Raw genomic sequence first — 70,759 nt, 5'->3', positions numbered from 1 at the left:
CTTCTCCAACACCACAGTTCAAAAGCATCAATTCTTCAGTGCTCAGCCCTCTTTATGGTCCAACTCTCACATCCATACGTGACTACTGGAAAAACCATAGCTTTGACTAGATGCTGGCAGAGTAATGTCTCTGCTTTTTAATGTGCTGTCTAGGTTGGTCATAACGTTTCTTCCAAGGAGCAAGTGTCTTTTAATTTCATGGCTGCAGTCACTGTCTGCAGTGATTTTGGAGCCCAAGAAAACAAAGTCTGACACTGTTTCCATTGTTTCCCCATGTATTTGCCATGAAGTGATGGGACCGGATGCTATAATCTTTATTTTTTGAATGTTGAGTTTTAAGCCAGCTTTTTCACTCTCCTCTTTCACCTTCATCAAGAGGCTTTTTAGTTCCTCTTTGCTTTCTGCCATAAGGATGATGTCATTTGCATATCTGAGGTTTTTAATATTTTTCCAGGCAGTCTTGATTTTGGCGTGTGCTTCATCCAGCCTGGCATTTCACATGATGTACTCTACATAGAAGTTAAATCTTATATGCACATCTTTATGTGTATGGTTGACCTTTGGTGCAAACTCCCTGCACAGTCAAAAATCTGTGTGTAAATAGACCCAGGAAGTTCAACCTCTGGTGGAAGGCATGGCAACCCACTGCAGTATTCTTGCCTAGAGAATCCCATGGACAGAGGAGCCCGGCAGGCTATGGTCCATATGGTCGTAAAGAGTCAAAAATGACTGAAACAAGTTAGCAGGCAGGCAGTTCAAACCTGTGTTTTTCAAGGGTCAACTGTATTTCTCTCTACATGTATCCTATTGTTTCTGATTCTCTGGAAAACCCTGGCTAATGCAGATGTGTTCCTTGGTACTCAGAAGACTTGAGGGCTCATCTGCAGATATCCAAGGCCGGCTCTTGCTCTTTCTTTCCTCTCAGTCCTTCTCCCTTTCTGTACTGCTCTCTGCTCAGTGACACTCTGCCCTGTGAACTGCAGCCATCTTGGCCTCCCAGCTGCATCCTCAAGGAGACCATGGGGCTCCACCTAGATTCCCGCTCCTGCGCGGTGATCTGAAAGCCCCTCCAGATATGAGGCTGGGGGCCCCTCTCTTTTGCTTTCTCTTTCTCTAGGATCACTGCCTTCTTTGTCTGATGTCTGAGGTGTGGAAAACTGTTGTTTCATATATTTTGCCCAGTTTTTGGTTTCAAGTGAGAGGACAAACTCCACTTATAACTCCTTTTAAGCCAGAAAGAAAGTCGATGAATGAGCTCAGATCTCTTCTCAAGGAATCGATATAGATTCAGATGTTTCTACTGGGCAACTCGGATGGAGAACCTCTGTAATTTAAAAAAAAAAAAAAACACTGAATGAATGAAACAGGACATTTCACAGGCTATATTTTGCCCTTGGGTAGCCTTGAGACTCATAACCTACATATTTCTAGATTTTTTTTTTACTTGTTATTCTAACTAGTTTAAGCCTCAAAATAGTCTTCACATTTTACAGGTGTGGAAATTAAGACTCAGAGAGGTTAGGCAACCTACCCAAAGTGAGGAGTTGGACAAAACAGCATTTGAACCCAGTTCCTCTCTGACTTCAAAGCCAGTGCCGTTTCTTGCCATTTTGTCCCGATTTGCGCTGTTGGGTTCTGTGCCGTTTTCTGTGTCTTTCCTGTGTGCTTCTTCCCTTCCCTCTCTGACTTTGAAACTCCTGTCTTTTCATCCACATCTCTTCATACTTAGCAGAGAACCTGACCTATGGGCAAAGATGAGGAAATTTTTGTGGAACGAATGACTCTTCTCCTTTTGTTTGCATTCTTAATGTTTGATGCCTTCTCTAGTCCACACCTGTCTATTAAGTGGGAGGTGTGTTACCAGCAGCTCAGGTGGGATTTAAATCAGGCAGCTGTTAACAGTGAGATGAGGCCTCTGCTACCAGAGGTGTGAGGAGCATGGAGTGACACCAAGATGGAGGTGGTTCATTAGAGAGGAAAAGAGGTGGTTGACATCATGTAAACAAGATCTTTGAGGGATTAAAAAATTTTTTAAGTCCTAGGACATTGCCAAGGGGCTATTCAACTTCAGTAGTCATCAAAAAATTCAAATTAACAAACAAAATATTAGCATAATTAAGAAAACAACACAGGCATTGATGAAAGTACAAGGAGAAGGTGCTCTCATATGCTGCTGATGACATTATAAATCAGTACTATTTTTCTGGAAAGCCATTTAGCAAAGCTTATCAAAAGCCTTAAATATGTTCATCCCATTGACTCAGCAATTTCACAACTAGAACATTCTATCCTAAGGTGATAATCGGACAGGTGCACCATGATTTATCCAGGAGAATGCTCATTGCAGCTCTGTTTATATTAGTTGAAAACTGGGGACTTGATAAATGTATCCATTCAAAAGACAACGCCACAGCCTTTAAAAACAAATATGCAGAAGAAGAATGACTTGAAAAATGTTTACGAACAATTGCCGAGTTAAGAAAACTCAATTATAAAAGTATATGCATATCCATCATAATTAATTCTTCCCACATGCTTTGCTTAATTAATTAACCCATTTGGTTCTTACAATAATCTTCTGAGGCAGGTGCTGTCCTTGTGGCTTGTAGAAGCTGGAGCATGGGAGACCGATTGACTTCCTTGCAGGCAGGAGGCTGGTGAAGGAATTCAACCCCTGACACCAGATCCCATAGTCAATTCTCAAAATGTGGTCCTTGGGCCAGGAGCTCAGTATCACTTGGAACTTTTTAGAAATGTTAATTCCCAGGCCGTCCAATCAGAAGTTCTCCGACTGAGGCCCAGTGATGTATGTTTGAACAAGCCTACCAGGATCTACCCTATTCCACTTTTTCTTGCAGTTTGGATTTTAAAAATGTATGCAGGTGGATAAAAAGTGTCCAATGAATTAGTCACTAAAGTATCAAGAACATCATCTCTGGATGATGGCATTCTGGGTGATTTTTATTTTCTTGGAGTTTTTTGTTGTTGTTGTTAGTTTGTTACTTTCAAAAGTTTCACAATGAACATTTATGAACAACAGCAACAACAAAAAGCATTCTTAAAAAAAAAAGAAGAAGAAATGTCCCCAGGGAGAAGGAACCCTCCTTTAAAACTCAGCGAGTGGGTACATATTTGCAGGGTAGGGGGATGGACAGAAGGAAATGGTTTTCCTAAATCATGTAGAAACTTAAGCAGTGCTTTTTGATCATGTATGAATCAGCAAGGCTTCTTGTTAAAACACAGACTCTGATTCAGCAGGTCTAGGTGGCTGAGGTTCTGGATTTCCATCCAGCTCCCAGATGATGAGGTCCAGGGACCAACCACACTTTGAGAAACTTTGAAATGTAAGCCCTCAACTCCCAGAATGCAAGCTCCATGAGGGGAAGCCTTTTCTGGGTCAAAGGATGTATTCCCAGTGCTGAGAACAAAGAATAAATATATGGAGGAATCACAAGACCAGGGGTCCTGCTGGGGATCCAGGAAACTGGGTTTTGACCATGGTTCTGTGCCAGCTTGGAGAAGGAAATGGCAACCCACTCCAGTATTCTTGCCCAGAGAATCCCGTGGACAGAGGAGCCTGGTGGGCTACCGTCTATGGGGTCGCACAGAGTCGGACATGACTGAAGCCACTTAGCAGCAGCAGTAGCAGCTGTGCCTGCTGCTGGCACCCCCCCTGGGCAAGCTGTGGCCTCCCCATGTTCACTGGGCAGAGAGACAGCCCTGGGCCTCCTTCTCTAGACCTGATGTGTCAGTCCCACTCAGGCTGGCCCAGTGAGATTTCAGCCTGACTCAAGACAGAAAGTTCCAGGAACTTGGCAACTCATGACCAGGAGTAGTTCTAAGAAGCCAAGGAAAGCAGTTAGAAATGAAGAAATCTCCAAGTTGAGGTTTCCGTAGAAACATTAACTCATCCACAGAGGCTGCGTGCTGCATTTGGATTACAGGTTAGGCTCGTAAGCCTGAAATAAATTATATACTCTTCGTATTATTCAGCACTGTACTGTATAATAATAAATTATACAGTTATAGGCCTCAGCCCAAGTTATAACAAATTATGCCATAGCATATAATTACCCTGCACTGCACCATATAATAATAAATTAGACAGCTACGAACCTAAGTTGTGATTCCAGAAAGTGATATGGGAATGAACAGGGGCTGTTGATCCATTCCTCTGATCAGAGCCTTGTCAGACAAGCCTGGGGCTGAAGGAGAAAGGAGTCGATCCTTTTTCCTTCCTTCCTCCTTTCCTTCCACGTATGTAGATGCTTCCTTGATTCTGAGTACAGACTTGGCCTTGGAAACCTGGGCTGACTGGAGCTAAAGCTCGTCCCTAAGGGTTCCCAGTTGGTCAGGAAGGGTGGTGGGGGAGAGGTAGGAAACCATTTGTAACCTGAAAATGCAACCCTGTGTGACAACAGCCATTTACTACTCACAGTAAAATAGCAAAGTGGCCAAGTATTTAATGTGTTAGCCCAGGTGTTGACTCCTTATAGCTCTGCAAAGTGGGCATCAGCATTTATTTATTTTTCTTTTTTTTTTAATTGGAGGATAATTGCTTTACAGTATTGCTTTGGCTTCTGCCATCCATCAACATGAATCAGCCACAGGCATACATATGTCCCCTCTCTCCTGAACCCCTCTCCTATCTCCCACCCTATCTCCCCACTCTAGGCTGTCACAGAGCACTGGATTGAGCTCCCTGGGTCTCAGAGAAAATTCCCACTGGCTATGTATTTTACATATGGTAATGTATATGTTTCCATGCTTTTCCCTCAGTTCATCCCACCCTCTCCTTCCCATCCCTGTGTCCACAAGTCTGTTTTCTTTGTCTACAGGTCATCAGCATTTATTGACAGGTGAAATGAGCAAGGCTGACATGACTTGTTCAAGGTCACACACTTAGAAATGGCAGAATGGGGATTCTAGCCCAGGACTATCTGCTGGTCATACTCCTCTGAGGGTGTTAGAAAGTGGAGTCAGTTTGGAAAGCAAGATCAAGCATCATCAACATGACACTTGACACATCCCTAGGAGACACCAGCTTGGAACTGACATGTCATCCCCCTGTGGGTCCATCATCTCCCAATGGGTCCCAGAGCAGTCAGGTTTTCCCACATGGGTGCAGAGCACCACGCAGAGCGGCCGCCCCGCATGTTGTTGCTGACCTGCTGCTCATCTTTAGGTGGAGGGGGGTCGGGGGCAGACCCTGCAGCTCCCACCAGACCTCCCTGAGTGGCTGGAGGCCGGGCATGGTGCTTGGGTAGCCCTGAGGGCAAGAGCTCTGGGTTCCCCTACAGATCCCTGCGGCATCAAGGTTGGGGATGGGGGCAAACAGGTTCCTGTCTGTCCCTGCTCTCCTCTCCTCTCCACTGAGCTCCTTCCTGACTGCTGGTCTATACAAACCTCAGCTCACACTAAATGCAGAGAGGGCAGCCTGCAGAGATGCCATGCCATCTCCCCTCCTATATGAGAGCACAGTTCTATGATGGCTCGCTCCCCTGATCACTTGTTTATCAGAGAAGTTGCTTTTCCTTCCCCAGAGCTCACAGGCCAGGTGTAAGATGAAGTGGTAATGCTGTGAGCATGTCACATATTGTAAGCTCATTTCATTCTCTCAACAATGCTATGAAGTTGGTGCTCTTCTTAAACCCATATTATAAAAGAGGAGCCTGAGGCTCAGAGGGGTCAGCGACTTGCTCAAGGTTAGTAAATGGCGGAGTTGGAGTCTACATTTAGGCAAGTCTGGTCTGCCTGATTTCTCATTATACACTGCTGGTTTAGAAAGAAACAGAACACACTTATCTTTAAAGTCTAAGCCAGTCCTCAGATGGTTGTAGGATGAGAGGCCTGGGGAACTGAGCCCCAGAGAGCAGCTAAGCACCTGCATCTCCCATCCACTCAGGACATATGTCTGTCCGCTGGGCCACTGGTGCCTTATTTAATGATTAGTCTTTCTCTTTTCTTTTGTCTTAAGAACTTTTTAAATATATCATGCACACGTGGCAGCTGCAGTGTATTCAAAGGTATGAAAGAAGCTGGAAGGAGCAGAGAAGTGAAGGCCAGCCCTCTGCCTGCAGTCAGGAGAGCTTCCGGGAGGAGACGGCAGAGGCCAATAGGAGTTTAAATGGCACTCGAGCAAGGGAGAGGCGTTTCAGGCAAGGAGAGTAGAGGTAAAGCCAGGTGAGCAGAGATCATCTTTGGCGAATATCAGGTCCTAGGTGGTTGCATGAATTGGACAGGAGTCAGGTGGAGGGACAGGCCAGGGCCTTGGATGTACCATTAAGGAGCCAGGACTTTATTCTGTAGGCAGTGATTATCAATGTGTACACTTGAGGTTCCATGGGGTCTTCCCAGCTTCACACTGTAGCCTAAGAGGGGGAAACTGAGCCCTGCCAGGACCATCAGCCTGCCCTCAACCTGCTCCATCCTCCAGGGCTCTCGCATGCTGATTGAGTGCTGACTGAGTTCTTCACAGCTGAATAATATGCTGCATGTTCTTCTTGTTATGTCTGGCAAGTGAAAGAGGCTCAGTTATGTGGGTCTCCCTGGAGGGGCATCTATTATCGAATGAAGATACAGGATACCCATGCCCAGTTAAATTCAAATTTCAGATAAACAACAAACATGAGTTTCATAAAAACATATTCCCAGTATTACATGAGCTATAAATACTTGCACACTAAAAAAGGTATTCAAATTTAATTGGGCATCCTATATTTTTATTTGCTAAATTTGTCAAATTAAAGGGGGATGGGGAGCAAGCCACTTTCCAAATAAAATTCAACCCCCCATGCTTCAGTCGGGATCTCATCAGAGAAGAAGAGCCTTTACAAGTGATCAGGGGAGTGAGCCATCATAAGACTGTGCCCTCATATAGGAGGGGAGATGGCATGGCATCTCTGCAGGCTGCCACCTCTGCATCTAGTGTGAACTGAGGTTTGTATGGACCAGCAGTCAGAAAGGAGCTCAGTGGACAGGAAAGCAGGGACAGACAGGAACCTGTTTGCCCCCATCCCCAACCTTGATGCTGCAGTGATCTGTAGGGGAACCCAGAGCTCTTGCCCTCAGGGCTACCCAAGCACCATGCCCAGCCTCCAGCCACTCAGGGAGGTCTGGTGGGAGCTGCAAGATCTGCCCCCGACCCTCCTACACCTAAAGATGAGCAGCAGGTCAGCAACAACATGCGGGGCGGCCGCTCTGCATGGCGCTGTGCACCCACTCCAGAGCATCACATGATGGTGACTTCTTCACCTGTGCCTTAGAAACCTTGAACAGAATGTGGAATGTGGCCAGTGTCAAACCAGAACCATACAGGAGGGGAATTCTGGGACACGAAGCTTCAGCTTTGCTAGCCACAGTTCAAGGCTCCGGGGCCAGCGAAAATCATGATTACAAAGAAAGGGAGTACTGGATTTGCATCCAGTTCTGCCCTTGACTAGCTCTGTAATCTCGGGTAAGTTAACTTCTTGATGCCTCAGTTTCCTCACCTGTAAAATGTATACAAAACTCTTACATCCCTTATAGAGCTACTGAGAAGATAAAGTGAGACAAGGTGACCTATCTCACAGTTGACACCTTCTAATTAGTTCAGTTCGGTTCAGTTGCTCAGTCATGTCCGACTCTTTGCGACCCCATGAATTGCAGCACGCCAGGCCTCCCTGTCCATCACCAACTCCCGGAGTTCACTCAAACTCATGTCCATCGAGTCCATGATGCCATCCAGCCATTTCATCTTCTGTTGTCCCCTTCTCCTCCTGCCCCCAATCCCTCCCAGCATCAGAGTCTTTTCCAATGAGTCAACTCTTCGCATGAGGTGGCCAAAGTACTGGAGTTTCAGCTTTAGCATCATTCCTTCCAAAGAACACCCGGGACTGATCTCCTTTACTTTTTTATTTATTTATCTTTAATTTATTTATTTTAATTGGAGGCTAATTACTTTACAATATTGTACTGGTTTTGCCATACATCAACATGAATCCACCACGGGTGTACACGTGTTCCCAATTCTGAACCCCCCTCCCACCTCCCTACCCGTACTATCCCTCTGGGTCATCCCAGTGCACCAGCCCCAAGCATCCTGTATTCTGCATTGAACCTGGACTGGTGATTCGTTTCTTATATGATATTATACATGTTTCAATGCCATTCTCCCAAATCATCCCACCCTCTCCCTCTCCCACAGAGTCCAAAAGACTGTTCTATACATCTGTGTCTTTTTTGCTGTCCTGCATACAGGGTTATTGTTACCATCTTTCTAAATTCCATATATATGCGTTAGTATACTGTATTGGTGTTTTTCTTTCTGGCTTACTTCACTCTGTACAATCAGCTTTAGAATGGACTGGCTGGATCACCTTGCAGTCCAAGGGACTCTCAAGAGGCTTCTCCAACACCACAGTTCAAAAGCATCAATTCTTCTGCACTCAGCTTTCTTCACAGTCCAACTCTCACATCCATACATGACTACTGGAAAAACCATAGCCTTGACTAGACAGACCTTTGTTGGCAAAGTAATGTCTCTGCTTTTCAATATGCTATCTAGGTTGGTCATAACTTTCCTTCTAATTAGTTAGTGAATAATAATGACCTTTTGTGTCAAAGAGTTTGCTATCCATCTATTTCACTATGAAAAAAAGCAATCATGTGTCTTAAAATATTAAGAAACATTCTGCTGCCAAAATCCTCTCTTAATTAACTCACTAGATCAGCCTTGGAAAGATAACATAAACCACCTTCAAAAGCATCTCCAAATGCCAAGGGTAAAATCAGACACTGCATGAGCACTAGTTATGAATCTTTGAGATCCTAGCAGCCCTTCCCCATCCCCCGAATAAACCACGCAGATAAGCCCTAAGTGATGAGAACAGAGTAAAATTATGCTTCAACACTGCTGCAGATGCTGTGACTGCTTGTAAGAAGAAGGCACTTTCTTTATAAAGGCCACTTATGGGAAGGAAAAGTTTGGCAGCAGAGCCAGAATGGAACAGAAGCCAGGAGTCCGGCCAGCAGGTGGTGTGTCCAGGGGACTCGATGAGGTGTGAGCCAGGGAAGCAGGGTGCGGCCGGGGAGGGTGAGGGGCAGAGGGCTCTGAGAATAGCAGCTGTTTCCATTCTTGGTGCCCAGAGAGTGGTGGGGAGAACGGTTTTCCAACTGGCCCTTCATCATTTGTAACTCAGGGCCTGCTTCCATAGCCATCTTGGTGCTGTGCCTCATTTTCACAGCTGAGCAGCAAAAAAAAAAAAAAAAAAAAGCTGGGAAATTCTCTGTGGTTGAAAAAATAGAGGTAAATTGGTCCTCTTTGAGGTGTAAAGACCTCTCTGCCCCCCTGGGCAGTCTTTTTAGCCACTTAGCCTGATTCTGAGGTCTTCTTCTTAGCAACTTGTAATTCCAGATCGCAGTAAGAAATATAACTGCACCTGAGCCTGGAGGGTTTGTGCCAGGGCTGGAGAGGTAGGGGGGCATGTTCCTAGAAGCAAAGCAGGCAGAGAAAGTTAGCTCCATTGGAACCTGGGGCTCCTGTGTCTGGAAGGAGTGAAATGGAGGGCGACGTGGCAATCTGGATATGATAACAAGTGTCCGTGTGTTAAATCCAGCCATCCCACTTCTAGGAGTTTCTTCTGTACAATGATGTTCTGTGCAAAACTGTTTGGAAGTAGGGAAAGAAAAGAAACTACCCAAGTCTCCATCAGCAGGGAATCTGTGACCTTCCTCCTTCCTTTATTAGTGCCTCTCCGACTCATTCCCTTCCAGCAGCCAGAGTGGTTTGTATAAATGCATATTACAGCAGGCTGCTCCTCTGCTCCACTGGCTTCCTATTTCCCTCAGGATAAAATCCTGGCTCCCCACCAGGCCTACAGGGCCCACGACCTGGGGCCCAACCTCCCTTTCCACCATCATTTCAAAATGCTCACCTTCTCCAGCCAAACCACACTGAGTTCAGTCCAGTCTCACTGTCGTGGCTCTTGCTGTTCCCTCTGCCTGGAATATTTGAGCCTAGGTTCTTACCTTACCTTTCTCTTTCTTCTTCTGCTGGTGGCTTTATAAATGCCATATCCTTTAGGGAGTTAGAGCACCGTTATTCCACACCCCCCCCCCCAATCCAGGGTCTCTCCATCACTTTGTCCCATCTTGCTTTCTTCGTAGCACTCAGCAGAAGATGAGTTTTTATTATTATACAAATAATCTGTTATTTGTATGCTTGTTAACTGTCTCTTCCACCAGAACCGAGAGCAAGGACTTAATGTGTTGTGTGCTCTCACCTGGTGCCTAGAAACTGCCACTATATGCATGTTTGGCAAATGGATGAGTAAATTAACAAATGTGTAAATATACAAGGGCATCCCTGGTGGTTCAGACAGTAAAGAATCTGCTTGCAATGCAGGAGATGTGGGTTCGACCCCTGGGTCGGCAAATCTATTACATAGACTTTTTTTTTTTAACATATTTTATACAGTAAGAATAGCTCCCAGGTTTTGAGGGCTTAATGATCATTCAGGCCCAGTTGTAACCACTCTTTTATTGATTGTCTTATCTCATTTGATCTTCACAGAAACTCTGGGGTAGTAACAGTTTTAGGCACCTTTCTAAAAGAGGGGGAAACTGGCACAAAGAGGTTAAGAAACTTGCCCAAAGTCACACAGCTGGAAGGTTGAGAGCCATAGAATAGATCCAGAGTCTGACTTCCAAAACTATATTCACTAAATGGGTGTAGAGTGATCACTGAGTGATCTCAGGCAAGTCAGCTCCCTTCTCTGTGCTCACCGGGGAACCCAGGCTGGCAGTCCAGAGCCACTGAGAAAAATGAGTTGGACAATGTAGGCAGAGTGCACAGCACAGGCCCTCGACACGTGGTAGCCACCCGCAAAGACTGAATGTTTGGGGAAGCAGACTGGACCTTGGCAGCCTGAAAGCCTTGTTCCATTTTTTGGAGCCAATGCCACACGGGGTCTCCCCAGGGCTTGGGTGTTTGGTTCAAGGTCATTGTCCTGTGGGGTCCCAGGGCTTCCATCTGTTGCCGCTGTGCTGGAATGCGACTCCCGGGCAGCCCAGCCAGGGGACCACGCACAGCGATCATTCTTGACATAGCTGAGCTCTGGGCACAAGGTGCTAAGAGCAGGGCAGGCGATTTCAAAGGGCCTTTGCTGCATCTTTCTTGAGAGACGAGACTCTAAAACTTGTCCTGATTCAGCAGAACACACAGCTTGGAAAGGACGTCATATCAGGGGCAGGCGGTCCAGGCTTGGTGCCTGCCGGGCAGCACGGCCTCCGCACAAGTGGGTGAGGGAGTGTTCTGGGCGGCTCCCAGTGTGGATTGCGTGTGTGGGTTCCTGCGCCTCCCCCCTAAAGCCTCAAATTCACATCTATTTTTGGGATATTTGCTGACACCCCGTTGTCTCCTCCCCTTCCCCCAAAGGTCTGGGATCTTGTCGGTTGCTCTCTGTGTGTCCACAGAAAATGCTGAGTAAATACTCCTCAAATGAATGGATTGCCCCTTCTGCCAGTTTCATCATGTTAGAAGGCCTTGGAATTTAATCCTGCTTTTGGGACGAGTTGGGTAACTTTGAACTTTGCTTTCAAGGCTGAAAGTCTCTGGAGTCAGGCTGCCTGGGTTTGAACCCAGACTCTGCTTCTTACTAGCCATGTCAACTTAGGAAAGTTTCTGAACTACTCTGTGCCTCAGTTTCCTCCTCTGGGAAGTGGGACCCTTGCAGTGCCTTCGTCACAGATTGGCATGAAGATAAATGGCTCAGCACATGGCAAGTGCTTACAAGGTGGCCAGGCACAGAGTAAGGTCTAGATAAATATTAACTCATATTCTTTTATTATTATTATTAAATCAACTTTATTAAAGAGTAACTTTCAAACAATAAAATGCACTCATCTTAAGAATATGGTTAGATGAGTTCTGATAGATATGTACACCCATGGAAGCACCACCTCAATCGAAGGACAGTCCCACCTCCACAAATGTTCCCTCTGTCCTTCGGTCAAGGCCCTCCTCTCCCCCGGCGCACTGGTCTGCTCTCTGTCTCCATAGCTCAGTTTGAAGGTTCTGGAACTTTAGATAAATGGACTCTTATACCATGTGCAGGAGCCCCGGGTTCCTTCTTCTCAACATGTTTTTGTCCATGTTGTTGTGAGTATCGGTAGTTTGCTCCTCTTTACTGTTCTAACTCATGCTATTGCCAGTGATTTCCTCAGTCTCGGTTTCCTCTTCTGGGAAATGAGGTTAATAATTTCCACCTCATAGAATGTGGTGAAGGAGAAACGAGACCCTGAGTGGTGCAGCCGCATCCCCGATCCCCAGACGGAGGACCCTGCATCCTGGGCCCAACCAAGCTCTCCCATCGCCGCCCCCTGGTCCCCAGAGAGGGGCCCTTCCAACTTCACAGGAAGCCTGGAGCCCGAAGGGTTGACGGGGGAGGACCTTCTGAATAGATGCACAGCTGCGAGATGATGGCCATGTTTATAAAGCAGATTGTTATTTTTTAATTCTTTGCCTTGTGTCCTTTCCCCTACTTCTCTCTTTTAAGGATAATTAAAATGCAAGCTGGCACTCCCTGCGAGGAGACAGCTGAAGATTTAATTGCCCCAAGAAAAATTTTCCAGTGAAAGGTCTTGCGGTAATGGCAGCTCCCGGCCTGGCCGCCTGAGCGCTTTCGCATTGCGCACATAATATTAGCGGTAATGCCTTCATCTGCATGTGCACAGGGTCCATTTACTGGCACCGAAGAGCTGGGGCAGAACGGAGCCGTCGGCCTCAGTCAGGCCACCGCCTGCTCACCATTAAACTCTCACCCGGCCTCACTCTGGAGACAGGTCTGTGTCCCAGATCCACGCAGCCGGCTGCTGCACCAGCTGACCCTGCCCTGAGCGGGCCTGCGGGGCAGGAGGCCCGGGCGCCTGGGAACGGCCCCTTCCACCACGAGGGTTTGCCCTGTTGTCCTTGAAGTGCGGCCAGGAGGACACGTCTGCTGAGTGGCCGAGCCCTGCCAGCTCTCCAAGCCGGGCCATTTGCCAGCTGTGCCTGGGTCATGCGATTTCAGGGGAGAGAACGATCTTGCAATCTCTCATTCTGTTCTCTTAGTGCGGCCCCAGTTTCCCCAGATGAGGCATCAAAGACTCAGAGAACGGTCACGGGCTCCTTGTCCATTGGGAAGCGTGCATCAATTTTTAAAAAAGTGATTACTCTGAACCCAGGATCACGATGAAAGGCAGAGAGACTCAGTAGGGAAAGTCAGACGGACTGGGGTTTGAGTCCTAGTTCCAAACCTACCAGTGGGTGCAGGTTTCAGCTCTCTTATGATGCCGTGATGTCTCCAACTTCTGGGTCTTTGTGCACTCTCTTCTTTCCCTAACCTTCTTCCCTGTCTCTTCCTTCCTTCCTCCTTTCCAGGCCTCCATCCCCCCGACCCTTCTACTCACTCATCTAATAAATATTTATTGGGTGCACCCTGTGGACTGAGTGCAGGAGTTACATTAGTAAGCAAAGGTGACAGCCCCTTGCCCTGAGGCGGCTCCCAGGGCAGTGGAGGAGGGTGTTAGGCCATCACAAGGTCAGTATATACTACAAACTGTGACCAGGGCTGCAAAGGAGAAGCTGTGGACAGGATTGTTACTGTGGTGTCAACAAAGGAACCCAAGCCCTCTTTGATTTAGAGGACTAGCAGGAAAGATCCCGCAAGTGCTCCTGGCAAGAGAACAGCATGTGCAAAGGCCCCGTGGTCCCGCCAGCAACTGTCAGGTGATTGGTGTTGCCAGAGCAGGGCGAGATGGGGGGAGTAACACTGGGCCAGCCCACACAGGGAAGGCATAGCCTTACCCAGTGCCTCCACACCCTCTTCCTCTGGCTCATTCTTACTCATCCTTTAGGGCTCAGCTCAGGAATTTCCCCTCCAGAAAGCTTCTCTGCTCTGTGCAGGCTGAGAGGCCTATGACTTTCTGCTATAGGACAAAGTGTCCAAAACTTAGAAATGAGGCAAATAAGGTGGCGTTTCCTTTCATTACTGTTGTTTAAAAGACCCACTAAAGGATTAGTTAATTCTGTGGGAAGTACACCCGAGTTTAACTTTGTCATTCTGTATTTGCATCATGTTTTATCATTTCCTGAAATTGCAAGTTGACATCCTCTTGTTCTAGTGGTGCTCCAGCAGTGTTGGGATTGCTACCAGTGCTCTGGCTCCCTCACACCCCAGGAGCTCACAAGGGTGTGGCTATCGTCTGTCAACATTTTATCCTCAGAATTTTGCACAGGGCCAGCTTCACAGCAGGAGCCTGAGAAATAATTATTGGCTGAATGAGCAATCTTGGCCTTATCTCGTCACGTCTCTGGGCCTCAGTTTTCTTATCTGTTAAATGGACATCATAGCATCCATCTTCAGAAGTAAAAGTTCAGTGAAATACAGACTTCAGTTCCCTGTGATCCTGTGGGCTTCAGTGCCCCTTGTCCCAGGGCTGGATTCCAGAGATAGGAAATGAAGATCTGGTGTGGGGAGCTCAGGCTGGGGGACACTTAGTCACTGGACGAAGGAAGGGTGACTCTCTGTGGGGCCAGGGCAGCCAAAGGCAGCTCCACCTGGTATTTGGTGGGATAGGGACACCAGCCTGGCTGGAGAGTCAAGTCTGGGCTGGGGAAGAGCAGAAAGTGTCCTTAAATAGACCAGGTGGGGTATAAGGAAGAGACGCTGGAAACCAGGCTGGCGTGTTGGATTCCCCAAAGTTGGTAAGAGGGGGACATCCTATGCTGAGGGAGGGAGGGACTTGATAAAATCATTTCAGCCAGGAGAGGAGAGCCACCATCATTGAGTTCCTCTGAGAATCTGACCTTGGTGTGTGCGTGTGTGTGTGTGTGTTAGTATGTGTGAGACTGTGTGCATGAATCTGTATATGTGGTGTGTGAGCGTAGAGGTGTGAATGTGTGTGTGGGTATGAATCTGTGTGAAGGTATATGTAAATACGTGAGTGTGGGTGTGAGAGAGTGTGAATGTGTGTGTGGACTGCTGTCTGTGCCACAGGGTTGCAAAGGGCTGATCTATTCTCTATTTAACCTTCACAAGAGCCCCCTGGGCTTTCCAGGTGGCTCAGTGGGTAAAGAACCTGCCTGCAATGCAGGAGACATCAAAGATGTGGGTTCAATTCCTGGGTCAGGAAGATCCCCTGGAGGAGGGCATGGCAACCTACTCCAGTATTCTTGCCTGGAGAATCCCATGGACAGAGGAGTCTGGAGGGCTACAATCCATAGGTTGCAAAGAGTCGGACATTACTGAAGCAACTGAGCACAGCACATCACAGAACCCCCTGAAGTGAAGACTACCACCCCCTGCCCCATTTCACAGGTGACCAAATGGAGGCTCAGAGGTGAAGCCCTTTGTCTAGGGTCAGGGTAAGGGCTCTGAGCAACTGTCTCGACACCCCTGGGTGGAGAGAGGAGGGGTGTGGGCACAGGGTGATAGGGGGGTAATTAAGGGAGTCTCACTAGACCAAGTGATGATAAATGGTTTATCACTGTTTCGTGTGCTTATTTTGGTTGTGTCTGCTCAGACGATCAGTGGTGTCCGACTCTGTGACTCCATGGCCTGGAGCCTGCCAGACTCCTCTGATCATGGGATTTCCCAGCCAGGGATACTGGAGTGAGTTACTGTTTCCTTCTCCAGAGGATCTTCCGACCCAGGGATCGAACGTGCGTTTCCTGTGTCTCCTGCATTGGTAGGTGGATTCTTTACCACAGAGCCACCTGGGAAGCCCTGCTCTTTTGGTCACCTGGATGTTATTTTTCAAAGGAATCTAGCAATGCTCTCTAAGCTCTCACCTGGGCAAGGCCCAGGGCTGGGCTCCTGGACCAAAGATAAAGAACTGATACTATCTTAAGAAAGTGTCAGGTTGGGGCAGGCATCAACTTGGGGGTGGGGTTGAATCCCCCCGGGCAGTAGTCTCTTTCAGACTCTGAGGTGTAACTTGTTTGTAGAGAAATGCAGACCTTGAGTGTGTACTTGGATTTTCACATTTGCAAGCCCCCATGTAACCACCATTTGGGTGGGGAAACAGCTTCCTGTCACCCCAGAGGGCCCTTAGCCTCCTCCCCTCCACTGCTTCCTCCAAGGGTAGCCCTCCACTGACCTCTGTCACCAAGCTTTTGCCTGTTTCTGAACATCTGGGCCCCATATCTTTTTGGAAAACACTTTAAATTTCATAATCCTGTATTCAGAAAACAAATCCAGCCCCTAATCAAACACAGTGTAATGGTTAAGGGAGCCAAAGCAGGGACCCCAGTGGTGACAGGCTGAACCCTGGGGAGGCCTGAAGTTGCCTGGGCTGGCTGTTGACCAGGCAGGAGAGCGAGACCACCCTGGCACTTTGTGGGTAAGACCACATGGTGTTTCCTGGCTCCCAGTAGAGCCCAGTGCACCCCATCATTGTCTGTGGCCCCCACTGTCTCACCAGCACCCCCCAGCCCCCAACATGCCTGTCTGGTGCCCACCCATACCCACAGCAGCACCACTGCCCAGGCAGATGTTGGCCCTTGAACAAAACTCCTAATCTCTCTGCTAAATGGGGGATAAATCATAGGACCTACCTTAAAGCTTTGTTAAGAGGACAGATGAACTGATATTAAATAAGTTAATATTTGTACAGAGTTTAGGAGACTTTCTAACATGCAGTAAGGGCTTATGTTAAAACTAAATAAAATAAAGAAATCTGGATTGAATCTTGGCTGGTGGGAACATGCTGGAAGACGCAGGGTTTTTTTTACTGTTGAGCATTAGAATCTTGAGAGTGAAGTGAAAGTCGCTCAGTCGTGGCAGACTCTTTGTGACCCCATGGACTATACAGTCCATGGAATTCTCCAGGCCAGAGATAGCCAGTCCTTCTCCAGGGGATCTTCCCAACCCAGGGATTGAACCCAGGTCACCTGCATTGCAGACAGATTCTTTACCAGCTGAGTCACCAGGGAAGCCCAGAATCTTGAGAAGGAGCAGAGATTTTCCTGATTATAATGTAAAGTGGGAAGGGGCTGCAGAAGTCAAGGCCAATGGGTCCTCCTGGGTGGGGCAGGGTGGGGGTGTTATCGCTCTCCTTTGCTCAAGGAATGCAGAGGAGATGCCTGATAAATGCCGAATGCTGGCAGGAGGGAGAGGGTCACTTGGCTCCCATCAACTAGAGGTTGCTCACCAACCTAAGCCCCAGAGATCTGGGCTGTGGAGAAGCAAGGCCCAGGTGCTGCGTGAATTCTATCCCCACTTCTCCTTGCCTGGACATGCAGTCCTCCACCCCCAACTTCCCAGAGAACAAAGACATTTCCCCACCCACTGGGCCTGGATTCCTGCCTGGAACACCTCATCCCAGGAACGCACACATATTTCACAGGTTGGGGCTGAGGAAAGGGAGCTGAATTCTCTGTCACCTGCCAAGGTCCTGGCCTGTGAGGCAAGCAACCTCTCCGAACCCTGCAGGAAGTTCGTTGCCTCCTGTGTGACCACATGGACCAGGCCAAGGTCTCAGGACTGATCCTCGGTGGGCTTGTGGATCCAAGTACAAGTCCAAACTCCACTGAAGATTCATTGTGTGAGATTGGCCAGGTCATGGGTACTTCTGAGCCTCAACTTTCTCTCTCTGCAAAATGGGCACACAGCTGCCACTGCTATTGGACAATTAGGAGAATTAAACGTGATGGGGAAGAGCCAGACTTCTAGTGCTCTGCTGTGGGGCATTAGGAAAAGGACTCCACTTTTTTGTGCCTTGGTTTACTCATCTGTAACATAGGGATAAAAAGAGTTCCTACCTCACATGATGGTTGGGGGATTAAATGAGTTAATAATTACAAAGCACTGGCATATAACTTATCATAGCAGGTATTGGCTTTTATAATTGCTAATAATTTTGCATAGTCAGTGCTAATATGTAATGTGATGCTATTAACTCAGTGGCTAGAAGTTGGTCTCTGAAGCTGGCAGCTGGAGTTTGAGTCTCAGCAATGTCACTTATTAGCTGTGTGACCCTGTATCAGTTACATCACCTCTCTGTGCCTTGTCTATAAAATGAGGTCAGTACTATTATTTACTTGGACTTGTGAGGTATGAAAGGGTTAATCAATGTACAGTGCCAATACACAGTAAGCATTGACTATAAATGTTATGTTGACATCATTATATAATTGTCATTCATATTGTTAATATTCTTATGGAGGGTACATCAACATTTATTGAGCACCTACTAGCACTAGACATGAATTATCCGGCGGGGATAGTCTAGGACAAGCATTAGCTCCTCATTTGGTAGAAGAGGAAAGTGGGGCCCCAAGAGGGTGACCCATTTGTCCAAAATCCTACAGGTAGTGAGGGCAACCAGTCCCCTCTGTGCAGTGTTTAGGGCAGAAAGGAAAGAACCAATGCTCAGCGAAGGCCTGTTATGTGCCAACCCTTTAATGCCCACACTAACCCTGGAAGGGTATTACTGTCCCTATTGTGCTGATGCCTGCCCTGAGTCTCAGCGAGGTGAGTGGTTTGTTCTCAGAGCTACAAAGTGGCAGATCTGGGATTCAAACTTGGTTTTCTGTTGGAATTTCGCTCAAGCGGGTGTTTTGGGCTTTCTTACACTGACTCCCTATGAACCAAGGGAAACAAAGTCTTTGTGTCTATAAAACCCAAATGTGCATGTGTGCTTGCTCAGTCATATCTGACTCTGCGACCCCATGGACTGTAGCCTGCCAGACTCCTCTGTCCATGGAATTCTCCAGGCAAGAATACTGGAGTGGGTTGCCATTTCCTTCTCCAGGGGATCTTCCCACCCCAGGGGTAGAACCTGTGTCTCCTGCATTGGCAGGCGGATTCTTTACCGCTGAGCCACCTGGAAAGCCCCAGAGAGAGGCCCAAACGCTGAGGCTGCTTCCAAGCCCGGGGGCCAGGCGATCTTCTCCCAAGCTCATGTGGACAGGACAAACTCACAGAGACAAGGATACTCAACATCCAAAGGGGCTGTTGTTACCCAGAAATCTTTATTACAAAAATATTTTGCAAGCCAAAAAGTTTAAGTTGCAACTATATACAAAATGGGGCCTGTTTCCTTCCCCACAGTCTGAAAATAAACTCCCAAAACCATGCTCCTTCCGTACTGTTGTTTGGACCGTTTCCTTTTCCTGGGGTTCGATACACAAGGTATGGGAATCTCCAGGCTGCCAGGCTAAGTCTAAACTACATGACTTCCTTGGCCTCATTCCTTACTCCTCTTCCAAAATGCAAAATAAAATTAAAGTGGCACCAAGAAAACATTCTTTTAAAATTCTGTATGTGCTTGTGTGTGCTCACACACGTGTGCTCTCTCTGGGTAAAAGAGAGGGAGACCAGGGTTTACAAGCCAACCTTATGGAATTTGGAAGTAGCTCGAGCCAGGTGGCTGGGACACTGAGCTCCCAGATGCCACAACTCGGCTCATGGGGCCAAAGCTGCTCACATGGCCTGTTGGCTCAGCCAGTTCCTGGATGCCATCATGTAATACAAATCACTGTTCCCCAGAGAGGCAGGTCTGTGCTGGCCTCCCAGGGTTCCACCTGGAGGACCTGCTGATGGGCAGGATGGCTCAGCTTCTGGCTCTGACAGCCTGTGCCAGGACTCCCTTGGGCATCCAATGGCTGGACCCAGGGGGCAGTGAAGATTAGCATCTCAGCTCTGAGAGTGGATCAGTTACATGGGAAAACTGAATAAACAGGGCTTATGACATCTGCTTGCCCTGGGCCCAGCTAGGCTGCCACACTGAATTGGAAGGGCCAGGGTTCTGAGGGTAATGGGGTCAGAGCCTCTGCCCAACCTCTTGAGACAGAGGGACAGACGGTGGGTCATTCCTGGCTTCACAGATGTCCAGGCCTCCTGGCTGTCTTTGATTTATTCCAGTTTGATCCAAATAGGGTTTGGGAACATAAATGAAAGATTCTGTCTTCAGAGAGCTGGAATGACAGGGGATGGGGCGGGGGGTACAGCCAGGCACAGCTTCCTACCCTGCATGGCCCTAAAGTGCTTGTGAGAGATGGAGGGGAGGGACAGCGTCTTTCCTCCCCCCTCTTTACAGGTAAGCATACTGAGGCATGAGGTCTCAACCAGACCTTGTGGAGAAGGAGGCAGCCTGGAGAAATAGGGGCAGGTTCAGACTTACCACACTGGGGGCTCAGGAAGCAGAAGAACCAGCCACGTGGAGGGAAGGCTAAGTGTCTCCATGGAGCAGCCAACCTGGAACCGTCTGCCCCACCCTCAGGGCTCTGGGACCGGGAGGAACTCAGTTTCTGCCATGAGTGATTCTCTCCTGGACAACTGACTGTTCAGCCCCAGACTGTGCAAGACCAACCACGCACATCAACACATGACAAAGAGCCAAGATAACGCTGCTGTTGTTTTAAGAAAAAAAAAAAACAAAAAAACAGAACAAAACACCACAGATCAAATTTTCTAACACCTCAGTTTCAAGATTGCACATTTCACATTTCTCAATAATTTACAGGCGTCCACAGCGAGATGTTGTGAGTTAGTGCTTGCTGAAGGAAGCGAACTCAGGTCTGGAAAGGAGAGGTGGGGCCACATGGAGCGTCATAGTCAAGATGACGGGTCCTCTAGGTCTCGAGGGCTGCGAGGAGAAAGGGTGTTTCTGTCCCTCAGTCCTTGGTGGTGGAGGAGTTCCTCAGAGGGTCCTCTCCTCCCCAGGGCTTGTGGCCGGTCACTCCAGGGCGGGGAAGGCCAGAACTGCTGGCAGCCACTGCACCAGGTCTCAGGAGGCGGGTCCAGCTTCCCCATGGACAGGCAGTTCAATCTAAAGGGGATAGCTTTCCCCAAAGCCCCAGCTGGTAGTTCTGGGGGGAGGAGGAGGTATGTTTTCTCCCTCCTCACTCTGGAAGATCAAGCCACGGAGCGTCAAGGAGGCAATCAGAGGTCTCTAAGACCATGACCAAGACCCACAGTTGATGGACAGAGGCGTGAGAGTTCTCGCACCCACAGTGGCTCTGGCCAGTTCCAGGCCAGCTCCCCGCCTGGTTTGGCAACACCAGCCTCCATGTGTGGCCACGTTGGAGGGTCATGGCTACCCTGGAAATGCTGGTGAGCCAACTGGGTTGAGGAGACAAGAGCTACCCTCACTCCTGGGTCCCAGGGCCTCTGCCACCCTAGCCCCCCAGGAACTGGGCTGGTTGTCCTCACCACGGCTGCTCCGTGTGGGACAGGAAGGCTCATGGGGACAGACCCTAGAGATGACCACAGCCCTGTTCACTTCCTCTGGACCTGGACACTGGCATACTCTGAGTAGGATGGCTCAGGCTTGGGGGCTGGTTGCTTGGGGGTCCGGTTGAGGTGGACCATGTCCAGGTCAGCGTAGGTGAGGGTGTCCTCAGACACAGGTGGCGGGCGGGCCTGAATGCTGGCATACTCCGTGTGGTTGTTCGGTTCATTGGCCTTGGGGGTTGATTTCTTCCCCTTGGGCAGGTTCAGGTCTGCATATGTGATGTCATTGTTGTCTTGGATCTAAATGAGATAGAGAGAAGGTCATTCTGGAGCCCCTGCCAGTCACCACTGGGATCAAGTCTGGATGCTCTGTCTCCTCTTGGCCTCCACTAGCTCAGCCTTAATTCATGTCCCCTCTTCTCCAGCTGAGGTCACCTGTCTCCAGCCTTGCCCTTCCAATCAGCCTCCTCTTATAGCCTGAAGGCTCTTCCTAAATGTCAGTGTGGTCACTTCATAGCCCTGCCTCAATGTCACCCCTCCTGCAGTTCTTGCTTGCCTTTCCTGATGCGCTTTCCTCTGCTGAGAAAGTCCAGCCCCCTTTCTCCTTGTGATGAAGCCCAACGCACCCTGTCAATTTCATCCTAAGACCTTCCGCTCAGTTGGGTCCAGGACCGTGACTCTGCACTTCCCTCTGTGCTTCTCCATCACAGCACCCACCCCTTAGCTAGGACCGCCTGTGCCTGTCCAGGGGTGTGCATAGATGCTGATCCCCAGTGGCTGGGGACATTCATTTATTTACTCATTTATTAAACAAGTATTCACTAGGCATTTGTTATGATGCAAAAATCAAGGCTGGCACAGAAAAAAACCAATCAATGTTAAATGAATAAATGAATGAGTGGTAGATGAATAAATGGATGGCAACTCTTCCAGCCCCACTCTAGCTGAGGCTGGGGACTGGGGAAGAGAGGATGGGAGTTTGTGAGAATGAGGGCAGCAGTTAACAGGAGGCAAAGGTTTTGTAGGCAGAAGTCGGAGTGTGAATCCGGGTTCTGTTCTCTCTGGAGGAGGGACTGGGCAGTTCACTTAGCCTCTCTGGGCCTTGGCTTCCCCATCTTTAAAGTAGGTCTAATAATAGTATCTGTTGCCATGGTCACTGGGAGGATCCGATGAGCTGGTCTCAGGACAGAGCCTGGCTCGTGCCGGGTGCGTGGATGTGCGGCACATGTCAGCAATCCACCACCTGGCAAACCTGAGCTGCTCCTATGTGCCTGTCTTATCACTCACAACTGCCATCTTGAAATTACCCATCATGAAAGATACTTCGCTTCTTTGTGCCTAGCAGCTTAACTGTGGAAGTGGAGGGGAATGACCAACATCCATGATCCCAGCTGACACACAACAATAACCTCAGACCCTGACGGCTCTCACGTGGATCACCTGATTTAGGTGCTATCACAACCCTGCTTGGTAAGACATATTTATCCCACTTTATGGTGAAGAACCTTATAGCCAGGGAGGTGAAATAATGGGGTCAAAGTCATACAGCTAGAAAAGAGTCGAGGTCTGCTGGCCTCTAAAGCTGTGGTCCGACCACATGGCCCCTGTCCTCAACCCTGAATGCTTGCTCACTTCTCTCTGGGAAACCCATGCCAGCATTAAGGGCTGGGAGTCCTAGTTACAGGGCTGCGAGCTCACAAGAGCCCTGCTCACTGCCCAGGGCTTGGCACATAGTAGGTCCTCAGTAAGTCCCGACTGACTGTAAATTCTGTACAGGATTCAGTGACCAGCTCTTTCCACCATCATTCTTTCCCTGGAAAATTCCAGAAAGAACTTTGACTTTTAAAGTGCCAGAAAGCAAAATGACTGGGGAAAAAGCCTTCCTGACCCATGATTGGAAATTGTCTTGTATTTCTAATCATTGCCTGAGCTGGTGGGGGAGGGGAGGTTGGCATCGAGTCGGGAGAGTTCTGGCCTACAAACACTGTGCATTTTGCCAGCCTGGCTCTCTTCAACAAATTACAGCTACAGCGATGACAACTGCCAGGGAAATGTCAAGGACAGCTGGCTTTTCTCATTCCAGGTTCAGGGCTGGGCCTGTCTCCTTACAAGACGCTGAGGAACCCTCTGCCTCCCAAGGTCTGATAGCATCAGCCAGTGCAGACAGGGCCAGAGTTCTCAGAAACAGGCCACCAACCATGGTGACTGCAAAGCCTCCTCAATAATGCTGGGGTGGAACTGCCAGCTCCAGGGGCATGTGCCGTTGCACGAGGTGATCAATGACATGGGGCCTTCCCATCAGCAAAGGCAGTGCAGTGCTGTGTTCCCGCACGTGAGAGACACAGGGCTGCAAGGGTGCTCCAGGTAGAGGGGCTGGCCAGGCACAGGCACGGAGGCCGGATGGCGTGAAGAGCACTAAAGCCAAGTCCAGCAGCACCATTTACACAGAACACATGGTGGATGGTGCCCTTCCAAGCTGCGCAGGGATTGGCACTGAGAGAGGCTGGGAGAGACTCTCCAGGCTGGGGCCGGGGCGGGGGGTGGGGGTGTGTGTGTGGTGGTGGTGGTGTGTGTGAGATGGGTGGAAGGATGCGGGGAGGGGGAGGGGAAGGGGAGGGGAGGACTCAGGAATGAATGTAAGGATCCTCCACCCCCGGCACCCACCCACCCTGGTGAAGAAGTCTTAATTTAGAACAGGATCTGCAACTCCTGTTGATGCAAGGAAATCACACCACCGATCTCCCAGGAAGGGCATCTCACCAAGGACTGTACCTGAGTTGTTTCTCTGGTGTTCTTCTCGGGCTCGTGCAGCCTAAAAAGGAAAGAGACGCACAGATAAAAATACCCTCACTATCTCTAGTGCTCATGCACACGGATAAGAATAACATTTAGGTTCCACTTCCTATACGGGTGGAGGACATGGATGAGCCGTTCCCAACAGAAACACAACTGCTGATCACATGTTTGGACCAAAGGACTTTTCAACAATGCACAACTTTTTTTGTTTGTTTGTTTAACCTACTTTATTATCAAGGATCTTTAAAAACTGTAGTACTCGGTGCTGGGGAAGCTGCGGTGAGACTGGCAGGTTCACGAACTGCTGGTGGAGGGGCTGACCGGCATAATGCTCTCTGGAAACAGCTTGTCAAAGTCAAGAGCTTGGAAGGTGTCCTCATCTTTTGACTCATAACTGCACATTTGGGGGTATTGGTATTCAAAATATAGAAAAAGCTTTATGCACTAAGGCATTTACCACAGAACGAGATGGGAGAGGGAGGTTTACATCTCACAGCTCCACCAACTGGGACTGGTTAAGGAAATCAGGATAGATTTTGTAGATAAAGACTTAAGAGGTTTATGAGGAGGCTTTCTTTTTTTTATTACAAATGATTACATTAAAATGATAAGCATAAAATTCTCTGTGGAATGACCCCAATTACGAAAAATGTGTGGATAACACTGGAAGGAAATCTAGTAAAATGCTAACAGCAGTGGTCTTGGGGTGGTATTTTTTCTTCTTTTTAGTTTCCTAATGTTCTATATTCTACACACCTAAGTCTTATCATTAAGAAAAGAAAAGAGGAGGGCCATGTGTTCTGATTAATCAAAGAAGCCGTTCATGCACTTGATTCTGTAATTGGAGGCTGTGGCTTGGCTCACTGCAGGGTCACAGTCAAGGTGGTGAGTAAACCAGAGTCACTGATTCGGCAGTTGTGTAAATTCTCAAGCCAGCCACTCTGGGGACATTAGCCTGGCTCATGTCAGAAATGAGCAATGGGGCTTGGCAGCGGGGTTATTAATGGATTTGGCATGAGTGCTTGGCTCAGAAAGCAGTTCTGGGGCATGACGGGCCCCACGTGGCCACAGCAACAGCCCTCTGGGAGTAGGGACGCTGTCTGGAGAAGACTGCTCACTCGGCTCCATCCATGCCCCTCCTGCTTCCCACCTGTCTGGGTCCCCGCTGACTCTGGTTCAAGTCCAACACCTCGACCTGCTTGTAAGTCCCATGGAGTCTGGTCCTGGCTGACCACCCCGCCTGCCCCCGACACACCAACCCAGACTCATTCACTCCGTCATCCTCATTCACCCACTTATCCACCCACCCAATATTTCTCAAGGGCTACTCAATGTGATGCACTTTACATGTCAACAGCCTTGAAGGACCTCCTGAACAGCTCTTCCTCTTGGTTAACCTTTGTTCATCCTTCAAGACAACTACATTGTCACGTATTTGGGATGGCTTCTGACAGTGCTAAGCTGGCTGGGCTGTCCCTCCGTGACAGTTTCAAACTCCTTGCATATTTTCCCATCGGGTTTGTATGTCTGTGTGTCTGCCATGCTTCCTCACCACGTGGGTATAGGTGCTCAAGAGACTTGGAAGGAATGCCGATCAGTCTGCCCCAATGCCTTTGCACACTCAGTCCACCTTGCCTCTTCCTCTGATCCACTCCTTCTCTTCCCCCAGAGTTGTTTCAAATGGTCATTTCTCAGGGAAACCTTCACTATCCCAAAATCCATTCTCAGAACACTGGGCTCCTCTCTCAGAGCGATAATTATAGATGGGAAGCAGTTATCCATTTTGTCATGTCTCTCTCTCCTTGGGTCTCTCCCGTCTCAGTGAATGGCATTGCTATTACTCATCCTTGTGCTCAGCTAAAGAAATGGGAACCGCCCCCCAATTCCCCTTCCTCCTCCTTTACAACCCGTGTCTAATCCACCACAAGGCTTGTCGATTTGCCTCCAAAATACATACCAGACACCATCATCGCCACCATCCAGGTTTCAAATTTCTGAAGAGCTTCCTCCCTGGCGTCTCTGCTCTAGGTCTGCCCCCCCACCCCCCACACTCCACTCTCCACATGTAAAATGCATACGTGATGTCATGTCACTTTTCTGCTCAAAACCCTCAACTCCTTCCCACCACACAGTGAAATCCATCTCTGTGTCCTGACTGCCCGGCCCACGTGATGTGCTGTAGCCCTCTGTCTCTGGCCTCGCTCACTCCACACTGCTCGCCCTCCCCCTGCCTCTCCCCCGTTCTGCCTCCTCCTTGGTCCATGAACACGTCCAGCTGCTCCTGCCTTGGGGTTTTGGCACTGGCTGTTCCCTCTGCCTGGTCCACCCTTGCCCCTGATGTTCCCAAGGCTAGAGCCTTCTTGCCCCTCAGCTGTCATCTAAATGTCCCCTCCTTAGATGGCCTTCCCTGACCACCCACGGCACACCCGCTCCCGCCTCTGCTTTGAGCCTGTGCATTAGTCCGCACCTGTAGCACACCACGTATTAACCTCCCAGCTAGTATGGTAACTTGCCTCCCTGTGGACCACGAGCTCCATGAGAGCAGAGACTAGGTCCATGATGTTTACCACCGGAGCCTCGACACCTAGTAATGAGCTGGTGCATCATCAGCACGCTAGAGATGTTTGTTGAATGAATGAACGAACATCTGTCCCATCAGATCAAAAGTGCAACCGACCGGGGCTAGTGTCTTTTTATTCCTTTTTGCAATCCCCCCAGCTTAAGGCCTGGCGCTCAATCCAGATGAATAAATGAAAGAATCAGGGAAGCCTTAACTATTCTAAGAATAAACGCAGTGAATGTCTGACAAGTGAACAAATGGCCAACGAAATGAACCCCAGTGCCCAATTAAGGGAGCAGAGCCACATTTTCCTCTCATCTGAGCTGGGGAGGATTACAATGTTCTCCTGTACGTTCCTAACCCAGGGAGTTAGAAATAGCCAGTCCTCCCACTGGCCCTGCAACCTGATGGGCCCTTTGAGTTCAAAGCAGAGGCACCCCCAACTCTTGCCACTGCCCCTCCCCCTCCCGGGAAGCTGGCTTATTATCCACGCCAACATTCTCTGCAAAGTGTCTGATCCCAGCCAGCCGAGCTGAAGCTGGCAGCTGCATGGAAAAGCACCAGTACCGCTCACTAGCTAGCGCTTTGGTTTAGAGAGATCAAAGGGAGCAAGTGATCTCACGGCTCCCTGGGTAGGATCATGCTCAAAAACTGAAAAAAAAAAAAAGGCAGAAAACGGTTGGGTTCTCTGGGGAAGAAGAAACAGGCAGCAAGAAGCACTGGATCAGTGATGAAGAGCCTCAGCTTCAGCGTCAGAGAAACCTGGGTTGACTCATAGTCTGCACTTTGCTAGCTGTGGGTCCTTGGGAAGGTCACAACACTTCTCTGAGCCTCAGTTTCCTTAACCACATACAGGGACAATAATAAGCATCTAAAGCAGGGGTTCTCAAAGTCTGGCTTAGAAACAGCAGTGTCAGCACCACCTGAGAACTTGTTAGAAATATAAATTCTGCATTGAAATTCAAGGGAAGGGGCCAGTAATCTGCGTTTTAATAAGCCCTCCTAGGGATTCTGCTACACACTCAAGTTTGAAAACCTCTGTTGAATTAAATTGGGATAATAGTAAATCACAGGATTTTTGTGATAATCAAATCACCAATGAGCTAATATAGGTGAAATCATAGATCTGTGCCTAGAACACAGTGAGTGCTCAATAAACGTTAGCTGCTGCTGTTGTCATTATTATTATTGACACAGCCCTTTTCTTCCAGAAATGTATTGATAATTGGGGAGACAAGACAAGTAAAAATAGTGACAGCAGTAAGAATGAAGCAAAAAAGAGAGCTCCTTCCATAGTTGAGGCTGTGAAGCCACTGACAGGGATAGTTTTTGGGATTCATGAGGTTAGAGATCAGGGATTACTGGAGTAGTTTGGGGTAGCATTTATTCATTCAACAAACCATTACTGAGCACCTATTCCATTCCAGGCACAGTGCCAAGTTCAGCAGTAATCAGCAATGAACGTGAGGGAGGTAACCCACCCTGCCTTGAAGAGGGGTAGGTCACACTACAGGGACAAGTGCAGAGACAGCCTGGATAGCCCAGTGTACCCAGCTCCCAGGAGGAGACTCTGTCCCTGGAGGAGGTAATGCCCTCGCTGAGCCCAGAAGGAAGAGCAGGAGGTAACCAAGTAAAAGGAGGCTCACCCACGCTAGCTTCCATGTCAGACCACCCAGGGGCGCTGTTCAGAACCTGCTGTGACTGCCAGGCCCTGCAGTTGTGCAGATCCTGGGTGATTCAGGAGCAGGGGTGGGGAGCACAGGGTGAGGAGAAGGAGAATGCAGCGTGAGGGAGGAGGTGGGGGCCGAGGCTGAGCCATGGAATTCAAGCCCTGGGAGTGGTAGTGAGTGAAACTGTCCAGCTCAGCAGGGCTGCACTGCAAGGGGCTTGGGGGCCTCAGGAGAGCATCTGGACTGTTAGGAGGGCCACAGGGAATCACTGAGGGGTTCCAGGCAAAGGACGAAAGCCAAGCCTTGCTCTTGGGAAAGAGTGTACTTGGTGTGGGAAGAATGGCGGGTGAAGGCATGGCAACAGGAAACACATTTCCCTGCGGGCGTGAGGAGCCCGGTTTTGCTGGAATGGTGGCTCTGTTTGTTCGGGGACCCGGAGGCTGGGAGGCTGGCCAGGGCTCAGAGCAGGAAGCCACCTGTAGAGGTCAGAGCAGAAAGCAAGGCTTTCTCCCAAGGGTACCACAGACTCCTGGTACGGCAGGAAGGCCCGATGCTTCCCAGGACTCCTCAGATGGGTTAGGTGCTCCTGCTGTGTGCAACCACAGGCCTGGAATTGCCCCCCACCCTACCTGCCACCTGTGACCCCCCAACTCAGCATACAGCACTCCCTTCCCCCAACTGTGGGGTTGTCCCTGACCCTACAATCTGTCAGCAAGTCCCCTTGGCTCTAATTCCAAAATATCTCCAGAATCTGACCATTTCTAAACCCATCCAGGCCACAGCCATCCGCCTGGACCACTGCAGCAGCCTCCTCACTGGCCCCTCTGCCTCCACCCACCCTCCCTCCTACAGCTTGGTCCTCACATGTGGTCAGAGTGGCACCTTGAAAACAAAGTCAGATCAGCTCCCTCTTACGCCCCTTCATCCAACTGGGAGTCAAATCCGGAGTCCTAACAGCCACAGCCCCTAGACAATGGCTTCCACTCCGCATCCTCAGTTCTGTTTTGCAATTCTGAAATCCACAAAGTGCTAAAAGAATCAAAAGATCTGCAAAACCCATTTGATGGCAAAACCTGTCCTAAACGAACATGAAGCGGTTTATAGTTTGTATTTATCGTACTTAGAGTACGTTCACGTTTCCACACAGGCACATTCAACGTGGTAGGTGATGGGGTGCGGCCTCTACTCTGCTGGGTGAATGCTGGTGGGGGGAGTGCTTCCCCAAAGCTGCAGTCTGGATTAGTCACCCACCTGCTGTGTGGGCTGCAGCTAAGACACATGGGCTGCACCTTCTGACCTCATCCCTTCCTGTTCCCTCACTCCTTCTGCCCCAACTGCTGGCCTCCCCCGTCCTCCCAGCCCACCTTGAGCCTTGGCCTTGCCTGCTCTCCTGCCCAGCCTGTGCCCCCTCACGGCTCGCCAGCTTCAGGTCCTTGCTCATATTCCCTCTTCAGAAGAGGCCCTGCCCTTGCCGCCATCTCCATCCCCTTGCCGTGTTTAATTTGTCACCACCTGACATGACATTACAGACTGTTTCACCTCCACACTTACTGCCTGCTCCTCTCACTGGCGTCTGAGCTTCATGAAGGTCCAGACTGAGTCTTGTTCATTCAGAACAGAACTGGCATATAGTAGGGACTCAGCAAAAATCATGGCAAATGTTAAATCAACCAACTAATGTACCTTCCATGATGTAATGTCATCAGTTTAGCCTCTGACCAAGGCACAGTTTTCAGGAGGCACAGGTGCATACCCACCTGTCATACCCACCTACCCTGGCACTGCCCAGGCTACCTGTGTCAAAGCCCTCCATAAATACTTAATGAACAAAGGAAAGAGCACAGTATACAATTAGATTTGGGGATGGCATGTGCAGGAGTTCCTGCCACAGTCCAAACAGGATTTGGTAAGGGTCTCACTGTTTGTGGGCATCAGTCAGGAAATCAGTGCCTCTGTGTGCTGAAATCACCTCATTTGAGGCAGTAATTAAAGACAGATCTGGTGGGAGGAGCTTACAAAGGAAAGACACAGGAAGGCTGTCTGGCACAGGAGTGAGGGTCAGTGGGTGCGGATTCTGCTCGGCAGTTTTGGGGGGCAAACAACCAAATAACTGCAAAAGCACTCCAGCCCAGTGACCTACTTACCTTGTAGAAGAAGTGGAGCCCTTGGCTGAAAGAGAAAAGAAAAAAAAGAAGCCAGTTATTCAACTTAGAAACACACTTTTCTTTTATAATTACTTTCTGGAGGGTGCAGAGGCTTGCCCCCAGGGATGTTGGGAGGAATTGTTGCAATCATATCCTCCAAACCACAGGAAACCCCATGCCCACCCCAGTGGGGTGGGTGGTCCATTATCTTTCGGCAGAAAGAGCTGGGCCTGCCAGCTTTCCCACTTCTGGGAATTGCCAAAGGTCAGATCCCAAAGCAACCTTCAGCCTGAGAGGGCCAGCTGCCCTCCCTCTGGCTGAGCCTCACTTCCATCCATCACACACATTACTTGAAACCCTACAGCAAGACTGGGTGCCCATCAGGGCCCTTCACTGCTGGAGAACAGGTTCTGGCAGAACTGCTAATTGGGGGAGCAAGTGCAAATTCCACTTCTGCCACCCACTCACATGCTGCGTGACCCTGGGTGGGTCATTCTCCCTCTCCCAGGTTAGATCTCAGTGCTCTAAGTCACACGGGTGGGCTGGACATTCATTTTCATCTCACCACCTTTGCAAAAAGGATCATGGGAGGAAAGAAAGGGTCTGTCTGGCTCAGAGGTTTTGAGCCTGTGATGTGGGGCATCCCACAGAGAAGCCACTGGGGTTTGCCACCATTTGACTCTGATTTTGCTGTAAAATCGTAATTAAAAAGCAACATGCACAGGCAAGTGTGCTCTGCATCACATATTAGCAGGCTGGAGGCTGCCACACTGCAAGAATTCTCACTGCCAGATGAACGCTTGGTGCCTGGGCAGGTATTGGGTTTTTAGGTGAGTGGTACCCATTAGATGTAGCAGCTCAGCATCTAACATTTGAATGGAGGCTGATGGGCTGCCAAGTGCTGGGACACGAGTCACCTCAGGGAGTCCAATGATGGGACACTGCTCATCTCCATTCCACACTAAGGACACCAGATGACTCCCTAAGGTCACGCAACGGGAAAGTGCTAGAGCTGAAATTAGGATATTTCACTGCGAGTATGAGGTAGAGGGTGGCAGACACCTCCAGGGATTGACAAGGGAGAGGGGGTGTCTCATTAGGATAGAGGCCAAGTGCAGTGTGGTCTCAAACATGGTCCCTGGAGACCCACTGCCATGTGAATCCTGGCACCAGCACTCACCAGCTGTGAGACCTGACCAAGTTCTATAACTCTCCCATGCCTCAGTTTCCTCGTCTATAAAGTGGAGTTAGGTCTGTGGTGACTTCAGTGCCTGGCACATCAAAAGAGCTGACTGAGGGCCAGCCATCACTGTCACTAAAGTCTACATTTGAGACCTGGACTCTGCACACAAGCAGACCCACCATTCAGGGCTGGGTGGCCTTCACCAGCGTCTGCAGCTCTCCAACCCCCATTTCTTCTCCAGAACACTGGATGGCTGATACCCAAGCCCACGGAAATGAGCTCCTGTGTGCTAGAGCCTGACGTGGTGCCCAGGGATAAAGCTCCAAAGGAGGCTGGGGCTTTATGAACAGGCACTATGAATGCTCCATCCAAGGGCTGGCTCGTCTCCCAAGGTGGGCAAGAGACCCTGTTTCCCCATCCAAAGAGGAGTCCTGCCTGTGTAGGGGCTCCAGGAATGTTAGGGAAACCATCCTGCAGATCACCTGGAAGAACCTCTTCTAGATTCTAGAGATGCCAGCCCTCCCAAATGGGAGTTTGAGGCTCAGGCAGTCTCTCAGGGCTGAGTCCTCCAGGCAGTCCAGCGGGGAGGGAAACTTGGGGGCCAGAGGAGAGGGGGTGCAGGAGGGGTGTGTGGCTGAGGCACAGAAAGCCCGTCAAGCTCTGTCTGGAGGTCTGGGTGCAGAAATGCAGCTCAGGACGGCATTTGGCACTCTGCGGGCTGTGGCACGTGGTGCTGGGTCACAAACAGCATTTTTAAGAGAATATAGTATAAAATATGACAAAAAGGAAAATATCAGAGTTCCAATTTTATAGATGGGGTGTGTGTGCATTGGGTTGAGACATGAAATGTATTTCTATCACTTGTAGCCAAAAAGGTTTCAGAAACACTGGCTTAAAATAGTCTTCAAGAGTGGGAAAGAGGACGTGCATTTTTTTAGGTCTGACAATGTGTCCGCGCTGTTGCTGCACATGAGCTTATTTGTTTCATAACTATCCTCCGAGGCAGGCACTGCCACGTCCATTTTACAGGTGAGGAAACCGAGGCTCACGGAGGCCAAACTTTAGAGCATAAAACAAGGATCTGGAACCCTGGTTCATCTGACTCCAAGTCAACAGAAACAACTACACAGACACACACAGGCACACACGTGCACGCATGAGTGCAAACAGGGCACAATGTCCTGGACTGGAACTTATACCCTCCTGCTGTAGTCAAAGGCCGCACACCTTGCCACTATGAGGGGAGCCTCCCAGGGAGGTGGTTCATGTTTCTGGTCTCACCTACAACACTGATTACAGGGGCTGACATCGAGAGCCTGCTGCTGTGCTGGGCATCTTGCTAACGCTGTTCCCACAGTTACTCATTTAATTCTCCCCACAGCCTGGGAGGTAGGTGGTGGTATTCTCCCCACTGCCTTCCTGCCTCCTGCCGGGGGGCTGGGCACATAATCTGGACAGGTAAGGGGAAAGTAGAAGTCTGCCAGGGGCTCCTGGGAAGTACCGTTTCCTCCTTGAGACCCTTTTGCCACCCTGGCATCTCCCCAATTCCCACATCAGCAGTGGTTCTGTGAGACTGTGAGGCCTGGAGCAGTGATGCGGCAGGGTAGGGGGCCCACCCATATTTCAGCCTGGTGAAGGGGCTGCACAGCCTAGGCAATGGTACCCCTGGCCCACCCATACTTCAGCCCGGTGAAGGGGCTGCACAGCCTAGGCAATGGTACCCCTGACCCACCCATACTTCAGCCTGGTGAAGGGGCTGCACAGCCTAGGCAATGGTACCCCTGGACTTCTTGTTACTGGGAGTAACCGGACGTCCTTATGACTTAAACTACGTGTAGCCCAAAGCAGAGGCCTCTCTCTGTCTGGGAAGTACAGCCCAGGGGTAAACTCTCGGGGAGGAACCAGGGAACCCACCCACCTTTGTTCTGTCTGATTCGGAGGAGGTAGAGGGCTGCGATCAGCAGGGCCACCAGCAAGGCACACACCACGCCCACCACGATGAAGATACTGGTCCAGTTGTCATTCGGGCCTAGGACCACACACAATAGAGGCTTCATGTAGGAAAATTTAAAACAAAGAAAAGGAAAAGCCACTGCCCCTTTTCACCACGAGGCAGGCATCATTAACTGAGAACATCTGGCTCAGATGTTTCGGCCCCGTGGGCATGTTCATGGATCTGCACATACTTCCCCTTGTGGGTTACCCACAGGCAGCGCAAAAACTGTGCCGAGGTGCCAGGAGGGAAACATTGCTGTCAGCCTTGGAGGAACCCCGGCTGCAGGGTGTGGGTGGAATTGCCCTCCTGAGGAACAGACATACGTTCCTCCTCACCTGAGTGAGCCATGGAGCGGCCACCCAGGGACACAGGTCTGCCTGGATCTCCTAATGGCAGCTGGGGCATCACACACGACGGGGGGAAGGGTTGTGAGGAGAGTGACCTGCCATTGGACATGCAGAGCCCCGAGGCAGTGCCCTGGTCCATGCCTGGGGCCTAAGCCCAGGAGGGCTGAGCCTAGGACACTTGACATGGAGACAGTGCAGAGGCTGGCACCAGACACAGGAAGGGGATCCCGCAGGACAGTGTGCAGTCAGGAGCAGGGCTCCGAGCCACAGAAATGCAGGTTCAAATCAATGCCCTCACTGAGCGACCTTGAGCAGGTCATTTAAACCCCCTCACACACTGGCTTCCTCTTACGTTATTGAGGTCAATAGTCATCTCTACTTCATTGAATAGCTCTGAGGAATACCTCACTAACCAACCAACCACTCACTCTTTCATCCTTTCTAAAAGTATTTCTTGGGTGTCAACTACCCACCCAGCCCTGAAGCCACAATGCTGAGACAGCCATGGTCCCAGCAGCTGAGACTCAAAGCTGAGAGGTCACCAGGGTCACCTCCTTCAACACTTCCAGGGGCAGGTGGAGCAGCCCAGAGACAGGCACCGACTTGTTCAAGCTCTCCAGTGACACAGACAGCCCGAGTGGATCCACACATCCTGTCTCCGAGGGGAGGGCTCATGGTGGCATCAAAGGGCAACTTGACAGACCCCAAGGCTTCCTTAGAGCTGTCCCTCTCATGATGCACGAAGGAAGGAAACGGCCTCTATTCTAATCCATTCAAAAGGTTTGCTATGTACAAGGGTACAGGCGTTGGAACATTCCACAGTGGCACCAAAATGCCAACCAGGCACTGTCATTCTGAAGAAAGGGAGATACGCCGACAACCAGTTGGACAGGGGCTGAGAGAATGACACCCTGACACCTTTCATTCTCCCAGGAGGGTGGCAGCATCGCCATCATCTTAAATGGGCATGCACTTGGGCCTAGCAACATTCCCTGGGGATCATCCCATAGAAATAGCTGCGCATGTAACAGAATATGTACAAGGGCAGTTAGTGCAGCACTGATCACACTTGAGATAAGCCACAGACAGCCTGAAGCCCCCGACCCCATTCCAGTGGGGCAGCCAGCGAGAGTAGGCTCAGGTCACAAAGAGCAAGGGGAGGAGGTGGGCGGGCAGGGAATGGTGAACACAGAAACTGTTAGTAGAAGAAAGCGAGAGAGTACACCATGAGCAGGACAATCCCTCTCCTTCCCTGCTTTCTTTCTTTCAAGGATATTTATGTCGAAAGATCTATAAAGAATACGCCACACTCTTACCAGTGGTCACTCTTGGAGGTGGGAATTCACTTTAAAATTCTATTTTAATCTATTGACTTCTACATTGTTCTATAAAAAGTATGAATTACTACCTTTAATATTAAAAAAAAAAAGATCAACAGCTGGGTCAGTTGCAGTGGTGACCTCACCAGGGGTTTGACCTGTGTCCTGGTCCTTCTGGGGAGCAGAGACCTCCAGGGTATGGTTTTTGGAGACCGCCGGCTGCCCGTCGTGCTCCACCTGGCAGGTGAGCACCACAGCCTCCCTGTGGGCAGAGGAGTTCACCAGGAGCCAGCTCGTCTGGTTAAAGGTCCCGTCCTTGTTCTCTGCGAGGACTGAGGTTGCTTCCGTTCGGGACATGTTTCCGTTCTCCAGCCAGGTCAGCTGTAGGTGCCGGGGGTAGAACTTGTTCACCTGGCAGGTGACGTTCACCTGGTTCCCAGCTGACGAGTAGCCGGTAATCTCCAGGGTGGGTGGAACTGAAACAGCACAGGAAGAAGTTCTGACCTTATGGAACAGACATGTCATAGGGGAGGAAAGGGATAACAGCTCAGCACAGCCCGGGAGTCACCCACAGCCAGGCATGCAATAGGGGCTCAAGCACTGAGGCTGTCTCTGCATATGAATGAAGTCACTACGCACAGTGCAGGGCGCACAGCAGGTGCTCAAAGGCTGGGCTCCTGGTAGGTTAACCGTGTGTGCAATCTATAAGCACAGCCCTGGTATGCAGCTGAAATATGATAACTGCAGCAAAATAAATGAAGTCACTAAACACACAGGGGCCTGACTTACAGTAGGTGCTCAGCAGTTGAAGAAGCTATTGGTAAACTATTAGCACAGTGCTTGGCACATGACAGGCATCCACCTGGCAGCTGCCATGAAAACAGTAATAAGTGACCAGCTAGGAGCCTGGTGACTGGGCAGGATTGTCAGGAAGCAGATTCCAGGCAATTCAAGGCCTGGAACAAAAATCAGGGGGAAGGAGCAGGTTGGGGCTTTGGGGGCAGGTATGCGCTTGGGATGACATGAGGAGCATCTACCTCGGATGGTCTCGGACAAGTTGGCAGTCCCACGGAGAGGAGGGCCCCCCTGCAGGGTGACGTGGGCCACCTCGCAGATGACCTGGGAGTGAACGTCTCCCGTGGCCAGCAGCACTTTGGTTGTGCTGTTGATGCTGTAGGAAACGTTGCCGTTCTCTAGGTCCACGCTGGTCTGGGAGGCTGAGAGCTCATTGCCATTTTTGAACCATTTCAGGGAGATGTTTCTGGGGGAGAAGCCGTGGGATGTGCAGGTGAAGTTCACTGTCTGCTCAGGTGTAGCCCTCACTGTAGGGCCGGATACCACGGGAGGAGAGGGCTTGGCTACGAAAGGAACATTTATAAACACTGAAAACCATTGTGATTATCATCACTAATGAAAAATATGTAACATAGTTAGGAACTATCACATATATTATTATTTTAATTCTTCAAATAGTTCTGGGAGGGCACTGCCATCATCCTCATCTTGAAGGAGACACACGGGTTCCCTGGGGTGACTGAGTCAGGAGTATGGAATTCCAGGTCTGAGTGCAAAGTCCACCTTCTTTCCTCTGCAAGGTGATTTCCCACCAGTCTGGGCACAGGAACAAAAAGTGCTAACTGGTCTCAGACATTCTTCCTATTTGCTATTTCTAGCTGGGCTCTCCTGGAAAACTTAAGTTCGGAGAAAGCATTTATGGAAGTGAATGCAAGGGAAGCAAGGGCACAGTGGGACCACATGGAAGCTTAGCCAGGCTGGCCATCCAACGAGAGGTGTGACCGAGGTACTTCCTAGCTCCTCCTCTATGAAGTGGGACAGCAGGCATTATCCCTCCTGGGGCTCCAGTGGGAGAGTTAGATAGTCAGTGGAAGCATTTTTGCCATGAGTAAAACACAATATGCTTCACCAAACTAAATAGACACAGATTTCTCTTTAACCCAGACTATACTTATATCCAGAGAAGGAAATGGCACCCCACTCCAGCACTCTTGCCTGGAAAATCCCATGGACAGAGGAGCCTGGTGGGCCGCAGTCCATGGGGTCGCTAAGAGTCGGACACGACTGAGCGATTTCACTTTCACTTTTCACTTTCATGCATTGGAGAAGGAAATGGCAACCCACTCCAGTGTTCTTGCCTGGAGAATCCCAGGGACAGGGGAGCCTGGTGGGCTGCCGTCTATGGGGTCGCACAGAGTCAGACACGACTGAAGCGACTTAGCAGCAGCAGCAGCAGCAGCATACTTATATCCAGAGCTGCCCCTTCAGGTACCTATGAATTTACTCCATAGTTTTCACTCTTTCCACAAATATTCCAGTAAGACTAATGTGTACCAATCCTTAAATTTGAAAGAAAGGGAGCAAACAGATACTTTTCTGAATCTGGGTTCTTCTCCTAGATCAGTTTTGGGTTGAAACAAAGATTGCCGAGTGCTGAGAAACCAACGGTGGTTAATTTCTTAATTGTTATTAAATCAGAAGACACACAGAAACAGGCTTATGAAGCAGCAGAAGCACTTTTTGTGTCCTGAAAATATACACAAATCAGCAGGTCAAAAGTGAGGGCAGTTTCTCCCTTTAGAAAGGTCCTGTGGGGCGTCTCTAAATTGTCCATTACTACCTAACACCTCCTGTAAACGTTGGCAGATAGCAACTATAGAAATATCTACGCTTGTAAATATTTAACTTGCTTCTTAAAACTCATCAAACATTTTGAGGACATGGTAAAGAGGTGTTACTTGAGTAAGTCAAGTCATAAAATCATCAGCATCCTGAATGTAAAGGGAGCAGATGCTGTGATTAGTTACCACTTATCAAGAGTTTCTTGGGAGCCTGACACTGGGCTGATCCCTCTAGGAACCTCAGCTCTTTAATCCCTCCACCAACTCTGAGAGGGAGGGCTGAGTGTGGCCCCATTTACAGGATGAGGCCCAGGAAGATGCATTATGGTATGAGGCCAAGAACACCCAGAGAGTAAGTATCAGAGTTCATCTCACTGCACGTGGGGCTGATTGATTTTAGCGTCTCTGATCTTTACTCTTAAGCCTCAGTGACTCTAGACAAAGCGGATAAAGCACCACCTGGTAAGATGAGTGAGGGTGAATATAAAACAGAGAGCCTGGCATATAGTAGGTGCTTAAACAATAATACCCAAGATTGTTATCATATCTGGTCATTCCTAGGTCTGACCAGGTCATACCTAGGTCATTCCGAGGTATTTATTCTCTAGGCAGTAAGAAGGCAAAACAAAAGTATTGTGGAAAAAACAACAAAAGTCTCAAACCTTGTTCCCTGCAGTTGCCATGAAAGACTCGCATGAATAAAGGAGTAGAAAACCACCAAGTTAGGATCCTTTCCCTCTTTTCAAAACTACCCCCTCAGGAAAAAAGTTGGGGAAACTGGCTTTCAAAACACACAAGGCATCACAGGTGTTTTCCTACAGATCAGCTCTTTTCAGAGCTGGAAGCATTTTGAAAGGACAGAGGGCAGATTTCGTCAGTGTCACTGTGGTTGTTGAGGCAGGAGGGCTCTGGGCTGAGCATGGAGTGCTGTTGGGGATTCCAGCACCTGTTTAGACACACTCATGTTTAAAGATGGGAAGATTTCCCTAGCAATGAAGCCCAGGTATGAACAGGTGGTCTGAGTGGGCAGGAAGCCCCTCTCAGCCTAAGTGAGTTCTGTTGGAAGTGAGGGGTGTCCCTGCCAACCCACTTAGGCTGACTTTCTTGGGCCTCCTAAGAGCTGTCACCATCACAGACTATTCTGAACACCCCAAAGATCTGTTCTTACAACCCAGGCACCAAGTGGAACCTACCTTTTTCAGGGAAAAACTACAGCTCTCCCTCTGTGACCTCAGAGAACACGTAGCTCAGGGCTTCTCTACCCTGGCTAGGCACCAGCATTCTCTGCAGGAGTTAAGACACTCAGCTGCCCAGACCACATCTGCACACTTAAATTAGAATTTCTAGGGTGGACCCAGGGTCCTTGGAGCTTGTCACCATCTCCCAGGTGATTCCAATGAGCAGTTGAGGGTAAAAGTCACCTAGTTCCACCCCAACCCATTACACTTAGTCCTGGAGGGAAAGTGACTCTTTCAAGGTCCTTTGGCTCTGGGACAGCAGAGCTCACATTGGTGGAACCTGTCCCACGTGCTCGGCTCTGCTCTAAGCTCTTGACGTGTGTCCTCATTCAGTCCCTGCAGCTACTCTGTGAGGCTGGGGCTGTCACCAGGGGACAAGGACACTGAGCCCCAAGGTGGGGAGGCACTCATCAGAGGTCGCAGAGCCAGAATGGGGCAGAACCGGGGTGGGGGCCCAGGCAGGGGGCTCGACCACTGTGCACTGAGCTCAGGAACACCCTAACCCACCCTATCCAGGGCTTCCTAGACCCTCTCCAGTCATCACAGAGCCTTGCAATGGTGTGATTCCCACCATTCCACAGATGCGTAAACTGAGGAGCAGGGGGAACTGAGATGTGCCCAAGATCACAGAGCCTGAGAGGCCAGCACCATCGCTTCCTGAGGGGCTGTCCTGTCACCAGGCCACTATACTCCTGGAACACCCTGCAAAGGCTGTGTGATTATCTTCTTCCTATAGGTGAGGAAACGGGAGCCCAGCACAGGGAATTGGGTCTCAGCCTGGAAATAACACCTTTAGTTAGGAGTCCCTATTCTGTGCTGGTGATTTAGACAGAGCTCCTCAAATCCTTCCAACTCTCCTGAAAGACATGATGACCACCATCATGCAGATGAGGAAACAGGCTGAGGGAAATGAAGGGTCTGTCTCCTCTCACCCCCTGACTGTGTCCTGGTGTTTCCTGTCAAGTCCAAGCTTTCAGGTCCATCAGCAGAGCAAGTGCCCACCTTCAGGAGCCCCCACACTGACCACCACCCCACCTTTTCCCTCAGATTCTTGAATTCAAGTGACTACAGGGAGGAGTAGCCTCTGAGGGCCCGGCCCTGGGGACCCTGGAACCACAAGGGAAGACGTGGGCTCCCGACGCCTGAGTCTAGAACAGGAACTCTCGCTCACACGGGGCCCCACCACCCTCTAGGGGACACCTCCCCCTCCTCATCCTCAGTCCACAGAACCAGGAGTGGGCGTGCCTGGTGCTGCTGGGGTCGCAGCGGCCCCTCTGGGCTCTGTCCACACCACCCTTCCCAGACCTGCTCCTCAGGGCCCTGGTGAAGGGGCAACATCACACCAATGGGGAGAAAATCTCCTGATGCTTTTAAGTGTGGTTTTTAGGAAAATCATGACATATTGTAGTATTTCTCTGAATTGGTTATAAAGGTAGTCCTGCCTCTCACACAGGACTCTTTTTTTATACTTCATACTGAAGAATAGAACAATACAGGATTTTAAGAGGACAAGGCTGGAATTTTCTCCCCACTTTGACAAGCACGGTGAAGTATGCAGAGAACAGGGTTGTGAGTCAGACTGCTTTGGGTTCAATCTTGGCTCTCCTACTTGCTCACCAGCTATGTCCCCTCCTCGAGCCTCGGTGTCCTCATCTATAAAAGGACAACAGGTGAACCCCTCCCTCAGACACTGGTTATAAGGAGTAAAAGCCATGAGGAAGATTCCGCATCTGACAGGCTGTTTCCCGCCCCTCCCTCTGTTCTCACCCAGGGAATCATCTGGGCAGGCAGCCTGGGGAAGAGGCAGAGCAGCCTCCTGGGAGGCGGCAGATCCAAGTGGTGGGGGGGGCCACTTCCTGGCTGTGATTGGTGGGCAAGGAGCCCATCATCTGGGAAATTAAGTAGTATCTGCAAAATCAGGAAAAAGCCACCTTCCTTTTCTATGTCCAGGGGTTGTAGGGAGATTCGATTGTTACCACATCTAAGAGAGAAATTTGGGGCAATTGCTACCCAAATTTAAATCCACATACTGTCTGAACTAGCAATGCCACTTACAGTGGGTGTCTCCCACCGGAGTATAGTGATGTATAGATAAGGTCATCCACTGTAGTTCTGTTTTAATGGCCTAAGTTTGGGAACAACTTGTTTATTTGTTAACAAAGACCGGTAGATGCTGTCTCCATATGCCAAGTGCCTTGCAGCTGTTGAAATACTGGGCAGCTCCAGGGGATGATTTGGAATGAAGGATTTACGGTTAAAACAAAAGTAGGAAGAGGTTCCCAGTCATCTTGGGTCTCAGGGCCTGCATGTAAGGGGCATTATGAACCTTTGGGAAACCTATGAAAAGGCGCCCTGTTCAATGGTTCAAATTAAGGGGCTTTTATTTTGCTCCCTTCTTGTACCAGGCTCTTCCATGAAACCAGTTTCAATGTTGCTGCAGGAAGGGGACTGGCCTGGAATTGGACTGGGTTCTGGAAGGATCCCCTCACTGACCATGTGACTGTGGTCTGGGTCCCTGTCACCTCTTGGCCTCAGGCCCCCATGTGTACATGAGGGGTTTGGAGGATGGTGTCTAAAGGTCTTTCCTGTGCTGACAGTCCAGGATTTAGGAGTTAGAAAGAGGATCCTGGGCCTCTGGCAGAAAACCCTAAATGAGCACCTTTGCTACCTCAATGGGGCTGCCCCTAAGTCACCCACATGGGGACATTTTCTGAGATGACCCAGCTCTGCTGGAAGCCTTCAGTGAAGGGTTTTCTCAACAGATCCCCAGGAAACACCCAACCTCTGGGCATCTCCTCCAAGCAGGACCATCAGAGTAAACACTGAATGTCTGCCCAAAAATTTCTTCTCAGTGTGTAGTTTCTGAAGAAGATATAAACACATCTCCCCTCCCTGCGCTGGATGGACTTCTCCTCTTTGGGAGGAAGCGGACATAAGCTTCACGGGAGAGGAGCCCTCGCCTGCTTTGTTCACTGCTGCCTCCACAGCATCCAGGGCAGGGCCTGGCACACAGGAGGTGCTCAGTAAGTGCTGAGCAAACGGAATACTCAGCCACATTGAAGGGAGTACTCTCTGCAGGCAGGTGGTAGGATCTAACCTGTGACAGGGAAAGTCACTCAGAGTTTCAGTTCCCTCATCCCTGGAACCAAAGAGCTGGATGGGATGAGCTGGACGAGGAGTAAGTAGCATGACCCCCACAGACCTCAACTTCTCTGACCTGTAGAAGGGAGTGAAATCAGAACATGTCCAGATCATGCGAAAGCACACAGTGCTGCATCTGACTGCCTTTTTTTTTTTTTCTTTTTTTTTTGCTCACAGAATGAAAAGCATTCCTGTTGACATGTTATTACAGACCAGCGGACAAAGGAGACCCAGGCCATACTCACCGCTCACAGTGAGATGAGTGCCTGGTCCAGACTTAAACTCCACGTCGACACCTGCTCCTTTCCGGAACTTCACACAGTAGTAGACACCAGTGTCTGCTGGGGTGATGTTACTGATGCGGATGGAAAAGTCCATGTTGTTTCTCTTTGTGGCATCTGCAACACTTGTTACTCTGGGGAAAGGAGCTTCTTTTTGACTGTAGATTAACTCCCGACCTGGTGCAGTTCCCCTGAACCACTTGATGGGCCCCACGGGGCTCAGGGAAGTCACGGTGCAGTGCAGAGTGGCCGTCTCTCCTGCTGCAACTGACACTGACCTCTCAGGCTGAATCACCTGCAGCTCCCCGTCACCTGCCGCTCCTGGAGGAAGACACAAAGCAGTTATTTATTCATCCGCATGTGATCCTGTACATTTTCTTACATGTTTTTCAACGATCAAGAACAGGTTTCATTGTCTGAATGCACCATGAATGGGCCTTAAACTCAGCACACTGCATGTGCATTGCATGTAGCTTGCACAACGAGCCTGTAATGTAAGACACTAATACAAGAGAGGAACTGAGTCACGGAGGTCAGTGATGTGGCAGCCTTCATTGACTTTGTATTCCATGATCCAGCCTTGAACTCAGCCTTTTGCATGTATGTTGCATGTACATTGCATGTAACCTGCACAATGAGCCTGTTACATGAGATCCTTATACAAGGGAGGAACCGAGGCACAGAGAGGTCAGTGATGTGGCAGAGACTGGATTTGGGCATTAAGCCCTCTCTGGAAGTGTCGTGCTCCACCAAATACTTCTGGCTGTTCACTATGTGTCCTCAGGGAGTGATGCATTTCTATCCTTTGCATTAGGTGAGACCACATGACCTCTTAGATCACTGACTTGTAAGGAGAAGTGATGAATGTATTTGGCATGGTTTTCATTTAACTGTAAAAACCTTTATGAACCAATGTCCCCCTTCCCCAGAAATACACATTCTCATGTCGGACTTAGCTCCAACGACCTGGATACTTGAGTGACAGTGATATGCAGAGCTCCCAACACACAATGAACATGAAGTTTAAGAAGAAAGTAAAACATTGATCCAAGTGCTTGGAATTTTTTTCCAATGACATGGTCATGTTATATTAGTTACCTAAGGCTCTGAGAGAAATTATCAAACATTTAGTGGTTTAAAATGACAGTCTCATTATAATGCTGGATGTCAAAGTACCAAAAATTATATTATTGGACTAAAATCAAGGAGTCAGGTGGGAAATATTTCTCCTGGAGGCGGTGATCATTGCCTCTCCAAATTCTTGAGACTGTCTGCACTCCTTTTCTCATGGTTTCCATCCTCATGTGATCCTGTAGGTTTTCTCAAGTGTTTATCAATGGCAGCTTTCAGTGACTGAGCATACCATGAGCTGGCCTTGAACTCAGTCCACTGCACATATATCACATGTGACCCTCACGACGAACCTGTAACTTGAGACCCTATTACAAAGGAGGAAACTGAAGCACAGAGAGGCTAAAAATGTGGCAGATAGTAAGTTTGAGTACCTGAGCCATCTATGGAAGTCATGTCTGAACTGGGCTCTGAATTCAAGTCTGAATTTACCAGGAATCAAGAAAGGGGCACAAGTGCTCCTGAGAGAAGGAACTGCCTGGCAAAGGTTCAGAAGTGGGTGGCAGCAGAGTGTGTGTGAGGGGCTCTATCCTGTTTCAGTCTGGCTCAGCAAGCAGGCCCTGGACAGAGAGACTATACTCAGCAGTTGGGTCCCAGGTAGGCCATGGTCTAGTGAAGTACTTGGGTACAAGGACCTGGGTGTGAGTCCTGGCTCAGTCCTGCTGAGTGACCCTGGCCATCACTCAGGCAACCACAAAGATCCTACAGGGAGGCCTGCGAGTGTGCTGGATGCTGCCAGGCACTGCGTGGAGTGAGTTACTGCCCTCTGGGCCTTGGTCTCGTCTGTCAGTTACTATGGCCCTGTCTCCATGGATCTCTGGTAGGAACAAACAATATGCCTAGGCCAAAACAGGGTCAAAAAGAAGGGTCTAGTGTCTGGAGCCAACTGAACTGGTTTGAGACCTGGCTCACTTTTTATTCACCCATGACCCGAGCTTATCCATTGCTTCAGTCTCAGTTATGTTATCCACAGGAAGGGTAGAACACCCACAGCCTTCTGTGTGTTCTGGAAGGAGAGTGAGATGACACACAGAAGCCTCTGAGCACCAAGCTGGGCACAGTGACTAAATGGACTTAGCTTCCACTGGCCCTCACTGACGCCCCCGCAGGCCAGGTCCAGGCTGGATGCTGGACACACAGGGGCTGGATCCAGGTCAGGCCTCAAGGGCTCCTGGGATGGACAGGTGGAAGGAGTCCAGGAGGTCAGTGGGGAGGGGGGCCGGAGCCCCACATTGAAGAGGCCTGGGTACATGATCAGGGATTCCCAGTAGAGGAGGTTGGGGCAAGGGGGACACAGAAGGAAGATGGACAGGCCGGGTAAAGATGCTGTCGGAGGTGCTGTGGCTGCTCAGAGTGAGGTGCAGCTGGGGCCCTGATTCTAAACAAGGTGGGGGTGAGGAGAAAGGGCAGATCATGAAGACCCTGGAGAAACACACACACACACAGACACCGGCGGAGGGAGGAGCAGAGACGGAGTGAGAGACAGATACGCGGGGAGAAAAAAGAGAGAAAAGACAGAGACACGTAGTGATGTCAAACTGGCAGACGTGCAGATGGGCCAAATGGCCTCTGCCTGTTGCCCCACTGACCCGACGTGACCCTGTGCTGTCCTGACCTAGGCCACCTTGCTTTGTACATCAGACAGGGTTGTAGCTGATGCCCCAAGCAGGCCCTCACCTCTGGTTGAGCAGGAACAGTGACCTTGTGAATCTGTCTGGCCACAGACTCCTGTCTGCCTTCACTGCAGGCAAGCCTGGACCACAGGACAGGCTTCTCATCCCTCTGCCCACGGTCCCAGCTCTGACTTCCATGCCAGGGATTGCCCAGTTCTCATGGCTGGTGATCAGAGATGCAGAGTGGCAGCCTGAGGGCAGGCCAACCCTCATGGTGCAGGGAAGAAACCAGAATCCACAGAGGGCAGGGGCTTGGGGTGAAGCGGGTGGCCAGGTGTGTGGGAGACACAGGGAGGAGGCCCATGGAGACAGGCACGCACCCTGAGACATTCCAGGCCTCATTAGCAGCCGCCAGTAGCATCCACCTAGGAACGTGCCCAATGGGTCCACATCCACACCAGAGACAACACTAGAAACGCAGCTTGGAGTATGCACAGGTGCTGGGGCCAGCAGGCCTGGGTGAGAGTGCAGTCCCCACCCAGCCAGCTCAGCGCCTGCCCTTGTGGGACTCCATCACCCACTCCTGACACCCACCCCCCGGGACAGTCATGAGGAAATGGTTGGATATAAGTGCCTGCAGCACACGTGCTGATTAAACTTTAGTTTCTGTTCCCATCATTATCAAAGGTACATTATACTTGACTTTCTGTGGACTGACATTTCTCCCCAAGCAGGAAACAGGATCCACAAGGAAGTGTTTCTGACCCCCTGCCTAGGACACTGGCTGGCACACGCTGGGCCCTTGATAAACACACACTGAATAAACACAAAAATGAAGGAAGGAGGGATTTCACTTGCTCCTGGGCAAATCCTCTCTGAGCCTCTTTCCTCATCTGTTAAAGGGGCTGCTAGAGGCAGGTCTGGAAGACACCGAGCCTGGAGCCTGGGACTGGGCCTGGACCATAGACGCATGTAATCAGTGGTGGTTATTATTACCCTCATCAATACCACTGCACGGGGCTGTGAGTCAGCAGCTGGCGAGGGACCATGAGCAGGACATGGGGTGCGGAGCCAGGAGCACGGCTGGGGCAGGGTTATTCTTGTGCTGCACCCGGAGGCCTGCAGTCACACCCAGGGAGGCGACTACAAAATCTGGCATTGTGGAGGGCTGTCCCCCCCACTTTTTTTTTAGCTCTTCTCAAGCTCTCTCCACCAACTGCAGCCAGATTTAGGAGGTTTAATTAATTAGCCAGTGTTTATAAAGCGTTTGAAGAATTTTAAAAGTGCGACGTAAGTGCCAAATATTATTTTAATCTCTGTGTGTTTTTTCCCAGCAGAGTCTTTCCCTCATTTGCTTGCTTTTCTTTTTCTCTGCAGGTTCTGTTCTGGGAACTGGGCTTCTTATAAACCACTCCCGCAGTTCTGGGCCCGGGGTCATCACGCTGGCATCACTGACAAACCCATTTCCCACTCTCTCCTGCCCTCCTGGCAATGGTTCAGCAGCCTGCACCGTCTCGGGGAGAGGAGGGTGGCTGGGCAGGCATCCTCCCACGGTGCTAGTGGGACTGGAAGGTGGGCCATCCTTTCAGGAAAACAGTGTGGCGGGAGGCGCCCAGGCGTGGCGGCTGTTCCCCAGCCTTTGCTGGGTGCTCCACAAGGACGCTACCCCAGATACGGAGTGGGGTCCCCATGGAACGATCTTGTGAAAGTTGGGAAAAAACTCAAGTGCTCAGTGACAAGGATGGTTAAGAGAACTGTGGCCTGTTCTCTAGATGGAATTACAAGCAGCCATCACAAAACAGTAACTGTGAAACTGGTAATCTGGACATTTTTGCAAGGCATAATTTTAAATGATATTGTGGTTAGCAAATAAAACCTGTCCATTGCAAAGCATTTAGAGAAAGCAAAAGTATAAAAACAAAATAATAATCTCATAGAATACCATCAAAGATAACTGCATTTTGACACTGGTAAAAAATGAGTGAATAAAAACAATGTAAAATCATACTCATATTACTAAGGATATTTGCAAATATTTTGCATCATTCATTCAGGTGTTCTTATAAAAAATTGCAAATATTGTAATTTCCAAGAAAAGGAGACTGTTGATCCCAAGATGATGAACTTATGATGACCACACCTACATATAAGGATTATAATTATGGACACAGAAATAGATGACAAGATCACAGTCAGTTACTAAGTGACGTTTTTCATGTGATCTTAAACTTCTAATTTGGAAAAAAATGTATATCTGATTTAAAGACTAACATGACTAATTGTGAGTAGCAGACTTCCAAGGGATTCTGCTTTTATGTTTTCTGTTTGCATTACTTGTACAATAGGGAAGCAGGAAAACTGCTTTCAGTATCATCATGACTTGGTAAAATAAACTAAAACTATATGTAAACAAACAACTGCAAGGTACCACACAAGGCTATAAAATGCAACTCTCTTTGGATCGTGAATCTAATGGGCTTTTTCTTTTTTATTCCTTCTATTTGGGGTATTTTCAAATTTTTTAAACTGGATAGCTATTAAAGAATATTTACATGTCAATGTATGGCAAAACCAATACAATATTGTAAAGTTTTTACAATATAATACAATATTGTAAAGTATAATACTGTACTCCAATTCCAATTAAAATAAGTTAATTTATATTAAAAAATTAAAAAAAAGAATATTTACAGTATCCCACCTGTAATAAGAAAAACCTATACAAGTAATATGTATGTTACATGGGTATGAATATTTGTTATTTGAATGAACCTTCCTAAGAATTGTCTATTTTGTTCGGTGCTTTTTCCCTAGCTCCCAATATAGGGCCTGGCTTAGGGTAGATGCTCAATAAATATCTGCAGACTCGCTGATCAAAGCATCTTGGGAAAAGGCCTAGAGTGCTAACCATCATGACACTGAGGTGAGTTATAACTGGGAAACGGGACGAGTGGTGAGTGGGCACCAGGATGAGCGTGTTTTCTATTTCATAGTAAATAATACATTGAAGTCTTCCTCTCTTTTTTTTTTTTGCAGTGAACAAACTTGTTGCTTTTGGAAAAATACTAAGTAATGAATAAAACATGTACGTTATCTATTGGAGGAAGTCATCACAGTGGGTGGAACTTCCCCGTGTATTTGTTGTGAGAGGAACTGCGTGTCCACGGGGACACCGAGCAGGCAGCTCACAGGACAGGGGCGGATAGCGATGAATGATGAGAATCTGCTGTGCTCTGGGCCCTCAGCTCAGGGCTGTGCAGCAGCTGTCCTGGCCTCATGGAGCTCGCACACAAGCGGATAAGATAGACTTTAAAGAAATAACTCCAAAGCTTACATTTGGAAAGAGCCCCAACCCTTTAGACAAGAGACTCCTGCTGGCATCTTTGACCGTATCTCCTGTCCCCTCCCCATAACCTGCTCCAACCCCCCTGGTCTTCCACGAGTAGACCAAGGAAGGTGTAAGAGACGAAGTAAGATGGGGACTGAGAACTGACCACTGAACTTGGAAAAATATCTTTGATTTTTTTTTTTTTAAACAACATTCATGTGTAGTTTTTGAGATTGAGAAAAAGATAAAAACAATTTAATCAGAAGTGAAGAAATAAGCATGGATGCTTTTCTAACAGAAAAAAACAAATCAACTTAGAACTGAAACTTGCTGGGAGGGAAACAGGGCCACTGTGATCTCTGGGTGTGATTCCTCCTGCCTCCTCAGGACGCAGAGGTAAAGCTGAAACACATTTCCCAAGAGCCGGCCTTTCCTGGTGGGCGTCACTGCCCCTCGCATGGGAGCCCGGGCCTGGACAGTGGGTCATCAGAGCAGGGGCTTTAGGGACAGGCTGGAGGCCACACCTCAGATTTCCACAAACCCAAGGAGCCTGGGGCCTGGGAGGCTATGGCGGAGCTCTGGCAGCACCTGGGGCTCAGTATCCCAAGAAAACATCCACCCTGGCCTCACCTGGTTTAGCATCCCCCTTCCTGGCTTTGATTGTTACTGGCCATCCTTGGGGGTGGAGAGTGCTGGTTTACCACCCCCTCAACACAGCAGCACCTCATTAGGCACTGCCTTAGGCATCTTCTGGGTTGCGAGTTGATGTCTGTGTATGAGTGTGTAGTGAGGAGGGTGGATGGGAGTTCGCACACAGGAGAGAAAGAGAAATGTGCACATGCATGCATGGGTGTGCCAAGCACAAGTATTCACACATGTGTGCATGGGTGGGTGCAGGGGTGCAGACACACATAAGCTTGTGTACAAGATGCTCACCTGTGCAGGAACATGCTCTGGTGCAGCTCAGGAGTGTGTCAGAAGGGGACCGGGGACCAGGGCCAGGCAGGGGCGTGAACTGTGCACAGGAGAGTATCTGAATGTGGGTGTGAACCTGTTGGTGTGTGTCTATGCCCAAGGTATGAACAGTTAGATGTCTGGGAGGGGGTGTGAGCACGTGGGTACATACAAATGTGGGTGCACGCAGGGGAGGAGAGAAGTGGGGTGTGTGCATGAGTGTGTGTGTATGTGTGCAGGGAGGGCATGTATGCAATGGGAATGGTGTACATGAGTGTGAATGTGAGGGTATGTGTGCTGACGTAAGTGCTGGGGAGAAGGGGCCGCAGTGTGTGGGGATCACTGTCATGTACACTGTGTGTGTGAGTGCCCAGCTGTGAACGTGCCTGGCACATACGGGGTAGTGAAAGAGGAAGGAGGGCGGGCGAGATGCCCCCTCAAGTCTGGCTCCTGGTGGGCAAGGCCCTGTCTGGCCCCTGGCACAGGGTCCTGCCCTTGACGGGAGGCTCAAACATTTACTGAGCACCTACTTACTAGGCAGTAGCCGCAGGGCACAGTGGTGAGGAGGCCAGCCTGGAATTGCCCTGCTGGGGCTCATGACCCTGGGGGGGCAGGCGGCTCCCAGGATGCATTCAGGAGGGGTTGCACGGGTGATGACTGTGTAGACTCTGCAGTTCCCAGGGGGGAGCCTGGGGCTCTGATCCAGGAGTCCCAGCTGCAGCTAGGCGCTGACTTTCCTCTGGAGTCAGGCTGATTCACTTACACCCTTTCAAGCCTCACTCTACATCCTGGTTGTGTCCTGGATGCCATAGGACACAGAGCCAAGTCAGATGGGTTCTCACTCTTGTGGGGCAGAATCTTGAACACAGGCAATATTCATGTGCAGGGTGGTCAGTAAGAAGAGGCTTGGGGACAGGGTGTTGGAAGAGATCTGAGAAGACTTCCTGGAGGTGGTGGTCCCTAAGCTGGGTCTTGAAAGCTGACAAAGGCTAGGGAGAAGGAAAGGCATTCAAGAAGGAAGAACCATGTGAGCATGGGTGTAGAGGAGAGAAAAGGGCTTGGCACAATTACGGGACCAGGGCAGAGTCCTTGGGACATACTCAATAGCTGTGAGCACGCTGGGGAAGGGTTAGCCCAGGACTGAGCTACCTAGCACCCTAAAGGAGGGCTTCAGTTGCCATCTAAAGAGCAGGCCATCACTGGGAGCAGCCTACTGGTACCTGTTGGGTGGAGATGCCCCAGATGCTGCAGTGGAAACTAGCACCTGCCTTGGGACCAGCACAAATGAGGATACACATGGCCTTGTGAATAATGCGGGAGGGGGCCCACTGGGATCAGGGTACTCTCTCCTCCATCGCCACTCCAGGCGACTCAGAGAACTGGACACTGTCCATATGCAGGTAAAGGGCAGACCCTGGTATCCCCCTCCACGTAGCAGGTAAACTCTTAAGGTTCCAAGACAGTCTGAAGCTTGGGCGCTGGGGCCAGAAGATGCATATATCAGCCCTAGCGGGGTAACTTAGCAGAGTCACTTTTCTCAAAGCTTCCACTTTCTCACCTGTAAACGAGGGGGTGCCACTGTCTCTCTCCTCAAGGCCAGACGTTCAGTGGTTGGAAGAGCTGGCCTGAGATCTGTACGTTTCCCCAACTCCCATCTTTCTCCTGACCCACAGCCAGCTATTAGCAGAGCAGCTGGCTCACTTTCCAAGATCTGGCCAGAATCTGACCTCTTCTTACCACCTCTATTGTGCCACTATCCTTCACCTAGATCCTTATCTCAGCTTCCAAACCAGCCTCCCTGCTCCACCTCACCTCTCTGTGACGTACGCTCCCTGCAGCCAGAGGAGCCCATAAAACCTAAGGTAACATGATCATTCCTTTGTGCAAAACCCTGCTGCAGCCTTCATTGTTCTCACAGTGAGACCCAGGATCCTTCCTGGAGCCTTGCTGGCAACTGTGCTGGATTCTCAACTCACCTCAGGGCCTTTGCACTTGTCACTATCTCTGCCTGGCACTCTCATCCTCTAGATATCTGCATGCTGGATTCCTCACCTTCTTCAGGCCTGAGAAGCTTCCTTGGCACTGTGTATAAAGCACCACCCCCCTCGATGTCCCTTCCTCTGCTTTATTTTTCTACAATACATATCACCCAACACCCTCCATAGTACAAGCATTTGTCAATTTCATCAGCATCTAAACCCCCACCTAGACTTATCAATCCTTTGAGGGGGACTCACTTTTGTTCCCTGCAGTGTCCTCCATGTTTATACCAGTGACTGGCATTTGCTAAATGTATGTTCTAGTTTAGATTCTAATTCTGCCATGCATGAGACCCCAGAAAGTGTCTTGACCCCCTTGGAACTCTGGTTTCTCATCTATAGAATGAGGATGATGCTGCTGATAATAATAACAATAACACCAGGGCTATTCTAGGATGAAACAGGCTAATGTGTGTGAAGAGCTCAGTGCTGTGCCTGGCACAGAGGAAGTGCTCAGTGCGGGGCGTTACCACGGCAGTGGATATTTAAGGATGAAGAGGAAGACAGACGATTGCAGCCGTAAGCCTAAGAAGCTAAAGATTCTCTCTGAGGCAGAATCAGCTCTGCCTCAATGTCTACACAAGATCACTTGGAGCAGAACCTGTGCACAGGCTGTGTGCACTGTTGGCAGGAGGCCGGGAGGGCCAGAGGCCCTGGTGAGTGTTTGCTGGCTTTAGACGGGACCCGGATGTAATGAAGAAATGCTCACGGCACAGCCCTGTTTTCAAAGCAGCAGGGAAAGAACTACCACTCGATGTGTGCTGTAAGCACCCTCTGCACTCTCCAGGGCTGGTGGGGCCAGGCGAGGCTGGGAGAGCAGGCAGGGGCAGTAACACCCACCATGCACTTTCTTGACAGCCTAAGGACCTTTCCCCTACTTCCGCATTTTGCAGAAGGAGAAACTGAGGCCCAGGAGTGAAGCCTGGAGAGGCTGAGAACCCTCGTGTGTCCTTTCAACCCCAAACCTCCAGGCCCAGCTGTTCCTCTAGGACAAGCCCTGGTGCTTCCCGGCCACGTTCTCATGGGTACAACACACTGGTAAGGCCACATAACAGGAAGCCCTCATTTATTTAACTGTCACGACCTAGTGATGCAACTGTTGTTGTCACCAGCCCCTTCCTCCAGGTGAGGAAGCTAAGACCCGACGAGGCAGGAAGGGGCAGAAGCAGAACTCAAACACAAATGTCAGACACATGCAATCTCTTCCCTCTGTGACCGGGTCCCCTCCAGGTCAGGCTTCTGGATTCTCAGGCTGCCAAGGACACACACACATTTTCCCAGTTGAGACAAAGGCTCCCTTAAAGCGACACGCATTTATTAAATGACATTTGCCAAGGTTTCAGCACATTCTGCGGCCGACAGCAGACAGTCTCCGGACAAGATTTTTCCCCAAGTTGACACTATTCGCTGATGCCTTTTATAGTGCTTTTCGCAGTTCACAAAAGCACTTTCCACAGCTCTTCATTCCCTTAACCCTCAAAGGTCTCTGTGCAAGAGGAAAGACTGGTAGCATTTCCATTTTACAGATGAGGAAACTGAGGCTCAGAGCAGGGAAAGACACCTCCTTCAGAGCACACAGCCAAGAAGCGGCACATTCACCTGGATTCACTCAGGAACGTGTTCCAAAGCGGATGCCTCTTCATTGCCTCCCCTGCTAGACAGAGGGTCTGGGGTACCATCACGATGGAGGGTGAGAGAGGCATCCCAGCTGGAGCATCTGAGCTGGAAGGGACCAGCAGGAGAGCAGCCAAGCTGAGCCTCTGCTTCACAGAAGAGGAAACTGAGGCTCAGAGGGACAGCATGGTGGGTTCCAAGTCCGGGTTGGTAAGTGAAAGAGCAGCCAGAGCCCCAACCAGAAAATGATGACTGCACGATGATAACAGTAATAGTAACGACGGCTAACAGACATTGAGCATGGGTATTACCAGGAGCATGACAGGCCTCACCACCCTCCACAGAGACCCAGCAACACAGGCTGTCCTACCCCACTTCACAGAGGGGAAGACTGAGGCTCGGGGAGGTACAGCCACTTGGTCACGCCACAAGGCTGCAGAGCAGTCTGACTCCACTCACATCCTTACCCACTGCATCAGATGGGCTGGTGTGATCAAAGACCCTCGGGGGAGGCTGGCACTGAGTCAGGCCCTTCAGGCCGAATCCCGGCCAAGAGAGTATAGCATGAACTGCATCGTGTTTCATGGTTTATCTGCTTGTTCACCATGGAGCTTACAATGGGGCAAGCTGTTCAGTACAGTGAGAATTTAGGTACCAATTCTAGGGTTTCTGGCCCCTTACCTCCATCCTAGATGGCACTGATACTTTGTGCTTCCAGATTATCTTGAAGTGAAGTGAAAGATGCTCAGTCATGTCTGACTCTTTGTGACCCCATGAACTATACAGTCCATGGAACTCTCTAGGCCAGAATACTGGAGTGGGTAGCCTTTCCCTTCTCCAGAGGATCTTCGTGACCCAGGAATTGAACCGGGGTCTTCTGCATTGCACGTGGATTCTTACAACTGCGCTATTTCACACGACGGGCAGGGATTTGTAGTCGTGGTCCCCTTACAGAAGCAGAACTGTGTAATGGTTAGGGCACAGGTCTGTTTTCTGACCAGGATTACTGCCTGTGTGACCTCAAGGTTCTGAGCTCCCTTTTACAAACTGAGGATCTTTCTTCACTCAAACAATATATATTAATCTGCCTACTTTTAGCAGGCCCAGTATAAGGTCCCAGAGGCCCAGCAGTGAATAAGACACGGTGCCTACTCTCAGATAGCTTATATTCTAGTGGGAGAGACAGGGGTGAAATAATGAAGCAAATATAAAAATGGCTAGGAGTGAAAAATACATCTAGCACCACGAAAGAGAATAACAAGCAGAACCAGTTTTAGAATGGGGCAGTTGGGAAAGGCATCTCTGAGGAGGTGAGATGGCAGCTGAAGGAAGCAAAGGCCAGGGAAGGTGCTCTGGTAGGTGAGAAGAGCAAGTGCAAAGGCCCCGAGGTAGGAAAGCAGCCAGCGCATGTGAGGTCCAGAAAGAAGACTGCTGCGGCCGAAGCCCTCGGAGGAAGATGAGTGTGGTCCTAATTGGGGCTGGAGAGATGGACGTTTTCCAGAAAATGCCATGGCTCAGGGATCATAGTAAGGAGTTTGATTTTATTCAGGGAATCACTGAAAAGTTCAGAGAAAGACCAAGAGGATTTGCTTCACTCCAGGTGCTATGGGTAGAGACTGAAGGGGGTGAGAAGGGAAACAAGATAGCAGTGATGCGGATGCTGCAGCGTTTAGGGGCCTGAGTTCAAACCTAGCTCTGTACTTAGGAGCTGTGTGACCTTAGGCAAGTCACGTCACCTCTTTGAATATCTGTTTCTTCATCTGCCCAAATAATAATAGTTCTCATCTCACAGAGCAGTGGTGAGAATGAAATGAGATGAGGTATAATCATCCTATCACATGACCTCACATGTTCAATGTCAAGTGCTCGGTGAATTAGATCCTACTTGGTCTGGCCCTGACCTCTCCTAACTCCCACACTGCCTATCTCCCTTAAGTCCAGCCTCACTGGCTATTCTTGGAACACAGCTAACCCATCCCAGCCTCACGACCTTTGCACGTGCTACTCCTTCGTGTGGCCTGCTGAACCTGATATTCCCTTGGCTGCTCCCTCGGTTTTACCCCGGCCTCTGCTCCTTGGAGAGCACCACCACCCCATCCCCACTCAACCTTCTATTCTCTTGACCTGCTTTAGCTCTCTTCATGGCACTTGTCTCCACCTGACATACCGTTTACTTGGGTCTGTTTTTCCTTTCTCACTGGAATGTCAGCTCCATCAGAGCAGGTGTTTTTGTCTGTCTGCTATTGTATTCCTAGCACCTAGAGCCACCCCTGGCGCATAGACGCTCAAAAATATTTGTTGAATGGATATTTACAATTAAAATGACCATAATAAGGACAGAAAAGTGATTAAGAGTAAACCGAGGCTTGGATTTAGCTTTTTAACTCTCACTGGCCACGTGACCTTTGGAGGAGCCCACCTTAGCTTTGGGGATCCTCAGTTTCCTTATCTGTAAAAGGAGGATGAGGACTTCATACATGTTGGCTCATTATAAGGATTAGACAATGGCACATGTTCAAGTATCGATGGATGAAATGATGCCTCATGTCTAGCAGTCTTTACCCATCCTCCGTCCTCCCGCTTTTCCCAGAAAAACGCAGGGCAGGTGAAACATGAGTGGCAGATGGGTGTCGAAGCTGAGGTTCCTCACACCATTCCTCATCTCACAAATGTTTGAAATTTTCTAAAATAAAAAGATAAGGAAGAGGCAGCAGAGAGCCCCAGCTCAGCTAGTGCCCGAGCACACCGTACGTGACTTGCTTCTGGTCTGGGCTGCCACTTCTGAAGGACGCCACAGACTGGCATCGTCACCCACACGCTCCGGCCCTCCCGCCGGCAGGCTAGCCTCTCACTCCTGGCTTCTGATCTCCCCCTGGGCCACACACCTGATCTCCCCCAGCTCCTGGCTTAACCTGCAGCCATCTCACACTCTGTGCCCCCAATCGGATGTGCCAGGAAATCTTCCAGACACAAAGAACCAATTCTGTATAACCGCCAACTTCCACCTCAGCTGTTTTGCATCTCCCTGGACTTAGGGCCTGGCAGGGAAAATCCACCCTGTGGAGGGCGCCATCAAAAGACCTGTCCCAGGAACACCCAAGTTAACAGGAAAGCAGTTTCAGCTGTGAAAATAGATGTTTCCTTCTTCGGTATGGGATGGAAACACATCTTGGGAACAGCTGCTGTCTCTGCCTCCCAGAGGGATGGACTGACTGACAAAAATATGCAAGGAGCGCCAAGAGGGCAGGAGAGCAGCAACCCTGTGTCCCAGTCGCTCTGCCGGGCAGGGTGGAGGGACGCCGAGCGAGTGAGTATCATAGGTGCTGTGGTCATCTTGACTCTTAACACTTACTGTGTGGCCTCGAGCAAGTGGCTCTGCCTCTCTGAACCTAGTTTCCTCACTGGTCAGATGGATTTGATGACAACCATGCACATCACCCAGGGTAACTGTACGTACCACTGGGACCTTACGCGCCAAGTGCTGAGCCCAGTAAAGGGCGGGAATGATGGTTCCCATTATTATCACTTTGGTATTTTCCATGGAATGTGGCATCCTGTCAGATGTCTAGCTTTAGTGATGGAAACTTCCAACCCAGCTTGGTTTTAAAGAGCCTTGGCCTGAATGACAGGGGGGCTTGGTGTGCCACGCAAGCCTTGCCAGGGATCTGCTGGGTGAGTCCAGCCAGCCCTGGCCTCTCTCAGGGCTGCAGTTTTCTTGGTTGCACAAAGAGGTGCTGACTGAAGGCAGCTCTCACAGGCCTCCTCCGGCTTTCCAGGTCTGGGAATCCACAATTCCAGCCCTGTGGATCGAGACAGAGACACCTAGAGGCAGTCTGTGCCCACGGCGGGTGCTGAGTCCCAGGAACTATTCAGTCACACCAGCCAGTCTCTGCTCAACTTGTCTTCCCTGACTGCAGAAAAGCCACAGGAAAAAACGTGATGCTCGTGTTCACTCGCGACAGCTCTTGTTTTGTGAGCGCCTCTGCTCTGTGCGCAAGGACTTTTGCAGGGTGCTTTACCAACATCAGTCCCGCTCCCATAGATGAGGAAACCCAAACAGAACGAAACGATGACGACTGAATGTAACGTGTGGTAAGCTGGTACTAAGTACGTACTGCATGCCAGGCACAGCTTCAAGCATGAAACGAGGGCTAACTTAGTCCCTGCAATACAGTTGTTGATGTCATCTCCACTTTACAGATGAGGAAACTGAACCACTGGGCTCAATAAATTGTCCAAGTAGGTTAGGCTGTGCCTGTGCGTGGAGAGGCTACAGTGCAGAACCACTATGCCCACCAGAGTTAAACATGCACTAATATGTAATAAAAAAAAAAAAAAAGGAAAAGTAATAAGTAGCCTCCGATAAATCCTGGGGTGAGGGTTCAGAGGAGGAAGACATCCATGGAACAACAGGCAGCACAAAGGCAAGGCTGAGTAGGTTCGGACATGTAATGATAGGGACATATAGGAAACGGCATCTCGGGCGGCAGGAACGGCATAAGCAAAGGCATAGAGATGAGAAAGTTCAGCTGAGGCTGTGGATTTGTACAAAGGCATTAAACAAACTTTGGTAAAGTACGCCTGCAATGCGGAAGTCCTGGGTTTGATCCCTCAGTTGAGAAGATCCCTTGGAGAAGGGAATGGCAACCCACTCCAGTATTCTTGCCTGGAGAATACCATGGACAGAGAGGAGCCTGGTGAGCTATTATCCACAGGGTCACAAAGAGTCGAACACGACTAAGCAACTCACACAGACACACATTTACCAAACTGGGTTAGGCCCTGTGTTAATGGCCATTAAACAAACCCAATGCCTCTTATTCGTATGTCTGGGGAACCCTGGAGTGAAAAGGGTCCAGCTGGGGCTTCTACAAGTGGAGGCCATCTCAGGGCCTCTCAGGTGCTGATACACTTGAGCTGCCAGGAAATCTCTGGCTGCAGGGTGGAAGTCTGGCCATCTAGCAGCATCTCAACAGGTCAGCTCTTTGGAAAACATGTGGCTTAGAAATAGGGCCTGTCAGGGAGGGAGCCCAGACCCTGTTGTAGGTTTTGCTTTATTTTTTTTAAAGAAAACTTGGACCCACTCAACAGTTTTGAGCAGGAGAGTGACATGATCAGAATTGTGTTGACAGACCAGAAATCTGAACGCATTAAAAAGAGGCGGGGGTGGGGGGGCACCTTCCATCAGTTCAGGACTACAAATAAGAAAATAATCTGTCGCACGGAGCCATTGGAAGCAGTGAGCGAATGCGTGTGGGATTCATACAACAGTTTTAGACTGCCTTCCTCTCACACACCCCCTCTCCATCTGTCGCAAAGGGCACCAGGAAGATGCAGGGAGGAAGATTCCAGCTCTAGGGGCTCCAGAGCTCAGCAGCCCAGATCGGGGGCTCTGACAGGAGCCACACTGCTCCATGAGCTGTCATTTAGGAGGGCCAAGGGGCTGCCAGTGTTCCCATCCTCAGGGCACTTTCAGAGAAACAACTGTGGCTCAGTTAAAAACTTCTGCCCCAGAAGGAACCCTTTCACAAACCTCTATCTGAGCTGGATAGGGGGACCCTCTCACACCATTGGAAAGTACCCTTGATTAAGTCATCAAACGTCTCCCCTCTAAGGCTACCCAGCCATAAGGTCAAGATTCAAAATCCAAGCTGCCTACCACTTACCCCTTGGGCAAGTTACTTCCCTAGTCTGGACTCTATTTTTCTCATCTGCAAAATGGGGATAATAGCCAACTCACGCTTTGCTTTGCTTTGCTGACTGATAAGATAGCAGATCACTTGGCAGATAAGGCACTACTTAGGATTCAGCCAGGAATACAGGCAACATTCAAGGAATGCTGGTTCTCCTCCCTTCTCTCAACACGAGGATCTCATTAGGACTTCATACATGCTAAATGATGGCAAGTAAAGGAATGAATCACACCATGAGTTTCCACGGGGTTGGGAAAGGAGTAATTAATGGCAAGAAAGTACCCAGAGAACACCAAGACCTTAAAGGACCTTCCACAAACTCTTTGGGGCCAAGGCACCCCGCCCGTTTTTTCTTCTTGTGAAAGAGGAAGTGAGTTGAACTTCACCACTTAGGAAAGTACAGAGGAATCACCAGCATGCTACCCTCTTCCGAAGGGTGAGAGGTTCACCAGAGCGCTCAGCTGTCCCCCAAAGCCCAACACCCACTTTGGCCTGGCCTTCTCCAAATCAGAGCAAGGAGCGAATGGGAGTTTATCTAAAGTCTGTCCAGCAGGGGTCCCAGAGGTCCTCAGACCCGGAGGGGCCAAGTGAGGAGCCTGCAGCCTTGGTGTCAGGCACTGCTGCTGCCACTGCAGAGTCCAGCTTCTCAGGTGCCCCCAGTCCAGGCCCCTTGCCCTTCGTGCCACCTCAGAATCTCCCTTGGTGAAGTTGTTTGAGGAAACACTGGCTCCAAGAACACAAGTTGGTGACTTCACTGGCCTCTTTTCAGAACTTCTCTTTGGCAACATTTGTGCTGAAGGCAGTCTTTAGAAACTTCTTCCCTGTCTCCCCTATCCAAGATAATTCACATGAGCAGCCCCCTCCAAACAGTGATCATGTGAAACCATAGCAGTCATGTGACACCTCCTAGGCCGACAGTTCTGCCGGAGACACTAGCAGTCATTCAATCCAAAGATGCCTTCCCAAGCCTGACATTTGAGTTCCTCACTCAAACAAATCCATTTTCTTAGAAAATTGGACAACTGCCTCCTTCTACCTTCCTGCTCTTCTGCCCTGCCTCTCTTCTGCTTTGTCATAAAATCCATGCCTGGAGACCCGAGGGAAGGGTCTGAAGCCCCATTCTTCAGCCAAACCAGATGAATTCCATGCCAGGGCCAAGGGTGACCAGGACTCCTTAGAACCGAGTGAAGGATGCTGAGAAGCTTGAGCTCTGGGAGTGACACCCCTTCCCCACCACCCTCAACCAAGAAATGTATTCTTCCCTCCTAAGATTTATTTATTTCAAAGTTAATCTTGGCCTCTCTGCTGCTCCCACTTTTTCAGGCTATTGATGCTGAATGGATTGGAACGGAAGTTTTACAGCCTAATCTTTACCATTTTATAGATTGTTTTTATAGCAAAAGTGGGAGAATTTCCTCACGAGAAGGGTGTTGGTGCTCCCAAGGCAGCCTTGGGAAAGGCAGCTGCCCACTTGTTAATCAGCATCACCCTGAATTTCCCAGGGATGGAACCACAGGGTCCTGGTTAGAGAAGGGTCTCAAACAGACATTAGAAATTAACTTGGGCCCAGTTCCCTGCTTCAGGGAACTTGTGAGAGAATCTCGTGCATCCCAGGCCAGGAAGGAGGGCAGGGCAGGGCCTCAGACTTTCACTGGGTGTAAATGGTCAGCTCAGGCGGGAAGGAGTAGATCGGAGACACCACTGGCTCATCAGAGAGACATGAAATCTATTAGGGCTTCCTCTTGCCCAGCAAGGGCCCAACTGTAATTGAAATACTGGGGGTGGGGGTGGGGATGTGTGGGGGTGCCTGCGTGGGTTCTGGGGGCTCAAACAGTGGGGCAGAAAGAAGCTGCTGTCCACCCCCATCTCTCCCTCCACCCACTCTTTGCTAGTTCTCCCTTTCTCACCGCTATCAGATGGTTACCAGTCTCTAGGCAAATGCAGAAGGAGGGGGGAGGTGGGTACTGAGCTCATCTTTACCTCCCTCCCTCAAGAGAGGGAGGTGCAGAGACCCCCTCTGCTGACAACACGGCTTCAAGCAGCCAGAAACAAAATCCCATTCTCCCCCCAACAACTCCTTTAACACAGTTTCTCTGCCCTCCACACCCTCCCAGGAGACTCAGGGTGCTGCAAAACCCCTTTAAGAAGCAGGGCTCCTGAATGGTGACCTCACCCTTTGGCGAACACACGGTAGCCTTCAGAGCCCGCCTGCTGGAGACAGCCAGGTGTTTGATGTAGGCCAACAAAAAGACATGCTCAGAGCCACAGGTAACAGCCCCACTGAGCACCTGAGCAGCAGCGAGCTGCCTGGAAACCTGGGGAAGGTGGGAGGAAGGAGGGGGGCCACAGAGCAGCCAGGAGCACGACCATCCACCCAGAGGCTTTGGCAACCACAGGGATAATCCGCTGTGTTTCCACATCGGCATCTGCAGATCGCAGCCGCTCACCCCAGAGTTACCCTGGCCTCCCTTTCTCTTTCCCCCATACTAACACTGTTTTACTCTGCGCACCAGAGGGAGAGCTCACTCTTCCCCAATTGTCATAGCCTGTTTCTGTTCCATCCTGGCCAGTACAGGAAGGATCTCTGCCCCTATCCCCTTCTCTCAGACCCTGAAGTCAAACATATGGAAAACATAAGACCTGGGAGAGAGATTCCAGAGGAGCCAGGGCGCCTTGCTCTGAAAGCCACTGACAGCCTGCCTCCCCCATCAGATTGGGCAGGGACCAGTGAGCCAGCTCTTCTGGGTCTGTTCTGATGGCCGGCATAGTGGCGCACAGTCAGAGTCCAGAAAGACTGGGTTCCATCCTTGGCTGTGTGACCTTGGGCAAGTCGCTGTCCCTCTCTGGGCCTCAGTTTCCTCATCTGTAACCCTGGTTACAGGCACCTCTCCCCCTACTACTGCTAGACATTAGCCGAGTGGCTCCGAGTGGCCGGCTGAGAGGCCTGGGCCGGAAATTTGGGGACGGCAGCGGTGGGCGGTGCGGGTGCTTACCTGTCCAGGCGCTGGACGCGGCGAGCAGCAGGCAGAGCAGCGGCCTGAGGCGGCCGGGGGCCGGGCGGGCTGGCTCCATGGGCCGCGGCTGCGGAGCGAGGAGGGAGAGCGGCCGTGAGTGCGCGCTCGGGCGGGCGCGGGCTGGAGCGGGGAAATGACTAAGGCTCCCCCCTTTCCCCCCACCTCTCCTCCCGGCCGGGCTTCCCCCCTCCCTGGAACGGGCGCCTGGAGCGGCTTAGGAGGCGCCGTGAGCGCCGCGGTTTTCGGAGGAACACCCCTCCCCCGAGCCCCGCCACCCCGGAGAGATCAAGAGACGGAGAAGGGGAGAGACCCCAAGCGCGCGAGAAACGAAGCCAGGGACAGCCCGAGAGAGCCGGCAGGAGAGGGAAACAGACCCAAGGGAGCCAGGCAGAGAGCCAGAGACACAGAGAGGCGAGAGCTGAGGAGAAAGAGAGAGCGCGCGCGGAGTGAGCGAGGCGGCGCGCAGATCGAGACAGAGCGGGAGAGGGAGGACCGCGAGGGCAGGGCGAGGGGCAGCGGGCCCGGCCGCCCCCGCCGCTGCCCACCTGCCCAACCCGGGCTCCTCGCGGCGCCGCGGCTCGCTTCCTCCGGCCCGCAGTCTGGGCAGGGTCCCCCGCCCTCCTTCCCTTCCCCTCCTCCCGCCGGCCCCGCTGGAGGCTGCGGGGCTCGGGCCCCGCGGGCACCTCCGCCGAGCGCCCGCCAGCTGAGCGCCCCGGGGAGGGAGGGAGCGAGAGAGGGCGGTGCGCAAGGCCCGGGCACCCCTTCATCCCCGCCCGGGCCCGGGCTGTGGCCCCGGCCGCCGGCGCCTCGCTCGGCTCGGGACTGGACGAGCTCGGGCTCCGACAATGTGCCAGTTCAGACGCCCGCGCGGTGGCCCCGGCCCCGAACCGCCTCCCCCTCGCCCCCTCCCTCAGCCAGCCGGGCTCGGACCTGCGCCGCCCGGCGGACGAGAGCTGCGAGACAGTGGAAGCGTCGCCGGGGCTGCCCCGAGGCCGGGCCCCTCGCTCCACTTTGCGCAAACTTGTTTTTCTAAGGTCAGAGCCGCAGGCCGGCTACATCGTCCTCTTAAGGTGGACTGGGGAAGTTGCGGCCGGCCTCCCCTCACCTCCGGACTCTGGCCGCTGCCAGTCCCAGCTTCCCGCCCCGGGAGGCTGGAGGCGGCTCCGAAGCGCGGGGAGTGGAGGAGGGGGAAGTCTGCCTTTCGCCCCTCCTCTGCGGCCCTGTCCCCGGGCCCCAGAGCCAAAGCCCCTCTCGGGGTGGGTGAGGGCCAGAAGGGCCCCTATCCTTTCAGATCTGGGCCGAGGTGAAGGAAAAAGCAGGAAGTAAGTGAAGGTAGGGGGAAGGGGGCAGGAAGGAGAGAGTGATGGTACAAAAATAGCGTGTGTGTAGGAAGGACTTCAGTACCGCCTGGAAAAGCGGCGCGGGGAGGAGAGGGAGCTGAAGGGGGGCTGTGGCCAGGAAACCGGGGGGAAGAGTCCGAGCCTCTCTAGGGAGGTGGGCTCTCCCCGCCAGGTGCCTGTCTGTCAAGGAGGTGCCTCTCTGTCAAGGATGGCTGCTTCAGGGATGGGGAGGGGCCAGGAAGAGGTGCGAGGCCAGGGGAACTTGAAGGCCAGGAAGATGGCAGGGGGTGAGGAAGATGAAGGGATGGGAGGAGAGCAGGAGCCAGAGGCCTGGAGGCAGGACAGAGCCTGCTGGTGAGAAAAAAGCAGCCGTTTTCCCTCTCTCAATTCCTCTTTCTGTCCCCTTCTTTGAGGGAAAGCTGTATCCCCAATAGCACTCAGGTCAGGGATGGGGGTGAGAATGCTGTGATCACCAGGCCAAAGAAGGCTCCAGACTGGGGGAGGGAATGGAGTCAAAGACCCTCTAATTGTAAATAAACAATAACCAGTTTGGTTTCAAAAAGCCTTTAGTATGATATGAAGCAAGGTGGGAGAAGGGCCAGTCCTATAAACTGAGGAAAAATTGAAGCCCAGAGAGGGTATGGACTTGCCCAATGTCACACAGCAAGACCTGGGATAGAAACAAAGTTTGACTTTCTGATTCCCAGGTTAAAGATCTTTGTACAGTGACACCCTCATCCCTCCCCGACCCTACCCCAGCCTCCCTGTTAAATGCCTGGTCTTGACGTGGTGCTAAGACAAGGAGGCAGGCAGAGTGCTGCCTCGGTTCAAATCCTGCCAGCCACCTCTTTTGAGCTGTGTAGACTTGAGAAAATACCTGATTTCTGTGGCTCCGTTTCCTGAGCCAACAGGAGTATCAACCTAAAAAGGCTGGAGTGAGGATTAGATGAGTTGGTATTTGTACAACATTTAAAAACTGCCACATGGCATTTGATAAATAAGTCATGCATTTGACAGCAGTCCTCAGGAACCTACAGGGTTCTGGGCAGTATGTGAAGTGTAAGGGGATTTTCTTTGGGCAGGAAATGCAGCAGGGACCCACGCCATATCCCTGTCTATGAAGAATTTACATTCTAGTGGGGAGACAGATAAGTAGACAAGCAGAAATAATTAATGAACAACAGAAGGTCGAGCTTACACAGTGAGAAGGGTGCGCTGATTTGGATAACGGTAAGTCCTCCTGAGACTGGGAGCTGAATCACAAAAAAAGGGCAGCAAGGTGAGGGGTGGGGGATTTGTTGTTCCAGGAAGAGGGACCAGCACATATAAAGGCCCAGGGGCTAGCTTGGCTGGAGGGGAGTGAGCAAAGGATGGGGGAGACTGGTCCAAATGGGTGACCTCGCAGGCCTTGGTAAAGCACCTGCATTTATTCTGCAGGGAAGAAATAATTGGCACTGTTAAGCAGGGGAGCGCCATGGTCTGATTTATGTGTTTAAAAGGCCACTGTGGCTACAAGTGGAGAGTGGGCTGGAGGGAGGAGAGTGTGGAATCACGGAGATGTTCTGGGGTCCTCCTAGTATCTGAGGTGAGGGTAGGGAGTCTCCAACTGTTCAAGGCCACATCTGACTGAAACCATGAAGGTGACCAGTGGGGCTCCTGGGTAAATCCATCACCCGAATCTATCTGGGTGGGAGTCGGGGCAGGGGCTGCTGCTGAAGGTCAGAGATGAGGCAGCCTCCTGGCCTGGGCTTCCAGAAGGCTCTGCTGTTCATTGCACACATACACACAGACCTGCCTGGGATTAGGAACCTGCGGATTAGGGAAGGATAATAATGGAACCAGCTGCTATTTATGTAGCACCTTCGGCCAGGGCACCCAGCAGGGCTTCCCAACAGCCTCCCTTCTTCATCAGGAGGGGGTCTGGGCCTTGTTCTCCTGAATCAGCATCTACATAAAAATCACCCTTGGCCAACTGCCAGGGCTGGGAGATCACTGAGACCAGTGGGCATCTGGATACATACTGAAGTACAGGGACAATTTGCCTGAGGTCAGATAATTGAGGTGAATCAACCCCTTCCATGGGAGGCATCCTGGGCTGCCCCAGATTAAAGTCAAAATGGCTTTGCCCCTTTCCCATTCATTCACACACCCATCCATGTTTATTAAGTGTCTGCTATGTGCTAGGCACTAGGCTGGGCACTAGGGATGCAGCAATTGAGAAAAATAGACAAGAACCTCACCCCAAGGAGCTAACAGTCTTGTGGGGACAAGCAAGTCAGTCTGTAAAATAGCTAGTCTGTCAGAGGGGGGACAGGCTACAGGGGTAAATGAAGCAGGACTGATGATGAGAGGGGAGGGCATCAGGGGAGGCCTCAAACAGGTGATATTTGGGCAAAGACCTGAAAGGTGTGAGATGGAGCCAGAGGCAGCTCCATCAGCCTTTGGTCCTTGACTCTGTAAGTCCCTAGTATAACACGTCAGCACATCCCCCACTGGCCCATGCCTCCACATCCAGAGCCCAAGCACTCAGCCCCTTCCTTCCACCGCTCAGGTCCAGTCCTCTGCCATCTCCCACCCTGTGTGTTCTCCACTCAGCAGCCAGAGGTCAGACCATGTGCCTCTCCTGTTGTCCAGCGTTGGTGTAAAGAAGATGTGAAAGAGTACGAGGAGAGGAGGGTCAGGGTCTTGAAGCCAAGACTCTGCCTATTTGACTCATGTAACTTGGGGGAAAAATTTTTTTTTTTAGCCTCAGTCTGCAGCAGCAGCAGTCTGTTCATCAGTGAAACAGGAATAACAAGGTCCACCCTGGTCAAGGGGTTGGTGGTGGCACAAACGTGAAGCTGCTGTGGTGGGAGCATTTGTGAAATTTGTCGCGGCCGGTAGGGTGACGGCTCCTCTGTGTGTGCCAGGCCCGTTTACAGGGATTGTCTTGTCAAAGCCTTAGAAATTCCACCGTGTCCTCAGAGGTGAGGAAGCAAGGCCAGGGACAGAAAGCGACTGGACCAGGGTCACTCTGCCAGAGCATGCAGGAGCCTGCAGGGACCCAGCTTTGCTGGGCGCCAGCCCTGCGGGCTCTGCTCCTCGTTTCCCATCACCCTGGGCTGGCGTCAGCAGGCAGGCCCGCCAGCCGCCTTTGTGTGGGGCCTGTCAGGAGGCCGGAGCTGCCAACGACCTATTTTTCTGGGCAAGAGGAGCCATTTGGAGTTAGAGGCCTCAGCTGTAGAGCCAGAACAATAAAAATAAAAACAGCAAGGACTCCTGGGCAGCTTGGACCAGGGAACCAACTGCCCCAGCAAGGAGCTGCTGAAGGGCTGGAGGGAAGCTGGTGGGGGCTGAAGGAAGGAGCGTCCTCACTGCGCCCCCTGTTCTCTGACCCACAGGGGGGTCATCTCCAGAGGTCACACGGCTATTTTATAGCTGTGGAAACTGCAGTTCAAAGGGATGGGGTTACTTACTCCGGACATGGGACAGACAGCTAGTGAGCCACCAAGCCAGTTAGGATTTGAACTCACTTCTCCAAATAATAGCAGTTTCCATTTATTCAGCATCTTCTATGCTTTGTTGTTGTTATTTAGTCGCTAAGTCATGGCCGACTCTTTTTGTGATCCCATGGATCGTAGCCCGCCAGGCTCCTCTGTCCTTGGGATTTCCCAGGCAAGAATACTGGAGTGGGTTGCCATTTCCTTCTCCAGGGGATCTTCCAGACCCAGGGATCAAACCCAGGGTCTCCTGCATTACAGGCAGATTCTTTAATGACTGAGCCACCTGGGAAGCCTCCTGTTGTGCTTTACTGGCATGTTTTTGTGACATATTCAAACCACACCTACGTACTAAGAATTCCTCTAAGCTGCCTTAGAGGGGTCTCTGCTCACAGGTCACTTTGCCAGACCATCCTTTTAAAAGTCCCTTCCGCTACCCCAGTGTGTTCTGCCTCCTTCTCTACTTTCTTTCGTGTTCATCACAGGCATCGCAACCTGCCAGCACTGTGCCTCTGCCCTGCATGTTGTCCATTTCCTTAATGAGCCACAGGTCAGCCTATCCCTGGGCCCAGTGCCCGGCCTTGGGCACATACTATGGTGAAACCCCCAGCGCTGCCTCTGACCAGTCATGGGGCAAGGTTCTCTGTCCATCTGTGCCTCACTTAACCAGATTCAGGAACTGATGGAATCAGACCTAAAAAGTCTCTAGTAAGGAAAATGAGTTAATCTGCGGAAAGATATTGGCTATTGCCATAGTTTTCTCCCAGCACTGAGGCTCCAGGGCCTTAATAGTGAACAGTAGGTTATCAATAAATATCTATTCAATTACAAAAGCGACCTGCCCACAATCCCACGATAAGACATCTAAAACATCCACCGGCAGAGTCTGGATTTGAAGAAGTGTTTCTCTGAGCCTGTGCTTCAATGCACTCTATAATCACTTCTCCACAGCCCCCACCTTCCCACCACAGAGCAGGTATCATCCTCACCTGGAATGGTTATTAAACCACGGATCCCAGTTTCTGATTCAGTAGGTATCAGGTAAGATCTGAGAACTTGCATTTCTGACAAGGTCCCAGGTGATGCTGATGTTGCAGTCCAGTGGATAGACTGGTAGGACCACTGAATAGACTGGTCGGACTGTTTCATGAGCCCAGTCTCAGCTTTCCTATTGGCTGGTTTTCAGTCTGTCTGTCCTTCTGCTTTCTGTCCTCCCCACCTAGGGGAAAACAGAGGGGGCAGTACTGGTTCAGAGGCTGCAGGTAGTGCCCCCAAAGCTGAGGGGCTGTGACAGATCACAGAGCCAGGGCCTGAAAGAGCCGTGCTGTAATTAGTGCTTTCCAGGGGAAGTCAGCGACTAAGTGACTTGGCAGGCAGGCAGGCAGCTCGCCTGAGCTCGTCAGGGGTGGGACCGCACTGTCAGGCCCTAAACACTGTTCTCAGGCTCTGGAGATCTGGCTCTGCTTGGAGCTGAGCTCAGCTGTGCAGAACCTAACCTCCCCCAACCCTCTGGGCGGCAGGGTCCCCTGCAGGGTGGAGGGGTGCAAGGATGGCATCAGGACAGAGTTGATTGACTCAGCATGCACTGGGGGACCTGAGTTCGAGTGCTGACTCAGCCCAATGATAACACGAATCATAGCTAAAATATTAGGACTGCTTACTAAGCCCCAGGCCTGAAGGATTTCAGTGGATTCTCTCATGCTTCTCACTCAATTCTCTTATGTGGACACAATTCTTATCCCCATTTCACAGATGGGAAAACTGAGGCTCAGAGAGTTTAAGGGGTTTGTGCAAGAACACACAGCCTGTGAGTTGCAGAGTTAGGCTTTGAATCCAGGAGTTATCATCCCCCAACCCCTGTTCCTCACCTAAGCACATTCTGCCTTCTACTTTTCTGTGAGTTTGGAGGCCCCAGAGTGCCCTCTCAGGGTCTCCATCACACCAAGGGGCTTGCTGACTTCTAGGCCCTGGTGCTGAGCACCAGGCCTGCTGATGTGTCGTGGGAATGAAAGTATCTGGTGAATGAAATAAAGAATCAGCAGATAAGTCTGACTTTCCAGTTGTGATGGGACAATACTGATCAGTGGCTGAGAGGCATGCTTTCAACTCAGGCTCTGCCCCTCACTAGCTGTGTGATCTTGGGTGGATCTCAGCCTCCATTTCCTCTTCTGGAAACAGGTTGAGGTCAGGATTAATGGGTAAAAGGGAATGAGAGAGGGAAAGAGGAATAAACCCTAAAGGCCCCTCATGATCTCACCCACTGCCCCCTCTCTGATCTCACTTACCACCTCACCCCCAGCTCACTCTAGTCCAGCCATATTCATCTTCTCTAAATTCGAGGAATCCACCCAGCAGGTGCCCACCTCAGGGCTTTTGCACTTGCTGCTCCCTGTGCCTAGAACCTACTCTTCCCAGCCAGCCACCAGCCTCATTCTGCCTCTGCTCAGGTGTCCCCTCCTCAGAGAAGCCTGTCCTGACCACTCTTTTTAAAAGTCTCCTATTGTTTCTTATTTTTCCTGGTAGCATGTAAATATGACACCCTCTTCGGTTGCTGGAGATTTGCCTACCTGACTCGAGCTCCACCCGGACTCTGTGTTTGCTCTCTAGCACCTGGAGCTGTGCTGCACAGAGTGGCTGCCCACAGAGTGAAGGGAGCCAGGCAGGGAGCAGCTCTGTCCACAAGGTGCTGCCGGCTCCACCGGGCGGCACAGGTTCCTTTGCCCCTGCCCCTGCTTGGCCTGGGTGTCCCCAAGAAACAGATGTCTTCCTTGAACCTGGGTTTCCTTCCTTGGCTGGGAGGCCAGGACTCCAGTTGGCCTCATTCCTGTTCCCAGGAGGAAGTATTTGTCCCCAGGCAGGAACTGGCCTGGCTCTCAGGGGAAGCCAAAGCAACCCATACCACTCTCTGCTCCCAGCTTCTGAGGAGTTGGCACTGTGGCTTCAGGTGGCAGGTGGCCATGCTGGTGCCATGCTACTGGAGCAAGGAGGGTGGTGGGCTGGAGGACCCCCAGAGCTCATTTCCAGAGCTCCTCAGCCTCTTACCTCATGGGAGCCTCACAGTCATGCTGTGCAAAGACTGGGCTTGGATGTCAGCCTCACCTGGCTGGAATTTGTTCCACTTACGTCTACCCATTTGTACAGATGAACAAACTGAGGCTTCAGGAGAGGCAGAGACTGCTGGGCCAGTGGATGTAAGATGGTGAACCCCGATCTTATGATACCAAATCCTTTACTCCTCATCTTTATCCCCAGTCCACTCTCTTCCCTGACCAGGAGGAAAGTAGTAACAGTCCCCATGGAATGCATAAGGGGACTGAGGGGCAAAGAGAGAAATGGGGTGGCCCAGAGTCTCCCCCTAGATGCCTGGCTGGCCAAACTGGACGATATTGGTCTGTGTTGTTCTCCTAGTGTTTCTGCTCCCCAGTTTAAAGCAAATATTTGGGTTTAGTAAACAGGAGTTGTAGGGATTTTGCAGAAGGGTACCCAGAGTAAGGCCTTGGTTTTTGTAAAGTCTGAAACTGAAGAAATTGCCAGAGAAGAGTGGGAGAGGCTGGAGGGAGACAGATGTACTGGACGTGGCCGCTGGCAGGTCCCAGACAGGAGAGGATGCTGCCCTACCCCCAGCAGGATGGCGGGGGCAGGGCAAGACCTCAGGGCAGGCTTCCTGGTGGCCCCAGGAAGGCTGACCAAGGCCTCCGGTCTCCTCACAGATCCTGCAGCCCCACAGCACAGCTGAGCCAGTGGGGCCATTGGGGTGGGACAAGGCATGGCCTGCATTCATTCAATAGATATTTATGGAGCACCTACTATGGGCTGGGGTGTGTTGGGTGCTGGAGGCATTCACATTCTAGTGCAAGAGGTGGAAAAATGAATGTGTGAATTTTGAGATACACTGCATGTCATGTGAACAGTGATAGCTGCCGAGAAAAAGGAAGCAGGGTGAGGGACACAGACTGATGGTGGGAGGGGGTGCTGCTCTCTGTGCAGGATGGCAGTGAAGGTCTTGCTCAGATAATGGAGTTTCCTGGTGGATATGAGAGGGAGAG

General features: G+C 50.6%; 1 protein-coding gene across 8 annotated transcripts; it reads right to left on the bottom strand.

Moving 5' to 3' along the window:
- Positions 1 to 18,974: 18,974 nt before the first annotated feature.
- Positions 18,975 to 63,194, bottom strand: SIRPA (signal regulatory protein alpha). 8 transcript variants are annotated; one of them, XM_027559268.1, is made up of 9 exons: positions 63,000 to 63,194; positions 61,874 to 61,961; positions 42,473 to 42,829; positions 36,250 to 36,570; positions 35,359 to 35,688; positions 33,469 to 33,579; positions 30,368 to 30,392; positions 23,958 to 24,009; positions 18,975 to 21,497 (listed from the first exon to the last, which is right to left on the bottom strand). In XM_027559268.1, the coding sequence occupies exons 2-9, from the start codon at positions 61,950 to 61,952 to the stop codon at positions 21,243 to 21,245; spliced, it is 1,530 nt and encodes a 509-aa protein (XP_027415069.1). In that variant the 5' UTR covers positions 61,953 to 61,961; positions 63,000 to 63,194; the 3' UTR covers positions 18,975 to 21,242. The 8 variants fall into 8 exon arrangements, with proteins under 8 accessions (XP_027415069.1, XP_027415072.1, XP_027415070.1 ...); XM_027559271.1 differs by having other exon boundaries at positions 23,970 to 24,009; XM_027559269.1 differs by having other exon boundaries at positions 23,970 to 24,009; positions 62,825 to 63,178.
- Between the last annotated feature and the right edge of the window lie 7,565 nt (positions 63,195 to 70,759).

The sequence above is a fragment of the Bos indicus x Bos taurus genome, chromosome 13 (assembly GCF_003369695.1).
Source record: "Bos indicus x Bos taurus breed Angus x Brahman F1 hybrid chromosome 13, Bos_hybrid_MaternalHap_v2.0, whole genome shotgun sequence".
Classification (NCBI taxonomy): Eukaryota; Metazoa; Chordata; class Mammalia; order Artiodactyla; family Bovidae; genus Bos; species Bos indicus x Bos taurus.
The sequence above is the reverse complement of the archived record's forward strand: the minus strand, read 5'-3'. Positions and strand labels throughout refer to the sequence as shown.

Excerpts from the sequence above, each read along its gene's own strand:
- SIRPA (XM_027559264.1), bottom strand. The coding sequence starts at position 62,661 with ATGAAGGGGTGCCCGGGCCTTGCGCACCGCCCTCTCTCGCTCCCTCCC. Across the intron at positions 61,962-62,577 it reads CTGGCGGGCGCTCGGCGGAG|CCGCGGCCCATGGAGCCAGC; the intron begins GTGCCCGCGGGG and ends CTCGCTCCGCAG. Across the intron at positions 35,689-36,249 it reads CTTGTCCGAGACCATCCGAG|TTCCACCCACCCTGGAGATT; the intron begins GTAGATGCTCCT and ends GTGCTGTTTCAG.